The sequence below is a fragment of the Coregonus clupeaformis genome, unplaced genomic scaffold (assembly GCF_020615455.1).
Source record: "Coregonus clupeaformis isolate EN_2021a unplaced genomic scaffold, ASM2061545v1 scaf1378, whole genome shotgun sequence".
NCBI classification, from domain to species: domain Eukaryota; kingdom Metazoa; phylum Chordata; class Actinopteri; order Salmoniformes; family Salmonidae; genus Coregonus; species Coregonus clupeaformis.
In genome coordinates, this window is record NW_025534832.1 from 74,410 (window position 1) to 146,498 (window position 72,089).

General features: G+C 43.8%; 2 protein-coding genes across 3 annotated transcripts; one reads left to right on the forward strand and one right to left on the reverse strand.

Annotated features, from left to right (window-relative positions):
• Nucleotides 1-18,492: 18,492 nt before the first annotated feature.
• Nucleotides 18,493-25,070, reverse strand: LOC121533295 (transcription factor E2F3-like). The gene is made up of 7 exons (XM_041839107.2): nucleotides 24,586-25,070; nucleotides 22,571-22,685; nucleotides 21,201-21,420; nucleotides 20,855-21,013; nucleotides 20,540-20,654; nucleotides 19,343-19,484; nucleotides 18,493-19,180 (listed from the first exon to the last, which is right to left on the reverse strand). Exons 1-7 carry the CDS (start codon nucleotides 24,856-24,858, stop codon nucleotides 18,873-18,875), a joined length of 1,332 nt encoding a protein of 443 aa, XP_041695041.1. The 5' UTR covers nucleotides 24,859-25,070; the 3' UTR covers nucleotides 18,493-18,872.
• A 2,335-nt stretch (nucleotides 25,071-27,405) lies between these two features.
• On the forward strand, nucleotides 27,406-47,284 carry LOC121533296 (lysophospholipid acyltransferase 1-like). Of its 2 annotated transcripts, XM_045218114.1 has the most exons (13): nucleotides 27,406-27,729; nucleotides 28,058-28,203; nucleotides 28,369-28,446; nucleotides 29,273-29,368; nucleotides 32,218-32,273; nucleotides 32,415-32,469; nucleotides 39,349-39,541; nucleotides 39,840-40,032; nucleotides 43,585-43,688; nucleotides 43,782-43,846; nucleotides 44,010-44,142; nucleotides 45,819-45,970; nucleotides 46,283-47,284. In XM_045218114.1, exons 1-13 carry the CDS (start codon nucleotides 27,640-27,642, stop codon nucleotides 46,458-46,460), a joined length of 1,539 nt encoding a protein of 512 aa, XP_045074049.1. In that variant the 5' UTR covers nucleotides 27,406-27,639; the 3' UTR covers nucleotides 46,461-47,284. The 2 variants fall into 2 exon arrangements, with proteins under 2 accessions (XP_045074049.1, XP_045074050.1); XM_045218115.1 differs by lacking the exons at nucleotides 32,218-32,273; nucleotides 32,415-32,469.
• Nucleotides 47,285-72,089: the final 24,805 nt, after the last annotated feature.

Genomic DNA, 72,089 nt, shown 5'->3' on the forward strand with positions numbered 1-72,089 from the left:
CAAGCGCCGTGCTCTACCAGCTGAGCTAAAGAGGACCACATTGTCTGTCTTTACTTTCCAGTCATTAAAAAGCATGAGTTATTCATTGCCGTAAAAAAAAAAGCCACATCTGACCACACCAGACACCATCTTCACCCCAGATGCAGCTCTCCTCTGCTCTCCATACAGACAGTGTGTAAGTCCCAAATTACACCCTATTCCCTAAATAGTGCACTACTTTTGACCAGAGCCCTATTGGGAAATAGGGTGGCATTTGGGACTCACCCTGAACAGAAAAGCCATTACCATTAAGCCCCTAAGCCTTCCCTGAAGCTCAGAGCGGCCTGTCCAACAAAGCCTTGTGATGAGAGCCAGCCTTGTGATGAGAGCCAGCCTTGTGATGAGAGCCAGCCTTGTGATGAGAGCCAGCCGGGACACAAGCAGGGCCTACCTAACACACTGGGCTGACGCCACCAAAACCATTACAGGCCATTCTCCCAGTGTAAATCTCCCCTGATTTGGCCGTGACAGTCTCACCTTCCCCAATCCCCACTGTCCGTCAGGCAGTCCCCAGGCAAACGGGCACACACGGCCTGGCCCCCCAAGTGCCTGTCCATCACCCTGGGTCCAAATAAGGGGCTAACACACCACCTGCAATTTCCCCCAGCCTCCCTCTCATCTCTGAGCTGATGAAGTCGGAGGGAGGGAGGGAGGGGGGGAGTGGAGAGAGAGCTGGAGGGACGGAGGGGGGAAGTGGAGAGAGAGCTGGAGGGACGAAGGGAGGGATGGAGGGGTGAGGGGGAGAGAAAACGAGGTGGATGGAGGGAGAGAGTGAGAAAGTGGCAATGTCACACCCTGTTACCTGCCATTGGTCAGGGTGACAACATGGTCACGTAACGGCCACGGTCCTCAGCCAAGCCCCCGGGCTAGCTAGGGGTGTGTGTGTGTGTGTGTGTGTGTGTGTGTGTATAAAAGGTGTCATGGCACAGCCTACAGAGAGACAGAGGAACCATCTAAAGCCCTTCGTGTAAAACCACCTTCAGTTCACTTCACACCTCGAATTTCAGAGCCACAGACACAGTCTGGAGAACTGGACCAGACACAGTCTGGAGAACTGGACCAGACACAGTCTAGAGAACTGGACCAGACACAGTCTAGAGAACTGGACCAGACACAGTCTAGAGAACTGGACCAGACACAGTCTAGAGAACTGGACCAGACACAGTCTAGAGAACTGGACCAGACACAGTCTAGAGAACTGGACCAGACACAGTCTAGAGAACTGGACCAGACACAGTCTAGAGAACTGGACCAGACACAGTCTGGAGAACTGGACCAGACACAGTCTAGAGAACTGGACCAGACACAGTCTAGAGAACTGGACCAGACACAGTCTAGAGAACTGGACCAGACACAGTCTGGAGAACTGGACCAGACACAGTCTAGAGAACTGGACCAGACACAGTCTAGAGAACTGGACCAGACACAGTCTAGAGAACTGGACCAGACACAGTCTAGAGAACTGGACCAGACACAGTCTAGAGAACTGGACCAGACACTGGACCAGACACAGTCTAGAGAACTGGACCAGACACAGTCTGGAGAACTGGACCAGACACAGTCTAGAGAACTGGACCAGACACAGTCTAGAGAACTGGACCAGACACAGTCTAGAGAACTGGACCAGACACATAGCCAGTCAACACCATTAGTGGTTACCAAAGCAGCAGCCTAGATTTGTTTAACATTAACCATGACTAACAGCACAGTAAGTTGCCTTCCAAATGGTACCCTAGTGTGCATATCGAGCTCTACTGTTGACCAGAGGCCTATGATCCCAAAACGGTAACCACACAGTCATAATCGTGTTTCATACAGCACTATAACTCTGTTACAAGTTACATACTCGTGTGTGTGTGCATACGTACGTGACGGACTCCTCCTCCAATGAGTAATGCTGGCTGCTGAGTGGCTATTCTTTGTGTGATGTCCTGTAGAAAAGCCACGCCTCTGGCAGAGAACATCTCTCCTCACGCTAATAGTCTCATTAACTATGTCTAACCGTATGACTACGTCCCAAAAGGCACCCTATTCCCTATGTAGTGCCTATAGGGCTCTGATCAAATGTAGTGCACTGTAAAAAAGTCAATTCCATTGTAACGGAATTACGCAGAGATTCAGATTTTTCACTTTAAAATGGTATACATTTAAGTCATTTAACAGAAGCTCTTATAAAGAGCGACTTACAAGAGCAATTAGGGTTAAATGCCTTGCTCAAGGGCACAGAGATTTTTCCAACTAGCCGGGCTCGGGAATTCGAACCTTTGGACCTTTCGGTTACTGGCCCAACGCATACTGGTCCTCTGTAGCTCAATTGGTAGAGCGTGGCGCTTGTAACGCCAGGGTAGTGGGTTCGATCCCTGGGACCAACCATATACGTAAAAATTTATGCGCACATGACTAAGTCGCTTTGGATAAAAGCGTCTGCTAAATGGCATATTATTATACCAAAAAATTAATTTCAAAGATTAACAAACCATACAACTCTATGCACAAGAACAACAGTACTTAATTTCCGCTACAGATTTTTACAAAAACACATTTACAGGAAGAACTGTGCAGATAACAAAGATTGTAAACAGAATAAAATTACACAGTTTTCAATTATTTTACTGTGTAAATTGTGCAAAGCAGTCATTGCGCATAGAGTTCTATGGTTTATTAAACCATTTAATTAAATGGTTTTGGTTTGCATACATTTTAACGTATTTTAACATTTTAAAAATATGAGTCTCCGCTTAATTTCGTTATCGTGAAACTGCCCTATAGGGAATAGTGTACCATTTGGGATGCACACCCTTATTTGATATGCATTACAGGAGGAGAAATCAGGAATAATTAGCCCACATGTACAAATATATATTAAAAATACGTCGCACAGCATAGGACACCATATGGCCAGGATCTGCACACTAAGCAATTCAGACAATTAAAGAATGGAACAAATCAGTGGTGAGCGAACGATGGCTATGGTCCACAACACCTCAGGGTTTATTGTTAGCAAATTAGACAGAAATTTCACAGAAATTAGACAGAGAGAGAGAGAGAGACACCTTCTCTGTATTCATGTGTGACTAAATTGAAAATATGGATGAAGATGCGTTTCTATTTTATTCAAGCACGGCGTTTGTTACGAAGAAATGTTTTAATTTCTCTTTACTTAAGAGGTTTGAAGCCTAACATAACGCCATGCATGTTATAAAAAGAAATGATTCGCACAAAAAAAACTATTCCTTGTTTTAATGTCTTTCAGTCTCCCTTAGTCAACCTGTCACTGCAGCAAACAGAAGGGGAGAATAATATTTATTTATTTTATATTTTAATATAAGCCTTGAGAAACACAAGCAGGTTCAATCCAACCAAATCTCCTGCTGTACAATTACAGCAATTTCTCCAAATTGCAGAGACACAAACAAACCAACAGCAACGCAATTAGTCTTCAAACATCCCACTTCCTCTGTATGGATAAACACTGTCTCTCTCTAGTCACACTGTCTGGGCCACAAGAGAGAGAGAGAGAGAGAGAGAGAGAGAGAGAGAGAGAGAGAGAGAGAGAGAGCAGAGAGAGAGCAGAGAGAGAGCGAGAGAGAGAGAGAGAGAGAGAGAGAGAGAGAGAGAGAAAGAGAGAGCGAGAAAGAGAGAGCGAGAAAGAGAGAGCGAGAAAGAGCGGAAGAGAGAAAGAGAGAGCGAGAGCGAGAGCGAAGCAGAGCGAGAGCGAGAGCGAGAGCGAGAGCGAGAGAGCGAGAGCGAGAGCGAGAGCAGAGCGAGAGCGAGAGCGAGAGCGAGAGCGAGAGAGAGAGAGAGAGAGAGAGAGAGAGAGAGCGAGAGAGAGAGAGAAAGAGAGAGAAAGAGAGAGCGAGAGAGAGAGAGAGAGAGAGAGAGAGCAATCAAAAGAGAGAGAGGAGAAGTGTGTGTCAGGTAGCTCTGCCTTCCTTCCCATCGGACTATTTGCCCGCCCGCCCGCCCGCCCGCCCGCCTCCCTTCCTGTTTGCCTTACTGTGCTCCTAATGGAACATTACAGATCACCAGGACCCAGGACAATTAGAGCACATTTCACAGGCTCTGCATGCAGGGAGGGAGCAGGAGGGAATTTGCATGTTTGAAGCATGTGATTAATGTCCCTCTGCAGCTGTGGTAGAACACATGCGTGTCCCAAATGGCACCCTATTCCCTATGGGTCCTGGTCAAAAGTAGTGCACTATGTAGGGAATAGGGTGCCATTTGGGACGCAATTGAAGTGGAACGTTCTCCCCCTCTCTGCTCCCTGATGAGAGGGACGCCCGGAGGGCTACTATTCACAGGCCAGCAAACACGCAGTAGCCTCCCCCATTCACTACCTGTATCCATCTCCACTCACACATCTCTCACATACACATAACCAGATTCAGATGGCACACACACAAAGGTAGCGACGCCTTGGCCACACACATAAATTCTCTTTCGTGCACAGACAGACAGACACACACACCCTCTCTTTCACTCTTCCCTCCTCACCTATGAAGAATGCCTCCTGGTAACCTGGCTCGTCTCTGATGTCTGGACAACATGCAAATCACATGCAAAACTAGGAGGGAATCAACACAGACTGCCAACTTTCCCGGTCAGGGAGAGTAGCGGAGGATTCTGTTCAGAGTCAGTCAGTGGTTTAGGAGTAAAGCAAGCCAGCCTTAGTTTAAGTGCTCCATGCAAGAGGATAGATCGACTAGTATTCAGATGTCAGATGTCTGGTCCTAGAGTTTCCCTCCACTGCTGCACCATTGAAATAACAACCAGCACTCACACCAGACAAACCATTTCAAAAGCTAACAAGGCTATGGAAACAAACAAAAAAAGGTGTTTAGCACATTTCCAAAACATGTTAAATTAAAAAGGTATGACAACTGTGGAGAGAATTAACAGGAGTGTATGCATCCAGGCAACGAGACACTTTACAATGCAGACGGCCCCAATGGACCTCTCATAAACACACAGGTCAGACACCTTGTAATCTGAACCCATAGGCAGGGGGGAAAGGGGGGGTCTAGCATACATGCCATCTCCTGACTTTGACAGGAGACACCTATCAGAGTTCTAAAAGTGTCGAGGCCACAGACAAAAATATCTGAGTGAGAGAGACAGAGAGAGAGAGAAACAGAGAGAGACAGACAGAGAGAGAGAGACAGAGACAGACAGAGAGACAGACAGACAGAGAGAGAGAGAGAGACAGACAGACAGACAGACAGACAGAGAGAGAGAGACAGACAGACAGAGAGACAGAGAGAGACAGAGATAAGTCATTTGGTGGTTCATGGTGGAGAGAGAGAATGGCGACAAGAAGTCATCATTATGGGATGGAATAGAACGAGTTGGTAGCTCTCTGGGGGTCGGTAGCTCTCTGGGGGTCGGTAGCTCTCTGGGGGTCGGTAGCTCTCTGGGGGTCGGTAGCTCTCTGGGGGTCGGTAGCTCTCTGGGGGTCGGTAGCTCTCTGGGGGTCGGTAGCTCTCTGGGGGTCGGTTGCTCTCTGGGGGTCGGTAGCTCTCTGGGGGTCGGTAGCTCTCTGGGGGTCGGTAGCTCTCTGGGGGTCGGTAGCTCTCTGGGGGTCGGTAGCTCTCTGGGGGGTGCTGTGGATCATTGAAGAGAAAACACCACCTCTTGGTTGCAACGCTTGTTGTATTTCCCTGCTTGGTTGGTTGGCATTTCTGTATCTACACTCCCCTACACTTGGTTGCTGTCCACCTATAATGCTTGTATTTCCCTGGTTGGTTGGTCCAGTTGTATCTCTGTATCTATATCGGTATCCCTCCAGTGTATCAGATAGTGTTTGTTGTTGTACAGTATGTTGTCTGATCAGGACCAGTATGTTGTCTGATTAGGACCAGTATGATGTCTGATCAGGACCAGTATGTTGTCTGATTAGGACCAGTATGTTGTCTGATTAGGACCAGTATGTTGTCTGATCAGGACCAGTATGTTGTCTGATTAGGACCAGTATGTTGTCTGATCAGGACCAGTATGTTGTCTGATTAGGACCAGTATGTTGTCTGATTAGGACCAGTATGTTGTCTGATCAGGACCAGTATGTTGTCTGATTAGGACCAGTATGTTGTCTGATCCGGACCAGTATGTTGTCTGATCAGGACCAGTATGTTGTCTGATCAGGACCAGTATGTTGTCTGATTAGGACCAGTATGTTGTCTGATTAGGACCAGTATGTTGTCTGATTAGGACCAGTATGTTGTCTGATCAGGACCAGTATGTTGTCTGATTAGGACCAGTATGTTGTCTGATTAGGACCAGTATGTTGTCTGATTAGGACCAGTATGTTGTCTGATTAGGACCAGTATGTTGTCTGATTAGGACCAGTATGTTGTCTGATTAGGACCAGTATGTTGTCTGATCAGGACCAGTATGTTGTCTGATTAGGACCAGTATGTTGTCTGATCCGGACCAGTATGTTGTCTGATCAGGACCAGTATGTTGTCTGATCAGGACCAGTATGTTGTCTGATTAGGACCAGTATGTTGTCTGATTAGGACCAGTATGTTGTCTGATCAGGACCAGTATGTTGTCTGATCAGGACCAGTATGTTGTCTGATCAGGACCAGTATGTTGTCTGATTAGGACCAGTATGTTGTCTGATTAGGACCAGTATGTTGTCTGATTAGGACCAGTATGTTGTCTGATTAGGACCAGTATGTTGTCTGATCAGGACCAGTATGTTGTCTGATCAGGACCAGTATGTTGTCTGATCAGGACCAGTATGTTGTCTGATCAGGACCAGTATGTTGTCTGATCAGGACCAGTATGTTGTCTGATCAGGACCAGTATGTTGTCTGATCAGGACCAGTATGTTGTCTGATCAGGACCAGTATGTTGTCTGATCAGGACCAGTATGTTGTCTGATTAGGACCAGTATGTTGTCTGATTAGGACCAGTATGTTGTCTGATCAGGACCAGTATGTTGTCTGATTAGGACCAGTATGTTGTCTGATTAGGACCAGTATGTTGTCTGATTAGGACCAGTATGTTGTCTGATTAGGACCAGTATGTTGTCTGATTAGGACCAGTATGTTGTCTGATTAGGACCAGTATGTTGTCTGATCAGGACCAGTATGTTGTCTGATTAGGACCAGTATGTTGTCTGATTAGGACCAGTATGTTGTCTGATTAGGACCAGTATGTTGTCTGATCAGGACCAGTATGTTGTCTGATTAGGACAACTGGGCCAGACTGTCGCTCCATGACCCCTAGATGGCTGATTAACTTTTATTTTCCAGCCGTCGGCCGCCTTGATAACAACCAGATGCCTGGCTGGACAGGGGCAGTGAGAGGGGGTGACTAGGGAGGGGGGTTAGAGGGGCTGGAGAGGGACAAAGGGTATGTTGTGTTTCCTTGTGCAGGCCAGGCCTTGCAGTGTTCATTAGCTCCTTGTCAACTCAGAGGCCTAATCAAATCAAAATCAAATGTTATTGGTCACATGCTTCGTCAACAACAGGTGTGGACTAGCAGCGAAATGCTTCCTCGCAGGCCCTTCCCAACGATGCAGAGAGAAAGACAATAGAGAAATAATAGATGAGTAAAACATGTCATAACAGAAACACAATGAGTAACGTTACCATGGCTATATACAGGAAGTACCAGGTAATAACTTGGCTATACACAGGGAGTACCAGGTAATAACTTGGCTATACACAGGGAGTACCAGGTAATAACGTGGCTATATACAGGGAGTACCAGGTAATAACGTGGCTATATACAGGGAGTACCAGGTAATAACGTGGCTACACACAGGGAGTACCAGGTAATAACTTGGCTATACACAGGGAGTACCAGGTAATAACTTGGCTATACACAGGGAGTACCAGGTAATAACGTGGCTATACACAGGGAGTACCAGGTAATAACGTGGCTATACACAGGGAGTACCAGGTAATAACTTGGCTATACACAGGGAGTACCAGGTAATATCGTGGCTATACACAGGGAGTACCAGGTAATAACGTGGCTATACACAGGGAGTACCAGGTAATAACGTGGCTATACACAGGGAGTACCAGGTAATAACGTGGCTATATACAGGGAGTGCCAGGTAATAACGTGGCTATATACAGGGAGTGCCAGGTAATAACGTGGCTATATACAGGGAGTGCCAGGTAATAACGTGGCTATACACAGGGAGTACCAGGTAATAACTTGGCTATACACAGGAAGTACCAGGTAATAACTTGGCTATACACAGGGAGTACCAGGTAATAACTTGGCTATACACAGGGAGTACCAGGTAATAACGTGGCTATATACAGGGAGTACCAGGTAATAACGTGGCTATACACAGGGAGTACCAGGTAATAACGTGGCTATACACAGGGAGTACCAGGTAATAACGTGGCTATACACAGGGAGTACCAGGTAATAACGTGGCTATACACAGGAGTACCAGGTAATAACGTGGCTATACACAGGGAGTACCAGGTAATAACGTGGCTATACACAGGGAGTACCAGGTAATAACGTGGCTATACACAGGGAGTACCAGGTAATAACGTGGCTATACACAGGAGTACCAGGTAATAGCGTGGCTATACACAGGGAGTACCAGGTAATAACGTGGCTATACACAGGAGTACCAGGTAATAACGTGGCTATACACAGGGAGTACCAGGTAATAACGTGGCTATACACAGGGAGTACCAGGTAATAGCGTGGCTATACACAGGGAGTACCAGGTAATAACGTGGCTATACACAGGAGTACCAGGTAATAACGTGGCTATACACAGGGAGTACCAGGTAATAACGTGGCTATATACAGGGAGTGCCAGGTAATAACGTGGCTATATACAGGGAGTGCCAGGTAATAACGTGGCTATATACAGGGAGTGCCAGGTAATAACGTGGCTATATACAGGGAGTGCCAGGTAATAACGTGGCTATATACAGGGGAGTGCCAGGTAATAACATTGGCTATACACAGGGAGTGCCAGGTAATAACGTGGCTATACACAGGGAGTGCCAGGTAATAACGTGGCTATACACAGGGAGTGCCAGGTAATAACGTGGCTATACACAGGGAGTGCCAGGCAATAACGTGGCTATACACAGGGAGTACCAGGTAATAACGTGGCTATACACAGGGAGTACCAGGTAATAACGTGGCTATACACAGGGAGTACCAGGTAATAACTTGGCTATACACAGGGAGTACCAGGTAATAACTTGGCTATACACAGGGAGTACCAGGTAATAACTTGGCTATACACAGGAGTACCAGGTAATAACTTGGCTATACACAGGGAGTACCAGGTAATAACTTGGCTATACACAGGAGTACCAGGTAATAACTTGGCTATACACAGGGAGTACCAGGTAATAACTTGGCTATACACAGGGAGTACCAGGTAATAACTTGGCTATACACAGGGAGCACCAGGTAATAACTTGGCTATACACAGGGAGCACCAGGTAATAACTTGGCTATACACAGGGAGTACCAGGTAATAACTTGGCTATACACAGGGAGTACCAGGTAATAACTTGGCTATACACAGGGAGTACCAGGTAATAACTTGGCTATACACAGGAGTACCAGGTAATAACTTGGCTATACACAGGGAGTACCAGGTAATAACTTGGCTATACACAGGGAGTACCAGGTAATAACTTGGCTATACACAGGGAGTACCAGGTAATAACTTGGCTATACACAGGGAGTACCAGGTAATAACTTGGCTATATACAGGGAGTACCAGGTAATAACTTGGCTATATACAGGGAGTACCAGGTAATAACTTGGCTATACACAGGGAGTACCAGGTAATAACTTGGCTATATACAGGGAGTACCAGGTAATAACTTGGCTATATACAAGGAGTACCAGGTAATAACTTGGCTATATACAAGGAGTACCAGGTAATAACTTGTCTATATACAAGGAGTACCAGTATCGAGTGGATGTGCAGGGGTACGAGGTAATTGAGGTAGATATGTACATACAACTAGGAATAAAAGTGACAGATCGTAAACAGCTTAACAAACACACAGCCTGTTTAAGTGCTTTTCAAAGAGTTACAAACGCACTAGCTATGCATGACACTACAGCCTACTACCAACCAGACTAAAGCCAAAACAGGCAAATCAGCTCTTAATTCTGTCTGCAGTAAGATGTCCCATTCCCCTCCAGAACACAGCACAAATGGTTATGCACTTTATCATGGGGCAAGACTGCCACCTTGTGGTTAGTTGTGTATATTTTGGTCCATTTGAGACAAACAGTAGCCACAAACCCCCAAACCAATACAGGGCAGTAGGATAGAGATGGATACACCATGAGGCCAACAGACAGCAAGGACCAAGACGGGAGGATGTAGGATAGAGATGGATACACCATGAGGCCAACAGACAGTAAGGACCAAGACGGGAGGATGTAGGATAGAGATGGATACACCATGAGGCCAACAGACAGTAAGGACCAAGACGGGAGGATGTAGGATAGAGATGGATACACCATGAGGCCAACAGACAGTAAGGACCAAGACGGGAGGATGTAGGATAGAGATGGATACACCATGAGGCCAACAGACAGCAAGGACCAAGACGGGAGGATGTAGGATAGAGATGGATACACCATGAGGCCAACAGACAGCAAGGACCAAGACGGGAGGATGTAGGATAGAGATGGATACACCATGAGGCCAACAGACAATAAGGACCAAGACGGGAGGATGTGTCGTCCACAGTAGACAGCTCTACCACTAGACCAGACTGAGGCACATTCACACCAATTTCATAACTTGATATTGGCCTGTTGACCTACCTGTCATCAACAACCCTCAACCACCCCATGACCCCCTGCTGCAATCACCTAACCCTACCACCCCATGAGCCCTGCGCCCCATCACCTAACCCTACCACCCCATGACCCCTGCGCCCCATCACCTAACCCTACCACCCCATGACCCTGCGCCCCATCACCTAACCCTACCACCCCATGACCCCTGCGCCCCATCACCTAATCCTACCACCCCATGACCCCTGCGCCCCATCACCTAACCCTACCACCCCATGACCCCTGCGCCCCATCACCTAATCCTACCACCCCATGACCCCTGCGCCCCATCACCTAACCCTACCACCCCATGACCCCTGCGCCCCATCACCTAATCCTACCACCCCATGACCCCTGCGCCCCATCACCTAACCCTACCACCCCATGACCCCTGCGCCCCATCACCTAATCCTACCACCCCATGACCCCTGCGCCCCATCACCTAACCCTACCACCCCATGACCCCTCGCGCCCATCACCTAACCCTACCACCCCATAACCCCTGCGCACCATCACCTAACCCTACCACCCCATGACCCCTGCGCCCCATCACCTAACCCTACCATCCCATGACCCCTGCGCCCCATCACCTAACCCTACCACCCCATGACCCCTACTCCCATCACCTAACCCTACCACCCCATGACCCCTACTCCCATCACCTAACCCTACCACCCCATGACCCCTGCGCCCCATTACCTAACCCTACCACCCCATGACCCCTACTCCCATCACCTAACCCTACCACCCCATGACCCCTACTCCCATCACCTAACCCTACCATCCCATGACCCCTACTCCCATCACCTAACCCTACCATCCCATGACCCCTACTCCCATCACCTAACCCTACCACCCCATGATCCCTACTGCCATCACCTAACCCTACCACCCCATGACCCCTACTCCCATCACCTAACCCTACCACCCCATGACCCCTACTCCCATCACCTAACCCTACCACCCCATGACCCCTACTCCCATCACCTAACCCTACCACCCCATGACCCCTGCGCCCCATCACCTAACCCTACCACCCCATGACCCCTGCGCCCCATCACCTAACCCTACCACCCCATGACCCCTGCGCCCATCACCTAACCCTACCACCCCATGACCCCTGCGCCCCATCACCTAACCCTACCACCCCATGACCCCTGCGCCCCATCACCTTGCAACCAATGCACCCATCACACTGGCCATATTATACTTTTGTTTGGAGGCCAACTATTTGAAATGCCCCCTGGTTCCTACCTGTCATCTTGTATCCACTCGCTGCCAGCTGTCCGGCCATGTATTCCCCGTCTGAGTTGTTGTGGGAGCAGCCCCATGTCCTCATCCAGATCTTCTGCATGCCAGGGATTACGCTACAGAGGAGAGGATGTATCAACTACAACTATATCAAATGAATGCTGGCCCTTTTTGCACTTGTATTCTATGGGAAGGGACTGTTGGCTTTTTAAATGTTGTTATGTACAAGAATATGTTGTTAGGCACGTAACACAATCTGAGGGGAGACGAAGAGTCGTAGTCTCACAGCAGATAATGAAAATAAAGTAGTTGGGTCAATGGAGCTCGGCAGCTTGCATCCTATAATGAACCACTATACGGCAATGTTACTCTACAATTAAATTGCAGTGGCCAAGAAGTACTGATTTGGTCCCTGGCTAGTGGAAACAGTAGAGCCATCTTGAATACTGCATGGTCATCTCGCTGACGCACGTGGTGAATCTCAAAAGTCTTTGTTTCTTTATGTCCCCCTCTTCACACCTCCTTCTGATTGGAGGAGGTCAGAGGGGAGGAATGGAGGGAAAGACTATTGAGAAAGAGCCATAAAATAGAGATCGGACAGTAGCAGCACAGTGATGTGAAGGAGCCATCCTCCAAGTTTGTCTAAGCATGCTTAAATAACTGACTGGGACTGAACCCCGGGGTTTCCTGCATGTCACAATACTGAGACAGCCCACTGAGCTACAGCCCCTAGACATTAGCTCAGGAAGACAACAAGTCTTCAGTTCTCAGGCAAGGTTCACTCTTAGTGGGTAAGAGGCAGGTAGCTTAGTGGGTAAGAGCGTTGTGCCAGTAACCGAAAGGTCGCTGGTTCTAATCCCCGAGCCGACTAGGTGAAAAATCTGTCGATGTGCCCTTAAGCAAGGCACTTAACCCTAATTGCTCCTGTAAGTCGCTCTGGATAAGAGCGTCTGCTAAATGACTAAAATGTAAAATGTAAATGTTATCAAACAAGTGTGCATTGCACACTGCATTGATTTAACCATACCTGTCTGCTTGCAACACCTCTGTAGTCTGCTGGGTGTTTCTCTTCCTGGCTCTGGGGATGACGCTCTTCCTGGCATACTGCCTCTCCTGTGGAGTCGGGTCGTCAGCTGACACCATGTCCTCAATGTCATCGATCAGGGAGTCACAAGCAGAAGGCATGATGATGATCTGGTGGAAAAACACACACATAGAGTTAGAAAAAAAATGTATCAGTTCACAACGATACATTAACTGACAATACAAAATACAGAGTTAAAAGCCACATTGTGGACCACTCAGAGTTATTTAGTCAATAATAGGCTAACATGAAACAGTATGTCACATAGCTAGCTATGTCAATCCACAGATGAACTGGAGCGAACAACCCCACTCCGCCCGCCTGAGTCCAGCTAACTTTGTGTGGTCCTCTGTAGCTCAATAGTAACGCTAGTAAAGCGTCTAAATGGCATATTATTATTGTTAGAAAACTAGCTAGCTACCTAAGTTAGCCTAAGCAGGGACATTTCTAGTTATATTTCACTGGCTGTTTGACAACTTTAATATTAACTGTACAGATGTAAATAGTAGTCATTTCCCAAGTAGAGGTGTCAAAATAGTCTGTCAAATAACTACGACAGAAGCCTGGTCTAGCTAACACTTAGTTAGCCGATGTTAGCTTTTACAGAGATGCATTCTCAGGGAATATTCAATCATTTATCCGTAACTGAGCTCTGTAGCTACATTTCTGCCTAATAATAACACTATCTATACGGTACTGAGCCTGTTTTATACCCATATTGTCTCTGCTAGCTAACATTAGCGAACACTAACAGAGCACAACGACCTAGCATACACGACCCACGTGTTTCTATTTTGGAATGGCATGTGCACTCAACTTCGTATTACAATTCCTCACCTGTGTTATGTACTGTTATTACTTCAGTAGTTAACAGGTCGCTAATAAACGTTATGTCTCAAATCGAAGATAAACTCAAACCTGCTAGCTGAATGGTTGTTGTTATGATCAGCACTATGCCACAAAGATTGTCTATTATATTGACAAGATACTCGATTGACCGCTCTAACAATGGAAATACATGTCCTCAAAGATGGAAGGCAGGCGGGAGGAGGCGAGATCATGTGGGACCATTCTAGCCAATCAGGGGGCAGATACCCGTGTGAACAGGCCATAGCGATAGATGGATAACCCATCTTTCTATCTGTGTCATTACAGCGCCTGTAACAGCATGAGCAGGGCCATTGAGACTGTCTCCATTTCAAAGTAGTCAATTTCATTCATTGGCCGATTGCGCCCACCACATAGGAATCCCCACCCATATGACTACTTTAAAATGGTGGAATCCCTCAACAGCAATGTCCATATTAAAACAGGTAATATTCATGATGAGCCCTCCATCTCTCGATGACATCAGGCACAACTCCAACAGTCGTTTTTTTCTAAGTTGCCGAAATGCCACGTGCGTCCATTTATCAGTGCATTAGTAACCACCTACCCATTACAAAACGTATATTCGATCAAATAAGCCTCACGTTGCAAATTAGCAATTACATGTTTTTTAGACCTAAATCAACGTTCACCTGACCTCCATATAAAAAGTCCTAACTTCGCAGGCTTATTTTTCGTGGGACGATTTTGGGCGGAGTAAAGCCTCTCGCTTTGCCACTTTCTCTCTGTCTGGCATACTTTCTGGGCGCCTTTTGATGACAACGTGGAACGATGGAAGGGAGTGAGGGACAAACTTCTTGCCTAGTGACAAGCGAAATCCGTTGTTGATTACCTGGATTTACCCTTGTTCCCGTTTCTACTCTTTCTGAGCTCAATGAGACTTGGAAGGACTTTAGCACACAAAATGTCATGTTGCCCACCCAAATGATTATGCTAGTCATGCTAAAACTGAAAATGCAAGATATTAGCTCAGAAACAGACCAAAATGTCTGCCCACCCAGAAATATAGTCCTAGAACCAATAAGTAAATCAATTTCCATAGTGAAGTTACAATTGCCATACTTATATTGCTTTTATTCAAGTTTTGGTGAATTTCAAACATCCAGAATAGAAAACATATCCCCAATGGCACCAACCCAACAGGTGGCCCTGTTCAGATGCATTATATATATACACAATTTATATATCAAAGCTTTCAAATCAAAACATACACGTTTTAAAAAGCCATGTCACAATAAAAACACTGAAAATTAAACCTGTATTTTCCAAATATTCACATAACATACTCTTTCATGCACTCTTAAAAAAAAAAACTGAATAAGCAGTGTGTAATCAACGTCTCAAATGGCATCCTATTCCCTATATAGTGTACTAGCCCATTCGTTTCTGGTCAAAAGTAGTGCACTACATTAGGAAATAGGGTGCCATTTGGGACGTATCCCATTCGTAGAATCATAAGCATCCTCCACACACGGAAAGACGGACTTTCCTAATCACTTCAACTGTTGAACATTGGAGAGGAATTTGTGACCAGATTCTGGTAAACAAGAGAAAATTGTTAGCCTGGTTAAACCCGACTGAATGCTGCGTGGTGAATGCAACGCAGCATTCAGTCTGGTTCAACCAGGCTATAAAATCGTAGGGAATTCCTTTTTCTATAAATTCTTATATAGAATGAAAATCTAATTATTATAAGAAAAAATTCAAGTTGAGTTTATAAATATATTCACATGGATATAAATATGAAATTAAAGAAAACAAAAAAGGGGAAGATATTGACAATATGTTCTGTGCACTTGGGGGGATTCTTTGTACATTTTCCAGTACCTTGATAACCACAAAAGCATATTACTAGAGAGGCTAACACTGGCTAAATTGTAATCCCAAAAGATATGGAGAGATGGGATAATTTAACGATGGCAACTATGTTACGTTACTATTTCAGTTCAGTCAATTCAAGAAATAAACTGAAATTCCAATTATCCTCAATGAGACACACCAATGTAATTGACCCCCAACCTTGGTTACATGAACTCATAATAATTTGAAGAGTTCCATTTCATTACTATCACCAAGGAGGAACACGCTCACTACGCAAAACCATTTTACACACATGCACAAATTAACTAGCTAAACCCAAAACACACACACACACACACACACACACACACACTAATGGAAACCAAGCCATGACATCAGAATATTGATTTATATATGCATCATTCTATCAACATAACACATACAAGGGTCTGCCTGACCATCAAGTTACCATGAAACCATCCTAGATCTCTGAACTCAGATACAGGTAAGCCAAACTCAGTCAGTCACCATGACAACAGCTCTAGAATCAGACATGTGCTAATATGGCACCTAGCTGACTAACAAATGTCAATTTAAACCCCCCCCCAAAAAAATAAACATCTAATAGCAAGCATTGATATAGTAATAAAACGTATCTAGAGTCAAAGGTAGTCTACAGTACCTAGCGAGTTATCAAAATTGTATCTTCATTTTAAAAAATGGTTTCTATATTTCAGGGCAGCAACCCCCAGCTTATACCAACATCCATTCAGCAAGGCAACAAGCATATCATTCACTTATCTAGGGGTTACCTTAAGACTATCCATTCTCCTCTTCACTGGGACATGAAAAATAATGATATCTAAAAGCTATTTCCCACACTAGCCAAATTAACATACAACACATTTAGAGTTCTTTCTGCATTCAATCGACCAAGTCGCCCACTTGTTCTGCTTGGTGGTGGAAAGTTAATTCCTTTTACTCTCCACACAAAAAGAAATACCGATGTCAGTCAAAAACACATTTCCCTTTAAGTTGAGGGAGATTGGGGGCAAGTCCCACAACAGCAAGTTTTTAGAATAAGTAAAATGTTCCAGTCCATGAGCACGTGTGCTGCTGTTGTTATGATGATTTGAAAAATGGGGGTTGATGGCTGTGTTCAAATACTCAGATGAGCACAGTAGGCAGGAGTAAAGTGCATCTAGAATACATTTGCTTGCTGATTAAAGGGTACATCTGTAAGGGGTATACGGTATTACCAAATGGGCACACAAGGGGCGCTGTTTGAGGCACAAAACAATTTTGGCAACTGGGATCTTAATCCAGAAGGGGATTGAATGCCTCTGCTGTAAACAAACAGCTTGTTCTTAACATCTAGCAACTTAGCTAGCAACTTAGCTAGCAACTTAGTGCAGCTAGCAAGGAAGTAGAAAAACTTTGAATTAGTAGATTAGTAGAACTTAGCTAGAACCTGCTGAACTAGGCAAGCAAGCCAAATGCATAGCTGGGGCCCTGAGCTGGATATAATGTGACAACTTAAAGTTATACAGCACACGCCCCCCCCCCCCAAAAAAAAAAAATAATAAAAAACTATTGAAAATCATACCATCGATATTTCAAAATCTCCCAGTATACGGTATATTGCCCAAGCCTAATCAGCACAGAGCGAGACTCTTTCGAAGATAACGTTGGAGGTATTCCTTCAGAGCAATAACCTTGCTTTTTAACTTTGTTGTTCGTTGAAATATCCATTCAAATTGACAGGCCAACTCTGGTTCTAATAAAACCGTGACTTGTTGAGTTGAATTTGGTGATTATTGTAAACCATTAAATTTGCCCTAAGCAAAAAGCATATAACTTGTTCAGTCATTAGACAAGGTTCATATGAATCTCAGTTAAGTGGGAAACAATATCTTGACTTGACACAAGTCCCAATCAAAACAAAAGGGGTCAACTCGTACTGTATGATACAGTATCTCCCCAATGAGTGTGGCTCAAAAAGTATTTCCTAAAAAGTTTCAAACTCAAATGGTTTGCGCCAAAAATCACTGTTAAACCGTCACTGTCATATTCTATGTATGATGACAAAAGCATAGAACTCATCAGCACAGAACTCATCAGCACAGAACTCATCAGCACAGACGTAGATTGATTGCTCAGCATAGGGTCAGCTGACCACCTGACACGGTAGAGAACCATCCCACAGGAACACATGAGAAACTGCCAAACACACACACACAGACAGTTATGGAGGGTTTCAGTATGAATAATGTATGCACTCACTAACTGTAAGTGGCTCTGGATAAGAGCGTCTGCTAAATGACTAAAAATGTAAAAATGTTTCTACTAGTGCCAGTTTGGAGATAAGGCAGCTCTCAGTAACCAAGAAGGTCGGAGCAGTGAGAGAAGAGCTGTTCAGGGTCGTTTTCATTAGGCCACAGCGTAGAAAAATCTTTCGCAAACTGAAAATGAAACCCAGCCTAATGTAGAGATGGAACCTCCCCGTTTCAATGACTATCAATTTTTGTTCCTACTGAACACGACCCAGTTTTAAGGCAGTCTGTACAGTGCCTCGGCAAACAGGCAGGCACATGGAGAGGAGGAGACGGGGGGTGGGGTGGGGGTGGGGGGGGTGGGGGGGGGGGGTCTTTCACCCAGCTGGCCCAGTGTACTGCCATGACAAAGACATGGGGGGAGAGATTTCACCCACCTGGCCCAGTGTACTGCCATGACAAACAGGCAGGCACACACACAGGGAGAGATCTTTCACCCAGCTGGCCCCATGTACCTAACCCTCTTTAAACAGAGGGATAGGGGTGCCAGTCTCGCTCTACGGGCTGATCTCTCTCTGGTCCTCCATGACAGTTACATATGAAGACAAGACATTTCCCCTGTCTCTCCTGGTACATGTGAACACACAGGAGAGACAAGTGTCCCCTACGTCCTCCTCCATCCAGTAACAAGGGACACGAGACATGTCCCCCCCCTTGTCCTCCACCCATCCCTCTTACATAGAGGGACACAGTAGGTCTTCCAGGGGCAGCTTGTCAAAGTCGTAGGCATCGAACAGATCGCTGATTCCCTCATCGTCCCCTAAGCTAAGCATGTAGTCCTCGTTGAGGAGAGGGGGGGACAGGTTGACGAAGGGCCCGGCCCCGTGGCCCTCCAGGAGCCCAGACAGGGAGGAGGGGATCTGGTCCTCCGTCTGCAGCAGCAGGCTGGTGAAAGGGGAGGTGATGGGGGAGAGGTTTGTAACCGTCACCACAGAGGGAGCTGGAGCGACATGGTTGTTACTGCTGCTGCCTGTTGCACTCTCTGTGGGGAAAGGAGACAGGCTGTGAGAGATTTTACAACTAAAACCCAAAATGTTGACTGATTGATGCAAGGAAATGTGATGATATTTGATCAGGCCTAAAATAACCCGTCTAAACAGGAAGGCGGCAGTATGCACTGCTCAGACAGAGTGCAGCGTGGTACCTGCTGACACTTTGAGGAAAGGTGAGGAGTTTCCTTTGACATCTGGGCTGCCGTTCTTTACAGGACTACTGGTGGTGTTCTCCTCTGGACAGAGGAACACTTCGATAGGCCCCTTGGTGCTGGTGAGGTGGACCGACAGGCTCTGGAAAAGGAACAACATCATGATGCACTGATTAGGTATTGATTGAACCCGGAAGAACAGCATGTCTCAACCTCAGGTACATGGACCGAAACTGCCCGGCTAACAAACGTTCGCACAACTTTAGCGAAACCCTCCCTTAAGAGTCTCATTACGTCATTACCTAACGTTTTCATAGGAATGTTCCAGTGATGTGCAAGGGCTGTTTCCAAGGATCATTCATGGAAATCAGGTTCTATGTCTGTTTGGTGGGACGTTGAGGGAATATTCTCCTAACCCTCAGAGAACTGGACACATGAATGTTCTTGCAACGTTCCCATGAAACGCATCTAGAACATTCATATTGAATATTCTGAGAACATGTAACTACGTTCTGGGTAAGTTCTGTTTGACATTAAGGGAATGTTCTCCTAACACCAATGCTAAATGGGTTCTCGGGTTTTTGCTAACATATTCCCCTAACTAATGGAACACTGGAGACTCAAACATCTGGGGAACATCACAGGTAACATTACAAAAACGTTCTCTCTTCCTAGAATTGTTAGCTGGGTGGTCCCTAGGACGTCACTGACTGGTACCCGATAGCTGCCCGACACCTACAGTATTAGTCAATTATCAAGCGCTGGTTCCAATGAGAGGTCCTTAAAAAAAAAAGTGTTTGTTTCAATGGAAGCTGTTCTCCAAGCGGGGGAAACCATAACGTTCCTATCCCATGTATAAAACACTGCAGTGGACAGACAACATGATCATGATGCATTGATTAGGTTTTGATTCAATTGGTAGACTAGTGATTCTCAACCTCAAGTACATGGACTGGACTGCACTGGTGCCTGGGATATTGTTGACCGGCACGTCAGATAGTCGTCGGGACACTGATTTTGTGATTGTAGCGCAAGCGGTCGTCCAAAATGGTTAGTTCTAGTGTTAGTTGACATTGAAAAGAGAAGAACCATAACTTGTATGCATGTACCTTGTACAAAAACATGTGGTAGAAAGTGCAGTAGACTAACAAAAGAGGAAGGTCTCCAGTCATATTGATTAACAGACTGACGGATTACCTCCTGTGGGTCTGGCACCTCTAGCTTCGTCTCAGAGGGAGCTTTCACCACGATCACCGTCTGGTCTTTCAGGTTACGCAGCTGACGGATGTCTTGGTACGTCACATACGCAAACGTGGACCAGGTGGTTAAAGAAAACTAAAAACGCTGGGTTTGGAGGAAACACTCACACATTGACCAGCTTTGAGCACCAAAGTAACAGCAGTTATAACGGCGTCATAGTATCCTATGGAGAGAGCCTGGGTTCTTCCTGTTCTTCGATGCCACAGTGAGTTCAACAGTGAGTTCAACAGTGAGTGTGTATATTAAGGATATTTCTGGCTGTGCGAGGCCTCGGTCATCTGTTGGACGTCCAGGGTACAGCTCTGGATCAGCTCATCCAGCCTCCTCTCCTCCTGGCCCAGGTCAGACAGCTCACTGCTCAGGCTCTGGTTGCTGGTCAATGTAACCCCGTCCACTGACAGGTTACAGCCCCTGGAAGAGAGAGTGGGGAGGGGTGTAGTCGCGCGAGAGAGTTTAACACAGGACACGCGCTTGAAATCTATTTACATTACTTCATGCAGTGAGATCAAGTCAGTGATGATGTCTAGTATTTCCCCTTAAGAGGATAAAGTTGTTTGAATCAAAATGTTCTCGTCACCATTCTTGTGAGACAACTTACATCCACTGGATGTTATTTTTTGACTTCTTCTTGATGAGATGCACGCCCTCCAGTACGTTGGTGATGTCATAGAGGCGTCTCTTCTGCACCTTGAGGACCTCGGCAGCCTGGTTGAGGTCGATTACGCCATCAGACGACTGGCCCAGCAGCTCAACAAACTTCTTCGTTAGCAGGCCCAACGACGTGTCGTAGCGCGTCTTCTCTGCCGGTGACTTTGGTGCTACAGTAAGACCGATGGGAGAGCGCACGATCCAGTTTAGTATAATGTTCAAAGTTGAATGGGAGAGAGAGAGAGAGAGAGACAGAGACAGAGACAGAGAGACAGAGAGAGAGAGAGACAGAGACAGAGACAGAGAGAGAGAGAGAGAGAGAGAGAGAGAGAGAGAGAGAGAGAGAGAGAGAGATGAGTAATGAGTAGGATTGTGTGATTGCTTTAGATAAAAAGCCTTTTTATCTACCTTCCCGATGAAAACTTGTTTGAATATATATTTTATGGAAAATAAGATTTTGTATGTTTCTGAACGATGCATCATGCTGCCTTGTTGACAACACACCCGAGCGGCGCAGATTACTGTTCTATTTCAGAAAGGCTCTCTTCCCTCCCCGCTTTTGCCCGTTCATGTCATGTGCCATAGCCCGGTGCACTTAATCGCACTTCCTCATTGATCATGTTTTAGCAAGGGTGCCCCACCCTCTTCCTGGAGCGGTACACTGCTGCAGGATTTCACTCCATCCCAAATCAAGCACACCTGACTACCGACTAGCTGCTTAACAGAACCGATTAGGCCTCCCGAGTGGCGCAGTGGTCTAATGCACTGCATCGCAGTGCTTAGAGGCGTCACTAGATATCCGGGTTTGATCCCGGGTTGCGTCGCAGCCGGCCGCCACCGGGAGACCCATTGTGGGGGCGCACAATTGGCCCAGCGTCGTCCGGGTTAGGGGAGGGTTTGGCCGGCTGGGACGTCCTTGTCCCATCGCGCTCTAGCGACTCCTTGTGGCGGCCGGGCACATGCCCGCTGACTTCAGTCGCCAGATGTACGGCGTTTCCTCCGACACATTGGTGCGGCTGGCTTCCGGGTTAAGGCGAGCAGTGTGTCAAGAAGCAGTGCGGATTGGCAGGGTCGTGTTTCGGAGGACGCATTGGCTCTCGACCTTTGCCTCTCCCGAGTCTGTACAGGAGTTGCAGCGATGGGACAAGACTAACTACCAATTGGATATCACGAAATTCAGGTGTAATCAAGTGTTACTACAGAGATGGAGCAAAACCTTGCATACCCAGTAGCTCTCCAGGTGGGCTACTTTATAGGAATGTTGAGCTTTATAACAGTCACAGAATCCTCACATGCCCCTCTGCTCTGACCCAGTCTTACTTTTGGGGCACTTGAGCCCTGGCCCCGAGGCTCCGCCAGCCTTTCCCCTGGGGGTCCTGGCTCCTTCGATGGGGTACTGGTGGTCCGACTCATCCAAGGCCAACCTCCGCTTGGCCTGCAGGAGGTATACACTGCAGTCAGATCACTTCTCACAAAACAGATCGGATGTTCTTGAGTATCGTTCTGGCACAACTGTGTGATAGGATTTATAAATTCATACCTAGCCTGTAGAATAGTTTCTGCATATGCCTATAATAATTTCAATATTGACAATTGAAAAGCAAGCTTTTTTTACTTCACTTATAAAATATGCTTGTTTTGTACACTGAGAACGCTCTACTAGCGACACTGAATGAAACATCCCATCAATGAACTAAAGTGTTTATCAGTGTACTGTGGTACACCAGCTGTGCCTCGATCATTGAAGACACGATTTACAAATACATTTAAGTAATTTAGCAGATGCCCTTATAAAGGGCGATTTACAGTTAGTGCATTCATCTTTAAAAAGGTAGCTAGGTGAGACAACCACATATCACATTCTTAAAGATTAGTTATATAATTGTGAAAGACAATCAACCAACATGCCCTCGATGTCATCATAAGACCTGACGTTCACTCATGGAGTGTCAGTGAGATGTCGGCCATTTTGTCCAACAACATGGCATGAAGGGCTACTTTATTTACACATCACAGGCCTGAGAGAGAGAGTGATGAAAACAGGATTCATGAGTACCTTTCAGTGTGTGTTTGTGTGTAGAGAGGAGCATATCGAGTCAATGAGGACAGTGTGTCTAGCAGGTCAAAATTTAAATATGAGGGAAAACATGTGGCCAGTCATTCATGAGGGACAGTGGACAAAATACATATCACCCTAGGGCTGTTCTAGAAAAGGAACATTATTTTAATAATATCAGATGGCCCTGTTGGCTTTTTCCTCAAGCTAGAAATGGAACAAATAAATAAGTCCTTGCTGCTGGGGCAGTTCATAAATATAAAATATGGCTGCCATCTTTGCAAACCCCAACCAATGCCCCAGCCAACCCCCCCCACCAATCTGATTTATCTTCCTCTGTGAGCAAATGGGGGATCCTGGACGCAAGCTAGCTATGTCTGTAGACTAGTGTCAAAGACAGCACAGTAGAAAGTCTGCTAGTGTGTTGTGGCTTTTTGATGCATGGCCAGAAATGAATCCATATCAGCAGGCCTATATGGATGGCATTTCCGCAATTTGATGGTTAAAAACACAGGAAGCACGCAAGCATATGAGCTATTATAACAATGTAGCTAGTTAGCAGCTATAACGATATTCGATATGACAATCTTCTGACGCGGAAAACTAAAGATAAGCCGATTGTCCTTCTGTTGCTCAACTAAGACTAGTTGGCCTGTGTTTGTAGTTAGCTGGCTAGCTTGCAGGCTACCTACCGAGCGAGCCAGTCAGCCTGCTTTCCAATTCCCTTCCCCCCCGCAGTCCAAAACACTAAACAGGGCCTAGTTACTCATTTCTGACAAGTAATTATTGTACAGCTAGCCTAGCAAGCTGAAGCACGACTGTGACTAAACATGCACGGAACCTTGTAAGGCTAAAGGTGCTCTTGAACCCTACACTAAACCCCAACATTCTCTCAACTTGAGAAACTGATGAGAAATTGTTTAGGCATAGGCTGTTGACCTTTTACGATACGGATCTGACCCCTTAGCAATTGATAATATATGAAAGGCATATCTTATTAGCTAGCCAACAGGCTATCCAAACTACATGACTGATTTAAAATGTAGTTTCACCTGTAAAAGTAACGATGTTGCTAACTATGGCTTGAACAAATTGTATGACTGCTTTCAGACTAGTGTAAAGCCCAACTATTGAGCGAACCTCGAGTCTGTTGGGTGACTCGAGAGGATCAGTGAGAGCGACCGAACTAGCTAGCTAGGCTAGGCTACCAACATACGAAGCAGTTTCTCATTCATTTCAGTCACTGCAATATAACAGAAAATGACATTAGCAAGTTTACCGGTGGACGTCCTAACGTAGGTCGCTGTCCGGCTCCGTTTGTTGCTCCGTTTGGAGTGGAATATATACTGCCAGCTGGAGGTTCGGACAAACAGACATTTGAAGTCTGTGTAATGCAAGGCGGTGGAGTTATAATTTGAATATAAGTGGCAGTTGTAAAATTAGGGGTTAACCGGTCGGACAATGCTGTCAATATCGCATTTTTGTCTAGAGAAGAGCCTCCAACACCTGTTATTATTACTTTATCCGGGGCTGATGAGATCCCTCTTCTCATCTTTGTGGGCTCGGGTACCCTTTGTCCCTTTAGTTTAAAGCCCCTTTTCAGCTAATCCACCGCGACAAAATAAAAAATATTGATATGAAAGAGTAGATTATGATCTTATTTGCCGATATTTGTATGTTTAAAAGTATATTGAGAGCACATTTAGGCAGATGCAATGGATTAGAAACTAGCGCGAGTCTCAGCCCTGCCAGCTCAAAAATGGCTCCAGGAAGCTGACAATGAATGAAGGGATACCGTTTACCCGCGAAGGAACCCTCCCGCGAAACTCAGATTTCCCGGGACATTTTCAAACAATATTTGCATATGTGACGCGATTGGGGTACACTGCTTCATAACTCCACCTATTTTATATACGTTTCCGAGTTTATTGACCAATGACAGTATAGAAGATAAGACGGCACGCGTTCATTGGGCAGTTGATGCTGGGTACGTCAGACGCAAACAACGTGTCCGTAAAATGTTGGAGAAAATAATCAAACTGGTTTAATTTTTTGTTACAATGTAAACTAAACTGGCTTCTATAAGCCATGCAGAATTTTTTAGAATTATTGTTTAAAAAAAAATGTAAAATGGCCTTAGTTCTTGGTGAGTTTATGGCAGCTAAAGCTAGTATGGCATTCACAAATGCTGGTGCATTTATTAAAATTGTTTTAAAAACTGCTACTACTTTCATTGCCTTATAGACATGCATACAATCATGTTCTTGCCCACTCCATTTCTGTCCTTGTCAAGCCAAACATGGCAATGGATGACAATGAGTTGGCAATGCACATTTAAACTAATTATTGCTTTACAACACATCCAATGCTTTAACCCCATGGACTGTCCGACTCCCCCAGCCAAACTAATTATTGATAACACATAAAACTTCAGTGCTGTCTGTATTATCATGTCCCAGTGATGGTGTAAAAGAAAAAAATGACCTTTTGAAATGTAGTGCACTGCCTTCACTATACAGCAGATGGTGCCCTTCACTAAATCAGAATAGTAAAGCCATTTATAATCTGGCTCTACAAATTCAGCCATTGATAAAGCTGTCAAATACAATGTTCATATATGATATATTTGAAATAACTGTGCAAACTAAGAACATACCTCTGTCAATCTCTTGAGAGCCCAAGGCCATACAGTCATAGGGTTCTCATTTGAACAATTGACCACAGCAGGGCCAAAGTGTACAACTGTCCGAAGCTTTGTCTGACCATTAATATATTACCGCATGCAATACGGTTTTGGAAACCTCAGAAATTCTACTTTCATATCACCCCAAAAATGATTTTACAAATACAAAAATACTTACTGTTTTAACACATTCCCAAGGAGGTGTTCTACATTGCACTTCCTGAGCTAATGGAAACTCAGAGGGAACAAAGCAAATCTGCTGGTTTGAAGCTGTGTTACATCAAAAATCTCAGTGGAAATCTGTGGTAAAACAGCTAACAGTAAGTGTATATTTTATATTTGTAAAGCTATTTGTGAATGATAATTAAGTTGAGTTTTCAAGTTTTCCAAAACTTTATCGCAATTAAGGATACATTGTTTCTAGATAGAGCGTTTCACACTTGACCAAATCACCTCAGCCAATCAAAAGGGATGTGGAATGAGAAGGGCTAACCTGACCTATGACCCCGACCCATATTACTGCCCCCCAGTTGGAAGAACCTAACCCATGACCCCGACACATATTACTGCCCCCCAGTCGGAAGAACCTAACCCATGACCCGCCATATTACTGCCCCCTAGTTGGAAGAATCTAACCCATGACCCAACACATATTACTGCCCCCCAGTTGGAAGAACCTAACCCATGACCCAACACATATTACTGCCCCCCAGTTGGAAGAACCTAACCCATGACCCAACACATATTACTGCCCCCCAGTTGGAAGAACCTAACCCATGACCCGACACATATTACTGCCCCCCAGTTGGAAGAACCTGACCTATGACCCCGACACATATTACTGCCCCCCAGTTGGAAGAACCTGACCTATGACCCCGACACATATTACTGCCCCCCAGTTGAAAGAACCTGACCTATGACCCCGACACATATTACTGCCCCCCAGTTGAAAGAACCTGACCTATGACCCCGACACATATTACTGCCAACACTAAAACTGAAACTGAATAATATAAAAAACGAAATATAAATATTTGTATAGAACTGAAAGTAAATAAAAACGATCAAATCAGGTCTGAAACTAAATTAAACTAAACTGAATTCAAAATAAAAATCGAATAAACGAATAGAAATAAAAACGAATAGAAAAACAAAAATATATAATAACCTTGGACCTTTTGGGGTAAATTCTATTTCAATTCCAGTCATTTCAGAAAGTAAACCAAATTGAAATTTCAATGCGACCAACTACTTGTGAACATCAAAAGCAACTGTGTCACGTTTAGAAACTAGATCAGTAGGTCGGATAATGTAGAGTTATTAGAGAGGAGGGGACCATCCTACTGTTCCTGCCTCAGTCCGTGATACAATTGACAGCTCTGTACCACGCCTACCAAGGCTACATTTGCAGTCAGCACTAATTCTCGCATATTTGTAACTGTCACAACAGCATATTTTTGTTAACTACGACTGCACAGAGAGGACGCCGAGTTTATTGATTCGGCATCAATGCTTGGGATGTATTTCGATCAATGAACAGCAATGAGATTGTAGAAGCACTTTATTTATTTATTTGGTAAAACATTTCTTCACTTTTTTTTCCTTTTTTTTTCTTTACGGAGGAGCGACTTCAGAACTTTACCATGCAGAATGGACGAGTTGACAACCTCTTCGTTTAAAACTACCGGTTCCAAATGGTTGCTTCCAGTCAGCGATTTTTTTGGATTCCCTTTGGATCAGGTAATCTACACTTTTCCAAAATGAGAAAATCGATTGCTTAAAGTCAGTTATGTTAATCTAAAATAATGTTATTAAGTGGCTTGTCCTGCCATATACCTCGAATGACATGACAACATTTTGGCCATCTGACTTTACATTTACGCATGACATTTGCATAGATAAATTTAGAGACATTCTGCTTGTATCCAAACTCAACATAGAATATAATTTATATAATTGAAATATTCTGTTGTCCGAAGGCAACACACACACACACACAATAAGGATGCATGTAGAGTATATAAATCTGTCAATATCTCATGTCTGTGGCCTGGTGCCTTGTGTGCAGGTGAACTTCTTGGCTTGTCAGGTGTTTGCCCTTGGTGCAGCCTTCTGGTTCCGTCTCTACCTCAGCCCTCAGTATGCCAACCCCGTGGTCCGCCATGCAGTCGCCACACTCTTTGGCCTCTCCTTTGTCATATTCTGTTTAGGCTGGTAAGGAACACTCGGTGCACTGGACAGATTAAAGTATACGGGTTAAATCATGGTCGGATTACTTTGTTGAATGGAGGACACTAACCGATGGACCCAGTTTAGTCCTAATAACAACGTTTTAAACAATAGCCTATCATTTGTTTTGAATTGTTTTCATCGCTGCAGGTATGCAGTCCATATCTCCATCTTGGTGGTGGTGTGCTACTGGATTCTGGTCACAGCTGACATCCACAACATTCACAGGTAAACACACACCACGGTGTCTCCCATACAGACACGTGCAATAACGTCTTACCCACATGGGTCATTCTTTGCTGACATGTTGATGACAAGTTGAGCTAGATAGGAAGTGATAGCAGGACCAGACTCTCTCTCTCTCTCTCTCTCTCTCTCTGTCTCTCTCTCTCTCTGTCTCTCTCTCTCTCTCTCTCTCTCTCTCTCTCTCTCTCTCTCTCTCTATATATATATATATATATATATATATATATATATATATCTGTCTGTCTGTCTGTCTGTCTGTCTGTCTGTCTGTCTGTCTGTCTGTCTGTCTGTCTGTCTGTCTGTCTGTCTGTGTTTAGGTCCTGGAATGTGATGAATGTAGGTAGAGAACAGAACAGTAACACTGATGATGTTGTACATTAGGGATTCCTTGGTGGAGTCTACATAGAGATAGCATTGTTCTCTGTGCCATCGCCTCGTCTACTCCAGTTAGAGAAAGATGGGTCATTGGGTTGTGGGTTACTGCGTGTCAAAAGACCACGTTTCACCATACATTATGTGTGTTTACTGTACATCTCCAGTTGTACTTGAAGGTGATTGCTAAGATGAAAATGGTCCATTCCACCTAGTAGTTGATCTTTCTCCCATATGCAGATAAGGAACTACCAGTATGGTATTTAGACTGAAACATTAAAAAGGTTTAATTCATTGAAAGCGCCACTCATTCTTAGCATGGAGGGATGTAGGATGTTACTCTGTAGCTACATGTTCTCAATCTGAATTAAATATTTCCTCCAGATATACTATGATCACGGCCATGTTCTCCATCTGAATTAAATATTTCCTCCAGGTATACTATGATCACGGCCATCAGCTACCTCACAGTGTGTCAGGTGAGCAGAGTCTTCATCTATAACTATGGGATCCTCTCAACAGACTTTTCTGGGTGAGTAGCCATGTTGTTCTAGATCAAGACAGGATTACTGGCAGTGTTGAAGTACTCCAGGTCGGTCTCCAGACCACTTATTGAGTGTCTCGGTTTTGTCTCGGTGTCTGATACATTTTTACTCTGTCTTGACTTGGTCTCTGACAACGAGGACTCGTAACTTCTTTTCAGAGACCGGCGGAGTAAAAAAACTCATAATTATCAGCTCCCATTCAGTCAACGGATAAAACCGCTTGGCCAGAACCAGGTGTATATATACGTCTTCATGACACAGTAATATCTTATCGCCTATTGAAACCTGGCTTCTTACTCTACTCCTTACGTTACTGTCCTTTACTTTCGTAGAAAAATATCCTCAAACTTTGTTGAGCTTGTCAGAATTTCCTTGATTAGCTGGTAGGGAAGAGTTGGGTAAATAGTTTGAAAGTTGCACGCTCACTATTAGTAAGGGGAGACCGAGGGGGGATTCGTAATATTTACATCTATTGTAGACCTGTTTGGGTTATCGATAATTTGTAGAGTGGCTCTCTATTTGCCCTCAGCATGCTTTTTTTTTTTACCATACTGAATGTCTAAAACCGTATGTGCTTCTGAAATATGAACACACAAATACTGGATATTTTCAACTCTTATAATGGTGGTGATTTGACTAAATTACAATCATGGTCTTGAATTGAACTCGCATTGTTCTGGTCTCGGTCTTGACTTGGTCCCGGACCCCTCGTCCCCCTCCATCCGGTCTCGGTCTTGACTCGGTCTCGCCCCTCCATCCGGTCTCGGTCTTGACTCGGTCTCGCCCCCTCCATCCGGTCTCGGTCTTGACTCGGTCTCGCCCCTCCATCCGGTCTCGGTCTTGACTCGGTCTCGCCCCTCCATCCGGTCTCGGTCTTGACTCGGTCTCGCCCCTCCATCCGGTCTCGGTCTTGACTCGGTCTCGCCCCCTCCATCCGGTCTCGGTCTTGACTCGGTCTCGCCCCTCCATCCGGTCTCGGTCTTGACTCGGTCTCGCCCCTCCATCCGGTCTTGGTCTTGACTCGGTCTCGCCCCTCCATCCGGTCTCGGTCTTGACTCTGACTCGATTTGCTCCGGTCTTGATCTTGTATCGGTCTCGCTTTAGGTGGCCTCGAACACAACACTGATTACTGGAATGTGGAATTATGTAATGATGAGGCAGATTTGTGTGACCTGAATTCTGAAATAGTGTGTGTGTGTATTGAGGTTTTCATGAATGTGGTTATCGTGGTAACAGAATACAGATAAGGGTCTACGTTAGAGTTTTCTCAATCGATACTGAATCAGCTGACTCACTGCTTTTATCTGCACAGTGACAACAGCACTATCTGTCTCACTTTTCCTGTCTCAGCCTTTCCTCAACCTCTGTTTTTCTAGATTTGTATGTCTTACTCACTAGATTAATTTATTCGTTCCCACCTCTCTCTTGCACACTCTCTCTCTCTCTCTCTCTCTCTCTCTCTCTCTCTCTCTCTCTCTCTCTCTCTCTCTCTCCGTCATGTTGAATCTGCCACTCCCCTCTGGTTAGTTTCTGTCTGTTATCTGCAGGTTTCCTTGGTTCTTGCAGAGATTGTGAAGCCTAAACTGCCCTAAACAAATAATGCAGCTGATAAAACAGTTTGTCAGTTAGTTTAACAGTACCTGCCGCTGCCATGCTTGCTATGCTACTGCTATTCTTTGCCAATGCTAATGCTAATTAGCTGAGTGGCGCAGTGGTCTAAGGCACTACATCGCAGTGCTAGCTGTGCCACTAGAGATCCTGGTTCGAATCCAGGCTCTGTCATAGCCAGCCGCGACCGGGAGACCCATGGGGCGGCGCACATTTGGCCCAGCGTCGTCCAGGGTAGGGGAGGGAATGGCCGGCAGGGATGTAGCTCAGTTGGTAGAGCATGGCGTTTGCAACGCCAGGGTTGTGGGTTCAATTCCCACGGGGGGCCAGTATGAAAGAAATAATAATAATGTATGCACTCACTAACTGTAAGTCGCTCTGGATAAGAGCGTCTGCTAAATGTAAATGCTATGCTAATTATGCTATTATATGCTATACTAATTATGCTATCGCTAACCCTAATCAATGCTAACCTTCGCTAACAAACTGTGCTTTCTCTGCAGACTCTGCAGAGGGGTGAATGAGCTGAATCGCATTGTACTGCTGTTGAATGGATAGACAGCACCATCACTGGGATCCGATGCTCCATTCACGTCCGTGGCTTTGCTTTTTCTCAGTCAATCTAGCTACTATCGCCCCTGTTTCTCACTGTGCTTGCTCACAGTATAACCTCCAATCTCTCATACACTATGAAATGCGGTGCACAGTGTTAACACATTGTGATATTCTGTCGTGTCGAAAGGTACAACATCTGGTTGTTTTAGACGGGCTCCAGAATCAATCAGCATAGTAGTGTTGTAATGTAAGTGCATTGCTAATAGTGTGTCACATTCTGCGATGCCAGCGTTCTTGACCTGACAGTGCCATTCAGTGCCTGTTGACTACGGCTCATGTAACACGACCATACAATGGCATGCACGCACACACACACACACACACACACACACACACACACACACACACACACACACACACACACACACACACACACTCTGTAAGTGCATGGCATGCTGTCACACAGAGCGTGTGTGTGTGTTCCTGTGTGTGAGAGAGCAACAAAGGGTGTATTCTACGTGAAAGTCTGAATGAAAAGCGCCAAAGAATCAATGCTAATTTATTCTTCAAGTATAGTTAGGCTTTATGAAACGCTGTTCACGTTCCATTTTCTGTCCTTGTTAATGTCCTCAGTTTGACTTTAGAAACTAAATATTGTGTTTCCTCCCTTCAGGCCGTTGATGATAATTACCCAGAAAACCACTATGTTAGCTTTTCAAGTGCATGATGGTAAGGAAGGAATGTCCAGGGGATCCTGTGGAACCTTTTCTTATGTTTCTTACAACATCCTATGGTTTTTTTCTTTGCTTTAAGTTCTTTGATGGTTGGGTTGAAAAACGGTATCTCTCTTATCGTCTCCACTGTTTTCAGGTATGTCTAAAAAGTCTGAGGACCTCACGGCTGATCAGAGGCGTCTTGCTGTAGCGTATGTATTCATTACGGTATATACATTTAACTTTCATATCCATGAATGCCTTGCAGTGCGTTGGCTCAGTCTTGATTATAGGAAAATAGGCTATGTAGACTTCTGAAATCCACTGCATGATATGAAATCTACCATCCACAAATTGCATTGATATTAACTACTTGTCTGTGCAAGTCTTCTCACTCAAAGTAAACAAGATACCCTTAGAATGACATTGATGCTGTCAGGAGAAAACAAAATGATTATTCCCGGGGGGGTGGAGGGAAAGGACGTGTTTAGGATGTAAACACAGATTACCGTCAGCTCCTAACGAAACAGAGATTACCGTCAGCTCCTAACGAAACAGTGGCGCGTACTCCTGAGTGGCGCAGTGGTCTAAGGCACTGCATCGCAGTGCTAACTGTGCCACTAGGGATCCTGGTTCGAATCCAGGCTCTGTCGCAGCCGGCCGCGACCGGGAGACTCATGGGCGGCGCACAATTGGCCCAGCGTCGTCCAGGGTAGGGGAGGGTTTGGCCGGCAGGGATGTAGCTTAGTTGATAGAGCATGGCGTTTGCAACGCCAGGGTTGTGGGTTCGATTCCCACGGGGGGCCAGTATAAAAAAATAATAATAATGTATTCACTAACTGTAAGTCGCTCTGGATAAGAGCGTCTGCTAAATGACTAAAATGTAAATGTAAATGAAACAGAGATATACGGTTTTATTTATTTTTTATTTTTTGGGGGGGTAGATCAGCTTAATATTGCAGATAGATTGTAACTTCCATCAATGTAATTGTCTGCATCACTTCCAATCCCCCATGTTTATATATATATATATATATATATATATATATATATATATATATATATATATATACTCCCCTTTATTACTTTTCAACCCCTACATCCTTTCACAGAGATAGACATTTCCAATGTCCTTTTCTTGTTATTTTTTGAAAATGTTTTTAATTGCAATAGATACATGAAGGCAACAATAAACAGACATCAATGTCCCTCCTCTCTCCTCTCTCCTACCTTCAGCTCCAAAACATCATTAATCCCAGTTAGGGGAAGTGACGAGCTCTACAGCAGAGTCTCAGCACTTAATCGCTGGTTGAAAACTGTTTTCTGCCCCTCCCAAAAGATAACATTTGTGGATAATTGGCCCTCTTTCTGGGACTCACCCACAAACAGGACCAAGCCTGACCTGCTGAGGAGTGACGGACTCCATCCTAGCTGGAGGGGTGCTCTCCTCTTATCTACCAACATAGATAGGGCTCTAACTCCTCTAGCCCCACAGTGAAATAGGGTGCAGGCCAGGCAGCAGGCTGTTAGCCAACCTGCCAGCTTAGTGGAGTCTGCCAATAGCACAGTCAGTGTAGTCAGCTCAGCCATACCCATTGAGACTGTGTCTGTGCCTCGACCTAGGTTGGGCAAAACTAAACATGGCGGTGTTCACCCCTAGCAATCTTATTAGGATAAAGACCTCCTCCATTCCTGCCATTATTGAAAGAGATCGTGATACCTCACATCTCAAAATAGGGTTACTTAATGTTAGATCCCTCACTTCAAAGGCAGTCATAGTCAATGAACTAATCACTGATCATAATCTCGATGTGATTGGCCTGACTGAAACATGGCTTAAGCCTGATGAATTTGCTGTGTTAAATGAGGCCTCACCTCCTGGTTACACTAGTGACCATATTCCCCGTGCATCCCGCAAAGGCGGAGGTGTTGCTAACATTTACGATAGCAAATTTCAATTTACAAAAAAAAAATGGCGTTTTCATCTTTTGAGCTTCTAGTCATGAAATCTATGCAGCCTACTCAATCACTTTTTATAGCTACTGTTTACAGGCCTCCTGGGCCATATACAGCGTTCCTCTCTGAGTTTCCTGAATTCCTATCAGACCTTGTAGTCATAGCAGATCATATTCTAATTTTTGGTGATTTTAATATTCACATGGAGAAGTCCACAGACCCACTCCAAAAGTCTTTCGGAGCCATTATCGACTCAGTGGGTTTTGTCCAACATGTCTCTGGACCTACTCACTGCCACAGTCATACTCTGGACCTAGTTTTGTCCCATGGAATAAATGTTGTAGATCTTAATGTTTTTCCACAAAATCCTGGACTATCGGACCACCATTTTATTACATTTGCAATCGCAACAAATAATCTGCTCAGACCCCAACCAAGGAGCATCAAAAGTCGTGCTATAAATTCTCAAACAACACAAAAATTCATTGATGCCCTTCCAGACTCCTTCTGCCTACCCAAGGACGTCAGAGGACAAAAATCAGTTAACCACTTAACTGAGGAACTCAATTTAACCTTGCGCAATACCCTAGATGCAGTTGCACCCCTAAAAACGAAAAACATTTGTCATAAGAAACTAGCTCCCTGGTATACAGAAAATACCCGAGCTTTGAAGCAAGCTTCCAGGAAATTGGAACGGAAATGGCGCCACACCAAACTGGAAGTCTTCCGACTAGCTTGGAAAGACAGTACCGTGCAGTACCGAAGAGCCCTCACTGCTGCTCGATCATCCTACTTTTCCAACTTAATTGAGGAAAATAAGAACAATCCAAAATTTCTTTTTGATACTGTTGCAAAGCTAACTAAAAAGCAGCATTCCCCAAGAGAGGATGGCTTTCACTTCAGCAGTGATAAATTCATGAACTTCTTTGAGGAAAAGATCATGACCATTAGAAAGCAAATTACGGACTCCTCTTTGAATCTGCGTATTCCTCCAGGGCTTAGCTGTCCTGGATCTGCACAGCTCTGCGAGGGCCTGGGATCGGGAGAGACACTTAAGTGTTTTAGTACTATATCTCTTGACACAATGATGAAAATAATCATGGCCTCTAAACCTTCAAGCTGCATACTGGATCCTATTCCTACTAAACTGCTGAAGGAGCTGCTTCCTGTGCTTGGCCCTCCTATGTTGAACATAATAAACAGCTCTCTATCCACCGGATGTGTACCAAACTCACTAAAAGTGGCAGTGATAAAGCCTCTCTTGAAAAAGCCAAACCTTGACCCGGAAAATATAAAAAACTATCGGCCTATATCGAATCTTCCATTCCTCTCAAAAATTTTAGAAAAAGCTGTTGCGCAGCAACTCACTGCCTTTCTGAAGACAAACAATGTATACGAAATGCTTCAGTCTGGTTTTAGACCCCATCATAGCACTGAGACTGCACTTGTGAAGGTGGTAAATGACCTTTTAATGGCGTCAGACCGAGGCTCTGCATCTGTCCTCGTGCTACTAGACCTTAGTGCTGCCTTTGACACCATCGATCACCACATTCTTTTGGAGAGACTGGAAACCCAAATTGGTCTACACGGACAAGTTCTGGCCTGGTTTAGATCCTACCTGTCGGAAAGATATCAGTTTGTCTCTGTGAATGGTCTGTCCTCCGACAAATCAACTGTACATTTCGGGTGTTCCTCAAGGTTCCGTTTAGGACCACTATTGTTTTCACTATATATTTTACCTCTTGGGGATGTTATTCGAAAACATAATGTTAACTTTCACTGCTATGCGGATGACACACAGCTGTACATTTCAATGAAACATGGTGAAGCCCCAAAATTGCCCTCGCTAGAAGCCTGTGTTTCAGACATAAGGAAGTGGATGGCTGAAAACTTTTTACTTTTAAACTCGGACAAAACAGAGATGCTTGTTCTAGGTCCCAAGAAACAAAGAGATCTTCTGTTAAATCTGACAATTCATCTAGATGGTTGTAAAGTCGTCTCAAATAAAACTGTGAAGGACCTCGGTGTTACTCTTGACCCTGATCTCTCTTTTGACGAACATATCAAGACTGTTTCAAGGACAGCTTTTTTCCATCTACGTAACATTGCAAAAATCAGAAATTTTCTGTCCAAAAATGATGCAGAAAAATTAATCCATGCATTTGTTACTTCTAGGTTAGACTACTGCAATGCTCTATTTTCCGGCTACCCGGATAAAGCACTAAATAAACTTCAGTTAGTGCTAAATACGGCTGCTAGAATCCTGACTAGAACCAAGAAATTTGATCATATTACTCCAGTGCTAGCTTCCCTACACTGGCTTCCTGTTAAGGCAAGGGCTGATTTCAAGGTTTTACTGTTAACCTATAAAGCGTTACATGGGCTTGCTCCTACCTATCTTTCCGAGTTGGTCCTGCCGTACATACCAATACGTACGCTACGGTCACAAGACGCAGGCCTCCTAATTGTCCCTAGAATTTCTAAGCAAACAGCGGGAGGCAGGGCTTTCTCCTATAGATCTCCATTTTTATGGAACAGTCTGCCTACCCATGTGAGAGACGCAGACTCGGTCTCAACCTTTAAGTCTTTACTGAAGACTTATCTCTTCAGTAGGTCATATGATTGAGTGTAGTCTGGCCCAGGAGTGTGAAGGTGAACGGAAAGGCTGGAGCAACGAACAGCCCTTGCTGTCTCTGCCGGGCCGGTTCCCCTCTCCACTGGGGTTCTCTGCCTCTAACCCTGTTGCAGGGGCTGAGTCACTGGCTTGCTGGTGCTCTTTCATGCCGTCCCTGGGAGGGGTGCGTCACTTGAGTGGGTTGAGTTACTGACGTGATCTTCCTGTCTGGGTTGGCGCCCCCCCTTGGTTTGTGCTGTGGTGGAGACCTCTGTGGGCTATACTCGGCCTTGTCTCAGGATTGTAAGTTGGTGGTTGGGGATATCCCTCTAGTGGTGCGGGGGGCTGTGCTTTGGCGGAGTGGGTGGGGTTATAGCCTTCCTGTTTGGCCCTGTCCGGGGTTTCTTCGGATGGGGCCACAGTGTCTCCGGACCGCTCCTGTCTCAGCCTCCAGTATTTATGCTGCAGTAGTTTATGTGTCGGGGGGCTGGGGTTAGTTGGTTATACCTGGAGTACTTCTCCTGTCTTATCCAGTGTCCTGTGTGAATTTAAGTATGCTCTCTCTAATTCTCTCGTTCTCTCTTTCTCTCTGAGAACCTGAGCCCTAGGACCATACGTCAGGACTACCGGGCATGATGACACCTTGCTGTCCCCAGTCCGCCTGGCCTTGCTGCTATTCCAGTTTCAACTGTTCTGCCTGCGGCTCACGAAACCCCTACCTGTCCCAGACCTGCTGTTTTCAACTCTTTAATGATCGGCTATGAAAAGCCAACTGAGAGACCTGAGCCCTAGGACCATACGTCGGGACTACCGGCCGTGGTGACTCCTTGCTGTCCCCAGTCCGCCTGGCCTTGCTGCTATTCCAGTTTCAACTGTTCTGCCTGCGGTTATGGAACCCCTACCTGTCCCAGACCTGCTGTTTTCAACTCTTAATGATCGGCTATGAAAAGCCAACTGAGATTTATTCCTGATTATTATTTGACCATGCTTGTCACTTATGAACATTTTTGAACATCTTGGCATGGTTCTGTTATAATCTCCACCCGGCACAGCCAGAAGAGGACTGGCCACCCCTCATAGCCTGGTTCCTCTCTAGGTTTCTTCCTAGGCTTTCGCCTTTCTAGGGAGTTTTTCCTAGCCACCGTGCTTCTACACCTGCATTACTAGCTGTTTGGGGTTTTAGGCTGGGTTTCTGTACAGCACTTCGAGATATTAGCTGATGTAAGAAGGGCTATATAAAATAAAATTGATTGATTGAATAGAATACAGTACTCCTAAGGCTGTGTCTCTCTCTCTCTCTCTCTCTCTCTCTCTCTCTCTCTCTCTCTCTCTCTCTCTCTCTCTCTCTCTCTCTCTCTCTCTCTCTCTCTCTCTCTCTCTCTCTCTCTCTCTCTCTCTCTCTCTCTCCCTCTCTCTCTCTCTCTCTCTCTCTCCCTCCCCCCCCCCCCCTCTCTCTCTCTCTCTCTCTCTCTCTCTCTCTCTCTCTCTCTCTCTCTTTTCAATTCAATTCAAAGGGCTTTATTGGCATGGGAAACGTGTGTTAACATTGCCAAAGCAAGTGAAATAGATAATAAACAAAAGTGAAATAAACAATAAATATTAACAGTAAACATTACACTCACAAAAGTTCCAAACGAATAAAGACATTTCAAATGTCATATTATGTCTATATACAGTGTTGTAACAATGTGCAAATAGTTAAAGTACAAAAGGGAAAATAAATAAACATAATAATATAAATAATATGCCATTTAGCAGACGCTTTTATCCAAAGCGACTTACAGTCATGCGTGCATACATTTTTTGTGTATGGGTGGTCCCGGGGATCGAACCCACTACCTTGGCGTTCCAAGCGCCGTGCTCTACCAGCTGAGCTACAGAGGACCACTGGGTTGTATTTACTATGGTATTTGTTCTTCACTGGTTGCCCTTTTCTTGTGGCAACAGGTCACACATCTTGCTGCTGTGATTGCACACTGTGGTTTTTCACCCAGATATGGGAGTTTATCCAAATTTGATTTGTTTTCGAATTCTTTGTGGATCGCTGTAATCTGAGGGAAATATGTGTCTCTAATATGGTCATACATTTGGCAGGAGGTTAGGAAGTGCAGCTCAATTTCCACCTCATTTTGTGGGCAGTGTGCACATAACCTGTCTTCTCTTGAGAGCCAGGTCTGCCTACGGCGGCCTTTCTCAATAGCAAGGCTATGCTCACTGATTCTGTACATAGTCAAAGCTTTCTTTAATTATGGGTCAGTCACAGTGGTCAGGTATTCTGCCACTGTGTACTCTCTGTTTAGGGCCAAATAGCATTCTAGTATGCTCTGTTTTCTCTCTCTCTCTCTCTCTCTGTCTCTCTCTCTGTCTCTCTCTCTGTCTCTCTCTCTTTCTCTCTCTCTCTCTCTCTCGCTCTCTCGCTCTCTCTCTCTCTCTCTCTGTCTCTCTCTCTGTCTCTCTCTCTCTCTCTCTCTCTCTCTCTCTCTCTGATTAAAGTCTCCTCCTTCTTCTCTTCTACCTCCAGCTCCAAGCCGTCTCTGATAGAATACCTGAGCTACAACCTGAACTTCCTCAGTATCCTGGTGGGACCCTGCAGTCACTATAAGGACTACATAGACTTTATAGAGGGGAGACACGTTCAGAGGAGGCTGAGGAGGCTGTCAGGGTCCAACACTGGACTGAATGGATTTGAAAAAGTCCCTGAGCCCTCACCTGTGGTAAGACTGGGTACAAGTGGAGTCATTTTAGTCCCAGAGCCCTCACCTGTGGTAAGACTGGGTACAAGTGGAGTCATTTAGAGTAAAGAAGTACTTTCTTTCAGAAACTATTGACATTAAGTTAATCTTATACGTGTATAATAACAATGTATTTACACTACTAACAACATAGCAGCATATTATCAGGTGTTTATTGCAAAATAAAATGTGTTCTAAATTACTTACCTGGCTTAAATGAAGGCAATAATAAAAGTAGTTTCCCAGTTGAATGATCAGACTTTCTCCCTCTGGTTTTCAGGCTGCTGTCACTCGTAAACTGGTGATCTGTGGTGTGTGCATGGTTTTGTTCCTGACCCTCACCAAAGCGTTCCCCGTCACATATAATGTTGACAGCCATTTCGTCAACGAGGCACCTTTCCTAACCAGACTGACGTATGCCTTCTTCTCTATACAAGCTGCAAGACCCAAGTTCTACTTCGCATGGACGTTAGGTGAGGGTTTACCCAGTGTAGTGTTGGCTATTAGAAAGTTCATGGACGTTAGGTGAGGGTTTACCTACCCAGTGTAGTGTTGGCTATTGGAAAGTTCATGGACGTTAGGTGAGGGTTTACCCAGTGTAGTGTTGGCTATTGGAAAGTTCATGGACGTTAGGTGAGGATTTACCCAGTGTAGTGTTGGCTATTGAAAAGTTTATGGACGTTAGGTGAGGGTTTACCTACCCAGTGTAGTGTTGGCTATTAGAAAGTTCATGGACGTTAGGTGAGGGTTTACCCAGTGTAGTGTTGGCTATTGGAAAGTTCATGGACGTTAGGTGAGGGTTTACTCAGTGTAGTGTTGGCTATTGAAAAGTTTATGGACGTTAGGTGAGGGTTTACCTACCCAGTGTAGTGTTGGCTATTAGAAAGTTCATGGACGTTAGGTGAGGGTTTACCTACCCAGTGTAGTGTTGGCTATTGAAAAGTTCATGGACGTTAGGTGAGGGTTTACCTACCCAGTGTAGTGTTGGCTATTAGAAAGTTCATGGACGTTAGGTGAGGGTTTACCTACCCAGTGTAGTGTTGGCTATTAGAAAGTTCATGGACGTTAGGTGAGGGTTTACCTACCCAGTGTAGTGTTGGCTATTGAAAAGTTCATGGACGTTAGGTGAGGGTTTACCCAGTGTAGAGTTGGCTATTGAAAAGTTCATGGACGTTAGGTGAGGGTTTACCTACCCAGTGTAGTGTTGGCTATTAGAAAGTTCATGGACGTTAGGTGAGGGTTTACCTACCCAGTGTAGTGTTGGCTATTAGAAAGTTCATGGACGTTAGGTGAGGGTTTACCCAGTGTAGTGTTGGCTATTAGAAAGTTCATGGACGTTAGGTGAGGGTTTACCCAGTGTAGTGTTGGCTATTAGAAAGTTCATGGACGTTAGGTGAGGGTTTACCTACCCAGTGTAGTGTTGGCTATTGAAAAGTTCATGGACGTTAGGTGAGGGTTTACCTACCCAGTGTAGTGTTGGCTATTGAAAAGTTCATGGACGTTAGGTGAGGGTTTACCCAGTGTAGTGTTGGCTATTAGAAAGTTCATGGACGTTAGGTGAGGGTTTACCTACCCAGTGTAGTGTTGGCTATTGGAAAGTTCATGGACGTTAGGTGAGGGTTTACCTACCCAGTGTAGTGTTGGCTATTGGAAAGTTCATGGACGTTAGGTGAGGGTTTACCCAGTGTAGTGTTGGCTATTGAAAAGTTCATGGACGTTAGGTGAGGGTTTATCCAGTGTAGTGTTGGCTATTGGAAAGTTCATGGACGTTAGGTGAGGGTTTACCTACCCAGTGTAGTGTTGGCTATTGAAAAGTTCATGGACGTTAGGTGAGGGTTTACCCAGTGTAGTGTTGGCTATTGAAAAGTTTATGGACGTTAGGTGAGGGTTTACCTACCCAGTGTAGTGTTGGCTATTGGAAAGTTCATGGACGTTAGGTGAGGGTTTACCCAGTGTAGTGTTGGCTATTGAAAAGTTTATGGACGTTAGGTGAGGGTTTACCTACCCAGTGTAGTGTTGGCTATTAGAAAGTTCATGGACGTTAGGTGAGGGTTTACCTACCCAGTGTAGTGTTGGCTATTGAAAAGTTCATGGACGTTAGGTGAGGGTTTACCTACCCAGTGTAGTGTTGGCTATTAGAAAGTTCATGGACGTTAGGTGAGGGTTTACCCAGTGTAGTGTTGGCTATTATAAAGTTCATGGACGTTAGGTGAGGGTTTACCCAGTGTAGTGTTGGCTATTAGAAAGTTCATGGACGTTAGGTGAGGGTTTACCTACCCAGTGTAGTGTTGGCTATTGAAAAGTTCATGGACGTTAGGTGAGGGTTTACCTACCCAGTGTAGTGTTGGCTATTGAAAAGTTAATGGACGTTAGGTGAGGGTTTACCCAGTGTAGTGTTGGCTATTAGAAAGTTCATGGACGTTAGGTGAGGGTTTACCTACCCAGTGTAGTGTTGGCTATTAGAAAGTTCATGGACGTTAGGTGAGGGTTTACCTACCCAGTGTAGTGTTGGCTATTAGAAAGTTCATGGACGTTAGGTGAGGGTTTACCCAGTGTAGTGTTGGCTATTAGAAAGTTCATGGACGTTAGGTGAGGGTTTACCTACCCAGTGTAGTGTTGGCTATTGGAAAGTTAATGGACGTTAGGTGAGGGTTTATCCAGTGTAGTGTTGGCTATTGAAAAGTTCATGGACGTTAGGTGAGGGTTTACCCAGTGTAGTGTTGGCTATTGAAAAGTTCATGGACGTTAGGTGAGGGTTTACCTACCCAGTGTAGTGTTGGCTATTGAAAAGTTCATGGACGTTAGGTGAGGGTTTACCTACCCAGTGTAGTGTTGGCTATTGAAAAGTTCATGGACGTTAGGTGAGGGTTTACCCAGTGTAGTGTTGGCTATTGAAAAGTTCATGGACGTTAGGTGAGGGTTTACCTACCCAGTGTAGTGTTGGCTATTGGAAAGTTCATGGACGTTAGGTGAGGGTTTACCTACCCAGTGTAGTGTTGGCTATTGGAAAGTTCATGGACGTTAGGTGAGGGTTTACCTACCCAGTGTAGTGTTGGCTATTGGAAAGTTCATGGACGTTAGGTGAGGGTTTACCTACCCAGTGTAGTGTTGGCTATTGGAAAGTTCATGGACGTTAGGTGAGGGTTTACCCAGTGTAGTGTTGGCTATTAGAAAGTTCATGGACGTTAGGTGAGGGTTTACCTACCCAGTGTAGTGTTGGCTATTGGAAAGTTCATGGACGTTAGGTGAGGGTTTACCTACCCAGTGTAGTGTTGGCTATTGGAAAGTTAATGGACGTTAGGTGAGGGTTTACCAAGTGTAGTGTTGGCTATTGAAAAGTTTATGGACGTTAGGTGAGGGTTTACCTACCCAGTGTAGTGTTGGCTATTGAAAAGTTCATAGACGTTAGGTGAGGGTTTACCTACCCAGTGTAGTGTTGGCTATTAGAAAGTTCATGGACGTTAGGTGAGGGTTTACCTACCCAGTGTAGTGTTGGCTATTAGAAAGTTCATGGACGTTAGGTGAGGGTTTACCTACCCAGTGTAGTGTTGGCTATTAGAAAGTTCATGGACGTTAGGTGAGGGTTTACCTACCCAGTGTAGTGTTGGCTATTGAAAAGTTAATGGACGTTAGGTGAGGGTTTACCTACCCAGTGTAGTGTTGGCTATTAGAAAGTTCATGGACGTTAGGTGAGGGTTTACCTACCCAGTGTAGTGTTGGCTATTGAAAAGTTCATGGACGTTAGGTGAGGGTTTACCCAGTGTAGTGTTGGCTATTGAAAAGTTCATGGACGTTAGGTGAGGGTTTACCCAGTGTAGTGTTGGCTATTAGAAAGTTCATGGACGTTAGGTGAGGGTTTACCTACCCAGTGTAGTGTTGGCTATTGGAAAGTTCATTCATTCATCCATTCATATTGGGGAAATTCAGTCATTCATCCATTAATATTGGGGAAATTCATTAATTCATCCATTAATATTGGGGAAATTCGTACATTCATCCATTCATCGGTTTGTTTGTCCCAACAGCTGATGCCATCAACAATGCAGCAGGTTATGGCATTAAAGGTGTGGATGAAACTGGACAGGTGTCCTGGGACCTCATCTCCAACCTCAGTATCTGGGGGATTGAGGTACGTTTGGAAACAAAAACACTTTGAACTTTTTGCTTTACAGAATGATTGAAAATGACTCAAGTTTAAATATGGAACTCTCTCTTTTTGCAGACAGCAACTAGTTTCAAGAAGTTCATAGACAACTGGAATATTCAGACTGGTGTTTGGCTCAAAACGTAAGTATTAATTCTTCCAAGATATTCTACCAAGATAATAGCCACATGTGCACAACATTAGTACAAAACCAATTTGCTGTACATTCATTCATGTTTATTTTATTCTGTTAACTGCATAACAATATATCTGATCCAGGTCTGATTATAACTCCTCTCTCTTCAGTGTGTGTTACGACCGTGCTCCCTGTTACCCCACAGCTCTGACCTTCATCCTGTCAGCTCTATGGCATGGAGTTTACCCTGGATACTACTTCACCTTTATTACTGCTATACCCATCACACTGGCAGCTAGAGCTGTGAGTACCATTATTACTGCTATACCCATCACACTGGAAGCTAGAGCTGTGAGTACCATTATTACTGCTATACCCATCACACTGGCAGCTAGAGCTGTGAGTACCATTATTACTGCTATACCCATCACACTGGCAGCTAGAGCTGTGAGTCTCTCTGCTCTTATGGCTCTCTCTCTCTCTCTCTCTCTCTCTCTCTCTCTCTCTCTCTCTCTCTCTCTCTCTCTCTCTCTCTCTCTCTCTCTCTCTCTCGCACGCGCTCTCGCTCTCGCTCTCGCTCTCAATTCAATTCAATTTCAATTTAAGGGCTTTATTGGCATGGGAAACGTGTGTTAACATTGCCAAAGCAAGTGAAGTAGATAGTAAACAAAAGTGAAATAAACAATAAATATTAACAGTAAACATTACACTCAGAAGTTCCAAAAGAATAAAGACATTTCAAATGTCATATTATGTATATATACAGTGTTGTAACAATGTGAAATAGTTAAAGTACAAAAGGGAAAATAAATAAACATAAATATGGGTTGTATTTACAATGGTGTTTGTTCTTCACTGGTTGCCCTTTTCTTGTGGCAACAGGTCACAAATCTTGCTGCTGTGATGACACTGTGGTTTTTCACCCAGTAGATAAGGGAGTTTATCAAAATTGGGTTTGCTTTCGAATTCTTTGTGGATCGCTGTAATCTGAGGGAAATATGTGTCTCTAATATGGTCATACATTTGGTAGGAGGTTAGGAAGTGCAGCTCAGTTTCCACCTCATTTTGTGGGCAGTGTGCACATAGCCTGTCTTCTCTTGAGAGCCAGGTCTACCTAAGGTGGCCTTTCTCAATAGCAAGGCTATGCTCACTGAGTCTGTTCATAGTCAAAGCTTTCCTTAAGTTTGGGTCAGTCACAGTGGTCAGGTATTCTGCCACTGTGTACTCTCTGTTCAGATAGCATTCTAGTTTGCTCTGTTTTTTTGTTAATTCTTTCCAATGTGTCAAGTAATTCTCTTTTTGTTTTCTCATGATGTGGTTGGGTCTAATTGTGTTGTTGTTGTTGTCCTGGGGCTCTGTGGGGTCTGTTTGTGTTTGTGAACAGAGCCCCAGGACCAGCTTACTTAGGGGACTCTTCCCCAAGTTCATCTCTCTGTAGGTGATGGCTTTGTTATGGAAGGTTTGGGAATCGCTTCCTTTTAGGTGGTTGTAGAATTTAACGGCTCTTTTCTGGATTTGGATAATTAGCGGGTATCGGCCTAATTCTGCTCTGCATGCATTATTTTGTGTTTTTCGTTGTACACAGGAGTCTCAATTTGTTGTTTGTCTCTCTTTCTCTCTCTCTCTCTCTCTCTCTCTCTCTCTCTCTTTCTCTCTCTCTTTCTCTCTCTCTCTCTCTCTTCTCTTCTCTCTTTCTCTCTCTTTCTCTTCTTCTCTTCTCTTTCTCTCTCTCTCTTCTCTCTTCTCTCTCTCTCTCTCTCTCTCTCTCTTTCTCTCTCTCTCTCTCTCTCTCTCTCTCTCTCTCTTTTCTCTCTCTCTCTCTTTCTCTCTCTCTTTCTGCTTCTCTCTGTCTTTCTCTCACTTACACACATGTACACATTCACACACGCGCACACACAGAACTCACCTCAGGCGTCTCATCTCAGCCTCACCCAGGGCCGTACGTCACCATGTTCTCTCTCCTGTCTCCCACACCGCAGGTTCGTAAGAACGTCCGTCAGTATTTCCTGTCCTCTCGTCCTGTGAAGCTTGGCTATGACGTAGTGACCTGGGCAGCTACTCAGCTGTCTATCTGCTACACCGTCATGCCCTTCCTACTGCTGGCAGTAGAACCTACCATGCAGTACTACAAGTAAACATCCATTTTGGTTATTTTCCTACAGGTCAATGATGGTCGTATGTAGCCTGGCCCCAGATCTGGATGTGCTATCATGTCAACTTCTTGGCATGACAAGGAGTGTAGTGTTAGCACAAACAGACTGATACCCAGGCTAGCTCATATGTGGACAATTCATTAGCTTAGTGTTGTATTATCTTGATAAGCCTGGATGTTCCCCAGTTGTCTTTATGGAGGACAAGCGTGTCAGATCTACTTTTTCTCTTATTCTGTCTTTCGTGATTTGGTTTCTGTAGCATTTCATCACATCATTTTTTCACCCTGTAGGTCAATGTACTTTCACATTCACATCATCAGTATTCTGACTGCGATTGTACTGAGCCAGAGCCACAAACCAACAGGCAGAAGCAGCAGCAGCAACGGCACCCAGCCTGGACCGTACCATCCTCATCCCCAGGCCCAGCCTGAGCTCCAGCCCTCCAACGACAACGTGAAAAGAAACTGAAGTGTCCCTCTGTGTGCGGAGGCAGCCAGAGAGCTGAATGGGCCCACTGGGGCAGACTAAGAAGTCTCTGTGTGTCCACAACAAAGAGAGAGCTCAGAGGGGCTCAGAGGGGCTCAGAGGGGCTGAGGGACTGCGCCTGCTGGCTGGTCTTCCCTGCAACCCTGTGCTCCAAAAACATCCAATACTTCTGCTGCCAGGCTCCTACAAGGTTTACCAAGCAGAGGCCTCTGTCTGCCCTGCCTGCCAATTCTCTGTTCTTTCTTTCGAAGTGTGCGCTTGTTCACTTCCCTTCATGGATCTGAAAGGAAAGGACTGGCATAGGAACTCCCTCTAGTCCAAGCCCATAAATTCACCAATCCCAACACTTTTAATGAAATGTGTGGGAAGCTGTGCACAAGTGAGAAAGTACACTTCAGGATAAAGGACAGAGAGTTGGGCACATTCAGAGAGAGAGAGAGAGCGAGAGTTAAAGAGAGCTAGAGGAAAGAGAGCAAGCTAAAAACTCCCAGGTCCTAGAATTAGATGTGGCCGGCCCATTTCTTTACATCTGGTCACTAGATGTAGATATGATCTCAGACATGGTCATACCCTGATGAGTTAGTAAGATGTTAATGGTGTCTGTTTATTGTTGTATGAGTGCAGGAAACTATTATCCCTCAACATGGCATGTAGCCTCGAGGTTAGAGCGTTGGGCCAGTAACCCAAAGATTGTTGGTTTGAATACCGGAGCCAACAAGATGAAAAGTCTGTCTCTGTGCCCTTGAGCAAGGCACTAAACCCTAATTGCTCCAGGGGGCGCTGTCCAATGGCGACCCTGGCCGTGACCCCCACCCCCTGCAGCTGTCTTAAGGGGGAGTTGGGATATGCAAGAAACACATTTGTGTGTAACAGGACAAATATAAGCACCCCACAATCCTTTCTAAAGCTACGTCCCAAATGGCACCCTATTCCTTTATAGTGTGGACCCTGGTCCATAGGGCCCTGGTCAAAAGTAGTGCACTGTTTAGAGAATAGGGTGCCATTTGGGACGCAGTTATGAAGCTCTTACTTAGGAGCTGTTTTAATAGTTTTAACGCTGGGGGATGTACATCAGGCCTCCTAACATTCATTTAAATGTGTCTCTTATGTATTTGAGAGGATGGACAAGTTTACTTTTTTGGCAGGAAGGTTGAGATTCAGCGATTTGTCCATTTTTTATTTTGTATTAACTTTAAAATAAGTCCAACGGTCTCAGATGAGGTGCAGGCAGCACCAATGACTTCTGAGGAAAGTGTCTGTCTGCATCCCAAACGGCACCCTAAAGCCTATATAGTGCACTAGGTTTCAACAGCCTTATGGGGATGCACCCTTTTACTTGGTTTCAGGGATGATGCGCAATTCTTCTATTCCTCAGAAGAAGATCCGAGATCTGTGCCATTTTCAAGTGCTGAAGTAGCTGAAGTACTAATGACGCTTGCATAAAGGAAAGAGGGAGCCTGGACATGAAGACACACACACACACACGCACGCACACACACACACACACACACACGCACACACACGCACACACACGCACGCACACACACGCACACGCACACACACACACACGCACGCACACACACACACGCGCGCGCACACACACACGCGCACACGCACATGCGCACAAACACGCACACGCACACAAACACACACACACACGCACACACACACACACACGCACACACACACACACACACACACGCACACACAAACACACACACACACACTACAATACTAGTCAGGATACCATAAACTGTTGAATAGTGTTTTTGTATATTTTTTTTGTTGCACCCAGACGGTTTGAATTTGTCTGTTTTATAATTCTACCAATCAAGTTATTAACCAGTATTAAGAGCAAAAATAAAGAAATGAAATGATCAATGTGTGCCTTTAGATCTTTGATTGTGGCTGGAATAATACTGTCAAATTGCAACGTCCGGTAGCATAATGTTCAATATGGAGACACAGCAACAGAATGACAATAAACATCAGTTGTATTTAACTACTATGGACCCATATGATGAGGGGAGATAGTAGCTGATGCAGGTCTGAAAGACGAATGGAGACAGCAACAAGATACCCCATCTTCAGATAAACGTCCTCGCCTCGCACACAGAAAAGCTGATTCTGTCTCTAGAGGCTAATGAAACGGAAGTGGTTAATTTGGTATAAGAGCTGAATACGTTTTGTGTGGTCAGAATATATACATGTACAACTTCTGGCTAAGATGTCCTAAGGGGGTATTATTAGGTTAATTTGACCTAAACTGTGTCATGAAATACAACTACAATGAGTTAACCACCACCCAGCTACAACGTCTATGCAGACATTAACCGTTGTCATACTAGTTCTGAGAGAGAACCATTTAGTGTTACAATGGACTCTGAATGCCCCATGATAATGAAAATGAAAACTCATGATAGTGGCATTGAAGACAGCAGGGGGAGCTATCAAACAGACTACTTTACATTAGTATCTGGAGTTGGATCAAATGGTGTGATACTTCATGCATCGCGTTGCATCTGTGGCCAACCCTCCTCCTGGGGAGGAATTTGCTCCAGCATGCATCTCTCAGAATTCAAACAGCATAAAACTTCAGGCTTCAAATCTGTGTTTGATGCGATGTCACGTGTTTCCCAACTCCAGTCCTCCAGTAACAACAGCCACAGTCTCCAGCCCCACAGCAACTCCAGTCCTCCAGTACCTCACCAGCCCAACTCCAGTCCTCCAGTACCTCCACAGCCCAACTCCAGTCCTCCAGTACCCTCACCAGCCCAACTCCAGTCCTCCAGTACCAGCCAGCTCAGTCTCCTGTCACCAGCCCAACTCCAGTCCTGAGTACCCCCACCAGCCCAACTCCAGTCCTTGAGTACCCCCACCAGCCCAACTCCAGTCCTTGAGTACCCCCAACAGCACACATCTTTGTTGTAGCTTCAGACAAACTCCCCTGATTCAACTTGTCCGGTGCTACCAACAGAAAGGTGGGCTGTTGGGGGTACTGGAGGACTGGAGTTGGGCTGTTGGGGGTACAGGAGGACTGGAGTTGGGCTGTTGGGGGTACTGGAGGACTGGAGTTGGGCTGGTGGGGGACAGGAGGACTGGAGTTGGGCTGGTGGGGGTACTGGAGGACTGGAGTGGGCTGGTGGGGGTACTGGAGGACTGGAGTTGGGCTGGTGGGGGTACAGGAGGACTGGAGTTGGGCTGGTGGGGGTACAGGAGGACTGGAGTTGGGCTGGTGGGGGTACAGGAGGACTGGAGTTGGGCTAGTGGGGGTACAGGAGGACTGGAGTTGGGCTGTTGGGGGTACAGGAGGACTGGAGTTGGGCTGGTGGGGGGTACAGGAGGACTGGAGTTGGGCTAGTGGGGGTACAGGAGGACTGGAGTTGGGCTGGTGGGGGTACAGGAGGACTGGAGTTGGGCTGGTGGGGGTACAGGAGGACTGGAGTTGGGCTGGTGGGGGTACAGGAGGACTGGAGTTGGGCTGGTGGGGGTACAGGAGGACTGGAGTTGGGCTGGTGGGGGTACTGGAGGACTGGAGTTGGGCTGTTGGGGGTACAGCAGGACTGGAGTTGGGCTGTTGGGGGTACAGCAGGACTGGAGTTGGGCTGTTGGGGGTACAGGAGGACTGGAGTTGGGCTGGTGGGGGTACAGGAGGACTGGAGTTGGGCTAGTGGGGGTACAGGAGGACTGGAGTTGGGCTGTTGGGGGTACTGGAGGACTGGAGTTGGGCTGGTGGGGGTACTGGAGGACTGGAGTTGGGCTGTTGGGGGTACAGCAGGACTGGAGTTGGGCTGTTGGGGGTACAGCAGGACTGGAGTTGGGCTGTTGGGGGTACAGGAGGACTGGAGTTGGGCTGGTGGGGGTACAGGAGGACTGGAGTTGGGCTGTTGGGGGTACAGCAGGACTGGAGTTGGGCTGTTGGGGGTACACAAGGATGTAAGTCAGATTGAACCATCACCAACCCTTCTTCTTCTTTGCTACGTATTTTCAGGAGTTCAGAAAAAAAGTGGAATTAACCTTTTGGCCTCAATTTAATTCAGAGTTGTGGCGATCCAATAACAGATAGTTCCCTTGTCAACAGCTTACAGAAAATCTATTATTATTCAACTCAACAATTATTATTTGGCCTCAGCAGCTTATTAACTCAATTTCCACCCTCTCAGACGCTGCTATGTATTGATGTATTTAAGGGGAATAATAGTGATGACAATGCAGCTGTGACAGCAACTTGTTGAGACCCAAACCTTTTGTACTGCAATAGAAAACCCTGTAACTTGGGGAAAAAAATAAGTGGGAATTTCTCTCTCTCTCTCTCTCTCTCTCTCTCTCCCCTCTCTCCCTTTTTTTTTTTTTTTTTTTTTTTTTTTTTTTTTTTCCCCCCCCCCCCCCCCCCCCCCCCCCCCCCCCCCCCCTCTCTCTCTCTCTCTCTCTCTCTCTCTCTCTCTCTCTCTCTCTCTCTCTCTCTCTCTCTCTCTCTCTCTCTCTCTCTCTCTCTCACATCATCTTCATCACACACATTGTGGTTTATAGTCACCACATAAAAATCCCTGTACAGGGTTCTTTGGTTTTCTGTCAAGACACACTGAATGAAAGCTTACTGTATTTTCACAGATTACCTACATTTTCTTCAGTCTATTTCTGTTCATTGACTACAGCTCAGCGTTCAACACCATTGTCCCCTCCAAGTTCATCGCCAAGCTTAGGACCCTGGGACTGAACACCTCCCTCTGCAACTGGATCCTGGGGGGGCGAACACGCCTCCATCCACATCGACGGGGCTGCAATGGACCTGGTCGAGAGCTTCAAATTCCTTGGTGTTCAAATCAATAAGGACTTAAAGTTGTGCACACACACACACACACACACACACACAATTGTGAAGAAGGCGTGACAGAGCCTCTTCCTCCTCAGGAGGCTGAAAAGTTTTGCATGAGCCACCAAATCCTCAAAAAGTTATACAGCTGCACCATTGAGAGCATCTTGACTGGCTGCATCACCGCTTGGTATGGCAACAGCACCGCCCTGGATCGCATGGCGCTACAGAGGGTGTTGCGGACAGCCCGGTACATCACTGGGGCCGAGCTCCCTGCCATCCAGGACCTCTATATCAGGCGGTGTGAAAGGAAGGCCTGGAAAATCGTTAAAGACTCCAGCCACCCAAGCCATAGACTGTTTTCTCTGCTTCTGCACGCCATGCGGTACCAGTGCATCAAGTCTGACACCAACAGGCTCCTGAACAGCTTCTATCCCCAAGCCATAAGACTGCTAAACAGCTAAATAAATAGCCAGCAGAATGGCTACACAGACTATCTGAGTTTACCCGTACCTTGTGTATATATATATATATATTTACTGTCTCTATACACACTCACACACACACACACTTCATTTGCTCACACATAACATAGACACACATTTATACTGACTACACACACACACAGGCACACGCGGTCACACTCACATTCAGTCATCATATATGCTGCTGGTACTCCTGAAGCCCAGTCACCTTACCCCCTATGGAGGGCCTTCAGAAAGTATTCATACCCCCTTTGACTTTTTCCACATTTCGTTTGTGTTACGGCCTGAATTTAAAATGGATTCAATTTAAGATGTTTTTTGTCGCTGGCCTATACATACTGTAATACCTCGTAATGTCGAAGTGGAATTATGTTTTTACAATTTGAATTAAAATGAAAATCTGAAAAGTCTTGAGTCAATAAGTATTCAACCCCTTTGTTATGGCAAGCCTAAATAAGTTCAGGAGTAAAAATTTGCTTAACAAGTCACATAATAAGTTGTATGGACTCACTCTGTGTGCAATAATAGTGTTTAACATGATTTTTGAATAACTTCCTCATCTCTGTCCCCCCACACATACAATTATATGTAAGGTCCCTCAGTCGGGCAGTGAATTTCAAACACAGATTCAACCACAAAGACAACGGAGGTTTTCCAATGCCTCCAAAGAAGGGCACCTATTAATAGATGGCGGTGGAGGCTCCTCAGAGGAGGAAGGGGAGGCCCATCCTCCTCAGTGGATTTCAGAAAAATTATAAACGAGAAACATAAAAAAAAGGTATCCTTTTTAGATAAAACTATACTAAATATATTCACGTCACCAAATAATTGAAAACTATCTAGGTCAAATAGCGGTCATGATATGAAGGTTTAGCTTGGAAAGGTTTTTTCGCCTGGTCACAGACAGCTGATGTGTTGTGTATTGAAGTCCACAAGCGAAGGGAAAAGGTGAGAGGAGGCGAGTGTGTAGATGCGAGAAGGAATTATACAACGATCAAAGTGATCATGCTGTTTGTATGTGGCTGCTATGAAAGGGAACTGTGTTTGCGTGTGATCCGGGGTGTATTCATTCCGCCGATTCTGTTGAAAAACCTTTCTTAAACGGAAGCAAATGGAACAAAACGGGGATAAACCTACCTAAATTTGTCCAATAGAAACTCTCATTTGCAACTGTTGGACTAAATGATTACACCCTAGATCAGCTAGATGCAGGCAAGCGTGTTCAAGGCGGTATTGAATGTGTCAATGTCTTTCACCAAGCGCTAACAGTCAGTATCTGGATAACATGTGTGAAATGCTTGATAATGTATGTGATGTCAATAGAGAGGGATACTTTCTGGGTGATTTAAATATTGACTGGCTTTCATCAGGCTGCCCTCTCAAGAGAAAGCTTCAAACTGTAACTAGTGCCTGCAACCTGGTTCAGGTTATCAACCTACCAGGGTGGTTACAAACAGTACAGGAATGAAATCATCAACAAGTATTGATCATATCTTTACTAATGCAGCAGAGATTTGTTTGAAAGCAGTATCCAAATCCATTGGATGAAGTGATCACAATATAGTAGCCATATCTAGGAAAACCAAAGTTCCAAAGGCTGGGCGTAATATTGTGTATAAGAGGTCATACAATAAGTTTTGTAGTGATTCCTATGTTGTTGATGTAAATAATATTTGTTGGTCCGTGGTGTGTAATGAGGAGCAAACAGACACTGCACTTGACACATTTATGAAATTGCTTATTCCAGTTACTAATAAGCATGCACCCATTAAGAAAAATGACTGTAAAAACTGTTAAATCCCTGTGGATTGATGAGGAATTGAACAATTGTATGGTTGAGAGGGATGAGGCAAAAGGAATGGCAAATAAGTCTGGCTGCACAACCGATTGGCAAACGTATTGCAAATTGAGAAATCTTGTGACTAAACTGAATAAAAGGAAGAAGAAACTACACTATGAAACAAAAAATAAATGACATAAAGAATGATAGTAAAAATCTTTACGGATACAGGTATCCTGTGTTTTTGTGTGTTTCTACTCTTTCTGCCCTAATCACAGGTGTCCTGTATGTTCCTGATTGGTGGTCGTTGAGGTGTCTGCTGATTGGACCAATCAGTGAACATTCCTGTGAATTGCACCACCTGTTACTCGTTTGTTCAATCACACATCCCATTTTATAAAAACCAGACTTGTGGTTGTTGCAAGAGAGAGATTTTTGCCATATGTGAGTATGGACACGGTGGTGTCCTGTGTGTTGTGTACTCACTAAGTTGTTGGTTACCCTATAGGTAACTTTATTAGAATATATTTCTTTACCTGAGTGTGGATACTGTTGTATCCTGTGTACTTATTTAATTGCTGATTACCCTGTTTAGTAGCTTTGTGTGTTTCTGGGAAAAGGGGAGTTTAAGCTAGTTGCCCTTGGGCGTACATTACCCGTAGGAAGAATTCTGTCTAAAAACACTAGTTAGACCTGAGCGGACCACCCACTGTACTTGTGTATGACTAGCAGTAGCCTAGCGGTTCTTCAGGCAGGCTAGATCAGTTTAGGGGGTTTTACACTATTGTTTCATTTCTTGGGTCCTGCTCAGCCCTTTTTCCCAAACCCTTACCGTGTGTTCTGAAATAAACCATGTGTGTTTGACGGTAGTTCATGGTAGTTGTGTCCTATTTGTTCTCACTGTTCCATACTACACTTATAATTTGCATGAATTTATGTTACGGGTCTCATGTCCGTCACCCTAGACGTTTAAAAGCCACGGGGTTCGTAACAGTATGGTTGAGAGGGATGAGGCAAAAGGAATGGCAAATAAGTCTGGCTGCACAACCGATTGGCAAACGTATTGCAAATTGAGAAATCTTGTGACTAAACTGAATAAAAGGAAGAAGAAACTACACTATGAAACAAAAAATAAATGACATAAAGAATGATAGTAAAAATCTTTGGAGCACCTTCAATTACATTTTGGGGAAAAAGGCAAACTCAGCTCCATCATTCATTGAATCAGGTCATCACAAAACCAACTGATATTGCCAACTACTTTAATGATATTTTCATTGGCAAGATTAGCAAATTTAGGCATGATATGCCAGCAACAAACGCTGACACTACACATCCAAGTACATCTGACCAAATTATGAAGACAAGAATTCCGTAAAGTAAGTGTGGAAGAGGTGAAAAAAGTATTGTTGTCTATCAAAAATGACAAGCCACCAGGGTCTGACAACTTGGATGGAAAATGACTGAGGATAATAGTGGATGATATTGCCACTCCTATTTGCCATATTTTTTATTTAAGTCTACTAGAAAGTGTGTGCCCCCAGGCTTGGAGGGAAGTAAGTCATTCCGCTACCTAAGAATAGTAAAGCCCCCTTTACTGGCTCAAATAGCCGACCAATCAGCCTGTTACCAACCCTTAGTAAAATATTGGAAAAAATGGTGTTTGACCAGATACAATGCTATTTTACAGTAAACAAATTGACAACAAAGTTTCAGCACGCTTATAGGGAAGGACATTCAACAAGCACAGCACTTACACAAATGACTGATGATTGGCTGAGAGGAATTGATGATACAAAGATTGTGGTGGCTGTTTTGTTAGACTTCAGTGCGGCTTTTGACATGATCAATCATAGTCTGCTGCTGGAAAAATGTATGCGTTATGGCTTTACACCCCCCTGCTATATTGTGGATAATGAGTTACCTGTCTAACAGAACCCTGGATTGTAAACTGTCATTGTCAAAACATATTGATACAACAGTAGCTGAGATGGGGAGAAGTCTGTCCATAATAAAGTGCTGCTCTACCTTCTTAACAGCAGTATCAACAAGGCAGGTCCTACAGGCCCTAGTTTTGTCGCACCTGGACTACTGTTCAGTCGTGTGGTCAGGTGCCACAAAAAAAGGACTATGCAATTGGCTCAGAACAGGGTAGCACGGCTGGCCCTTGGATGTACACAGAGAGCTAATATTAATAAAATGCATGTCAGTCTCTCCTGGCTCAAAGTGGAGGAGAGATTGACTTCATCACTACTTGTATTTATGAGAGGTATTGACATGTTGAATGCACAGAGCTGTCTGTTTGAACTACTGGCGCACAGCTCGGACACCCATGCATACCCCACAAGACATGCCACCAGAGGTCTCTTCACAGTCCCCAAGTCCAGAACAGACTATGGGAGGCGCACAGTACTACATAGAGACATGACTACATGGAACTCTATTCCACATCAACTAATTGATGCAAGCAGTAAAATTAGATTTAAAAAACAGATACAAAAACACCACAGCGGGGACTGTGAAGCAACACAAACATAGGCACAGACACATGCACACACACACACAGTAACATACTCACTATACACACAGATTTTGTACTGTAGATATGTGGTAGTGGTGGAGTAGGGGCCTGAGGGCACACAGTGTGTTGTGAATGTATTGTAATGTTTTTTAAATGGTATGAACTGACTTAATTTTGCTGGACCCCAGGAAGAGTAGCTCCATAATAAATACAAATACAAATACTCAAATTTCTCTCAACCTGCGCACCTACATTGTAAACTTTTATAAATAGGCTAGGTTGTAGCAACCTCATGATGGGTACATGGAAAATTTGAGTATCATGTAGTAGCCTAAACCTATCGATGTTACATTGAGCTGGGTGAATGGAATATGAATGACAGTCATCCAATATGCTGTAATAGTAATAAGGCCACGCTCATAAACAAAAATGATCGTCCTCCCTCATCTTAAATGGCACCGACCCCCACTGGTAGATGGGTAAAAAAAAAAAGCAGACATTGAATATCCCTTTGATCCTGGTGAAGTTATTAATTACACTTTGGATGGTGTATCAACACACCCAGTCACTACAAAGGTACAGGTGTCCTTCCCAACTCAGTTGCACGAGAGGAAGGAAACTGCTCAGTGATTTCACCATGAGGCCAATGGTGATTTTAAAACCAGTTACAGAGTTTAATGGCTGTGACAGGAGAAAACTGAGGATGGATCAACAACATTGTAGTTACTCCACAATACTAACCTAATTGACAGAGTGAAAAGAAGGAAACCTGTACAGAATAAAAATATTCCAAAACATGCATCCTATTTGCAACAAGGCACTAAAGTAGGACAGTAAAAAAATGTGGCAAAGCCATTAACTTTTTGTCTTCAATATATAAAAAAAGGAAAATACAAAAAATACAACAAAAAAAGTATTATGTTTGGGGCAAATCCAGTCCAACTCATTACTGAGTACCACTCTCTTTTCAAGCATAGTGGTGGCTGCATCATGTTATGGTAAACTACAACACAAGGAAGCCAAATCTACACTGGAGTTGCTTACCAAGAAGACAGCAAATGTTCTTGAGTGGCCGAGTTACAGTTTTGAGTTAAATCTGCCATAAAATCTATGGCAATACCTGAAAATGATTGTCTAGCAATGATCAACAACCAATTTGACAGATCTTGAAGAATCTTTTAAATAATTATGGACAAATGTTACACAATCCAGATGTGGAAAGTGCTTAAAGACTTACCCAGAATGACTCACAGCTGTAATCGCTGCCAAAGGTGCTTCTACAAATTATTGACAAGGGTGTGAGTACTTATGTAAATGAGATAATTATGTAATTCATTTTCAATATATTAGCAAAAATGTCTAAAAACATGTTTTCACTTTGTCATTATGGGGTATTGTGTGTAGATGGGTGAGAGAGAGCAAAACTCGATTGAATCCATTTTGAATTCAGGCTGTAACACAACAAAACGTGGAATAAGTCAAGGGGTGTGAACACTTTCTAAAGGCAGCTCTGTACATATCTACCTCCAGTATCCATGCTCATTGTTAATCTGGTATTGGAACTGACCCTGTTCAGCAGCTGACTTACTGCTTATGTTCTAAGTTCTTATTTATATTTCTGGTGTTCTGCCTTATGTTATTTTTTACCTGGGGTGGCAGGTAGCTTAGTGGTTAAGAGCGTTGTGCCAGTAACCGAAAGGTCACTGGTTCTAATCCCCGAGCCGACTAGGTGAAAAATCTGCCGATGTGCCCTTGAGCGAGGCACTTAACCCTAATTGCTCTGGATAAGAGCGTCTGCTAAATGACTAAAATGTAGTTTGATATTGATTACTACCTTGTTGGGTTTAGAGCTAGCAAGAAAGGCATTTCACTGTACGTGTGACCTTGGAACTTTCTTTGGCATTACTGCCGTCTGTCTACAAATCTGACCCCCCCGTGCTATGTCATGATTTACGTGGACCACCTGTTGAGATGTGCCTTTCTGTTACGTAAATCAGGTGTTAAATGAGATGAAAAGGAGACTGGAGTGCCACTTTACGGGACTTTGCATATTATTCCATTGCTAATCAAGCATTCAAATGGGGGACCCCACATGACATATTGCTGTATTTCTGAAGTTGCTTAGAAACTTGCTAAACTTTCAACAATAAACAGTGTCCTTCCTCACCAGATCTTTAATGCCGCGGCACTACATGTACTTCCTCCTTCCTTCCCTGGGTTTAGACAGTGAGAGGAGCGCCCCTAAATAGCCCCCCTGGGACAATGTGGAGAGACATTACATCCACGTCCCAAATGGCACCCTATTCCCTATACGGTGCCATACTTTTGACAAGGGCCAGTAGTGAATAGGTTGCCATTTGGGATGCAGCCTACCTTACCGTTCAGGAAGTGCCTAGCCAGAGATTCTCCTCATTAAATCAAACCTGCTGAGAGAAAATCGGTTTCATTTCACTGGTACATTCGTCGTTTTTAATCCTTCGGCCCCCGCTCTCCTCTCACTGTCTGTGAAGATGCCTCAGTCCCTCATGGGGTCCTAAAATTAGACCTCAAATCTGGTCATTACTTTGGGATATTGCGTTCATCCCAAATTACACCCTATTCACTACGTAGCGCACTACATTTGACAAGCTGCCCTGTGAGCCCTGGTTAAAAGTAGTGCACTTCATAGGGAATAGGGTGCCATTTGGAAAACAGACATAGTGTCTGGGTTGATACACAGTCTTTATCGTGGAGCATCTGATTAATATGAAGCAAAATATGTTGAAACTTTACCCTGTAAATGCAATTCTTTAACGTTATTTCCTCCCCAAATTAAACTTAATCATAACCAATGTCACAATGACATGCAAGACAAGTTTTCTGTTTGCGTAACTAGAACAGACTGAAATAGCTAGAAACTCTTGCAATATTTGGGGTAATATTTACAGGAAAGTTGTCTGGTGGTATTTGGATTATTGGGAGGGATTGGTCTTCATAAAAGTCACTGCACTAAAAACTCAATTAAAAACCTCCATAATAAAAACAAAATGGTATTATTAATTAGTTAATTAAAAACACTGAGGTTTCGGCCATGGAGGACCTTCATCAGACAGAGCATAGGGCGATAGATCTTCCTCGTTTCTGATTGCTTCAGTGGCTCCCAATGGTAAATCAAACTCCAAGTTCTTTCACCATATTGAGCAGACAGAAGCCTCGTTTATACCTGCCTCTAACATGCGTCCTTCGTCTTGATCTTGTCCTGATCTTGTCTTTACACTTATAAAATCTGATCACAATCAGATCACAAATGAGTCTTTTAATCGTCTACACCTGTCTAAAAAAATTTAAAAAATTAAAAAAACATGGGGGATTGGAAGTGATGCAGACAATTACATTGATAGAAGATACAATCTATCTGCAATATTAAGCTGATCCATTCCCCCAAAACAAAACAAAAAAATTCCCAAATATTTTTTTTGGGCACAATCAGAATGTGGACAGGATGAGGACAAAGGACGCATGTTAGAACCAGGTATAAACGGGGCCAGAGAAAGACTAAGTTGATTGACTGTGGGCCTGGTTAGGATGAGAAAAACATAGATCTGGGAACTGTCTATTTCCTGTTCTGAAATAGTGTGAATGATGTCCAATGTTGAAAAGATGAGGACTGTGCATATTACAGCCAGTGGTGAATATTTGAACGTTCATTCAGTCATTTTGTGTTACTGTGTGGGATTTTTCTTCTCAGAGAAATCTCTTCATTGATTGTCTTCATCGTGTGCTCGTCGTTCAGAAGTGGGCTCAGGTCATAATAATAATAATAATATTCCATTTAGCAGACGCTTTTATCCAAAGCGACTTACAGTCATGCGTGCATACATTTTTTTTTTTTGTGTATGGGTGGTCCCGGGGATCGAACCCACTACCTTGGCGTTACAAGCGCCGTGCTCTACCAGCTGAGCTACAGAGGACCACAATTGCTGTACAGGATTCAAGAATCCACCAATAACACGCCCTACACATGCAGACAGTAGGTCACCTGATGCCTTGTCATGTGAAGGTGACTGGCTTCAACACGTGGGAGACCATTTCGCTTCCTGGTTGGTCACGGTACAGTGCTGCTCTCTGTGTGGAGCTAGACTGTAGAACCAGAGTATTATGTAGCTAGTATAACCTATAATGTTTCTGTGTGGAGCTAGACTGTAGCACCAGTCTTATGTAGTGTACCCTAAAATGTCTCTGTGTGGCACCTATAACTGTCTACCTTCTCCTCTGTCATTCAATCATTTAGTGTTACGTGTGGAATGACTCTTCTCAGAAAACATCATTGTTAGGGTGGGGTTTCTTTGTGAAGCCCTAGGCAGATACAGTATACCATGTGCTAAATGTCTCTGATCTGTTGTCTTGTTATTGATGTCCTGTCAGGTAAAGTTGATGTGCTCGATATTCAGATGCGGCTTCAGGACAGATTCAGTTACATCAAAAATCAATCTCATCGTCACCACACGGGGGGGACCTGATACCACCTTCATATGACAACCTCTGTCATCATCATCATTACCCAGAAGCCACCAGTAACTGCCCAGTAGGTCATCTGATGCCTTGGTTGCGTCCCCTATGGCATCCTATTCCCTATGGGCATTAAAAGGAGTGCACTATATAGGAAGCATCAATTGTCATATGAAGATGACTGGATTCAGAGCGGGGAGACCATTTAATTTCCTAATTGGTCACAGTACAGTGCTGTTCTCTGAATGGAGCCAGACTGTAGTATCAGAGTTATACTGTAGTTATACTGTAGTACCAGAGTTATACTGTAGTTATACTGTAGTACCAGAGTTATACTGTAGTTATACTGTAACACCAGAGTTATACTGTAGTTATACTGTAGTTATACTGTAACACCAGAGTTATACTGTAGTTATACTGTAGTACCAGAGTTATACTGTAGTTATACTGTAACACCAGAGTTATACTGTAGTTATACTGTAGTACCAGAGTTATACTGTAGTTATACTGTAACACCAGAGTTATACTGTAGTTATACTGTAACACCAGAGTTATACTGTAGTTATACTGTAGTACCAGAGTTATACTGTAGTTATACTGTAGTACCAGAGTTATACTGTAGTTATACTGTAGTTATACTGTAGTACCAGAGTTATACTGTAGTTATACTGTAACACATGAGTTATACTGTAGTTATACTGTAGTTATACTGTAGTACCAGAGTTATACTGTAGTTATACTGTAACACCAGAGTTATACTGTAGTTATACTGTAACACCAGAGTTATACTGTAGTTATACTGTAGTTATACTGTAGTACCAGAGTTATACTGTAGTTATACTGTAACACCAGAGTTATACTGTAGTTATACTGTAGTTATACTGTAACACCAGAGTTATACTGTAGTTATACTGTAGTACCAGAGTTATACTGTAGTTATACTGTAGTTATACTGTAGTACCAGAGTTATACTGTAGTTATACTGTAGTACCAGAGTTATACTGTAGTTATACTGTAACACCAGAGTTATACTGTAGTTATACTGTAGTTATACTGTAACACCAGAGTTATACTGTAGTTATACTGTAGTTATACTGTAACACCAGAGTTATACTGTAGTTATACTGTAACACCAGAGTTATACTGTAGTTATACTGTAGTTATACTGTAGTACCAGAGTTATACTGTAGTTATACTGTAACACCAGAGTTATACTGTAGTTATACTGTAACACCAGAGTTATACTGTAGTTATACTGTAGTACCAGAGTTATACTGTAGTTATACTGTAGTACCAGAGTTATACTGTAGTTATACTGTAACACCAGAGTTATACTGTAGTTATACTGTAACACCAGAGTTATACTGTAGTTATACTGTAGTTATACTGTAGTACCAGAGATATACTGTAGTTATACTGTAGTACCAGAGTTATACTGTAGTTATACTGTAGTACCAGAGTTATACTGTAGTTATACTGTAACACCAGAGTTATACTGTAGTTATACTGTAGTTATACTGTAACACCAGAGTTATACTGTAGTTATACTGTAGTACCAGAGTTATACTGTAGTTATACTGTAGTTATACTGTAGTACCAGAGTTATACTGTAGTTATACTGTAGTACCAGAGTTATACTGTAGTTATACTGTAGTACCAGAGTTATACTGTAGTTATACTGTAGTACCAGAGTTATACTGTAGTTATACTGTAACACCAGAGTTATACTGTAGTTATACTGTAGTTATACTGTAGTACCAGAGATATACTGTAGTTATACTGTAGTACCAGAGTTATACTGTAGTTATACTGTAGTACCAGAGTTATACTGTAGTTATACTGTAGTACCAGAGTTATACTGTAGTTATACTGTAGTTATACTGTAGTACCAGAGTTATACTGTGGTTATACTGTAGTACCAGAGTTATACTGTAGTTATACTGTAGTACCAGAGTTATACTGTAGTTATACTGTAGTTATACTGTAGTACCAGAGTTATACTGTAGTTATACTGTAGTACCAGAGTTATACTGTAGTTATACTGTAGTACCAGAGTTATACTGTAGTTATACTGTAACACCAGAGTTATACTGTAGTTATACTGTAGTTATACTGTAACACCAGAGTTATACTGTAGTTATACTGTAACACCAGAGTTATACTGTAGTTATACTGTAGTACCAGAGTTATACTGTAGTTATACTGTAGTTATACTGTAGTACCAGAGTTATACTGTAGTTATACTGTAACACCAGAGTTATACTGTAGTACCAGAGTTATACTGTAGTTATACTGTAACACCAGAGTTATACTGTAGTTATACTGTAGTTATACTGTAGTACCAGAGATATACTGTAGTTATACTGTAGTACCAGAGTTATACTGTAGTTATACTGTAGTACCAGAGTTATACTGTAGTTATACTGTAGTACCAGAGTTATACTGTAGTTATACTGTAGTTATACTGTAGTACCAGAGTTATACTGTAGTTATACTGTAGTACCAGAGTTATACTGTAGTTATACTGTAGTACCAGAGTTATACTGTAGTTATACTGTAACACCAGAGTTATACTGTAGTTATACTGTAGTTATACTGTAACACCAGAGTTATACTGTAGTTATACTGTAACACCAGAGTTATACTGTAGTTATACTGTAGTACCAGAGTTATACTGTAGTTATACTGTAGTTATACTGTAGTACCAGAGTTATACTGTAGTTATACTGTAACACCAGAGTTATACTGTAGTACCAGCGTTATACTGTAGTTATACTGTAGTTATACTGTAACACCAGAGTTATACTGTAGTTATACTGTAACACCAGAGTTATACTGTAGTACCAGAGTTATACTGTAGTTATACTGTAACACCAGAGTTATACTGTAGTTATACTGTAGTTATACTGTAGTTAAACTGTAGTACCAGAGTTATACTGTAGTTATACTGTAACACCAGAGTTATACTGTAGTTATACTGTAGTTATAATGTAACACCAGAGTTACACTGTAGTTATACTGTAACACCAGAGTTATACTGTAGTTATACTGTAGTACCAGAGTTATACTGTAGTTATACTGTAGTTATACTGTAGTACCAGAGTTATACTGTAGTTATACTGTAACACCAGAGTTATACTGTAGTTATACTGTAACACCAGAGTTATACTGTAGTTATACTGTAACACCAGAGTTATACTGTAGTTATACTGTAGTACCAGAGTTATACTGTAGTTATACTGTAGTTATACTGTAGTACCAGAGTTATACTGTAGTTATACTGTAGTACCAGAGTTATACTGTAGTTATACTGTAGTACCAGAGTTATACTGTAGTTATACTGTAACACCAGAGTTATACTGTAGTTATACTGTAACACCAGAGTTATACTGTAGTTATACTGTAGTTATACTGTAACACCAGAGTTATACTGTAGTTATACTGTAGTTATACTGTAACACCAGAGTTATACTGTAGTTATACTGTAGTACCAGAGTTATACTGTAGTTATACTGTAGTACCAGAGTTATACTGTAGTGTTACTGTAGTACCAGAGTTATACTGTAGTTATACTGTAACACCAGAGTTATACTGTAGTTATACTGTAACACCAGAGTTATACTGTAGTTATACTGTAACACCAGAGTTATACTGTAGTTATACTGTAGTACCAGAGTCATACTGTAGTTATACTGTAGTACCAGAGTTATACTGTAGTTATACTGTAACACCAGAGTTATACTGTAGTTATACTGTAACACCAGAGTTATACTGTAGTTATACTGTAACACCAGAGTTATACTGTAGTTATACTGTAACATCAGAGTTATACTGTAGTTATACTGTAGTTATACTGTAACAAATCAAATCAAATCAAATCAAATTTTATTGGTCACATGCGCCGAATACAACAGGTGCAGACATTACAGTGAAATGCTTACTTACAGCCCTTAACCAACAGTGCATTTATTTTAAACAAAAAAGTAAGAATAAAACAACAACAAAAAAAGTGTTGAGAAAAAAAGAGCAGAAGTAAAATAAAGTGACAGTAGGGAGGCTATATATACAGTAAAATAAAGTGACAGTAGGGAGGCTATATATACAGGGGGACGTTGCAGAGTCAATGTACGGGGCACCGGCTAGTTGAGGTAGTTGAGGTAATATGTACATGTGGGTAGAGTTAAAGTGACTATGCATAAACACCAGAGTTATACTGTAGTTATACTGTAGTTATACTGTAACACCAGAGTTATACTGTAGTTATACTGTAGTTATACTGTAACACCAGAGTTATACTGTAGTTATACTGTAGTACCAGAGTTATACTGTAGTTATACTGTAACCCCAGAGTTATACTGTAGTTATACTGTAGTACCAGAGTTATACTGTAGTTATACTGTAACACCAGAGTTATACTGTAGTTATACTGTAGTACCAGAGTTATACTGTAGTTATACTGTAACACCAGAGTTATACTGTAGTTATACTGTAACACCAGAGTTATACTGTAGTTATACTGTAGTTATACTGTAACACCAGAGTTATACTGTAGTTATACTGTAGTACCAGAGTTATACTGTAGTTATACTGTAACACCAGAGTTATACTGTAGTTATACTGTAACACCAGAGTTATACTGTAGTTATACTGTAGTTATACTGTAGTACCAGAGTTATACTGTAGTTATACTGTAACACCAGAAGTTATACTGTAGTTATACTGTAGTTATACTGTAACACCAGAGTTATACTGTAGTTATACTGTAGTACCAGAGTTATACTGTAGTTATACTGTAGTTATACTGTAGTACCAGAGTTATACTGTAGTTATACTGTAGTACCAGAGTTATACTGTAGTTATACTGTAACACCAGAGTTATACTGTAGTTATACTGTAGTTATACTGTAACACCAGAGTTATACTGTAGTTATACTGTAGTTATACTGTAACACCAGAGTTATACTGTAGTTATACTGTAACACCAGAGTTATACTGTAGTTATACTGTAGTTATACTGTAGTACCAGAGTTATACTGTAGTTATACTGTAACACCAGAGTTATACTGTAGTTATACTGTAACACCAGAGTTATACTGTAGTTATACTGTAGTACCAGAGTTATACTGTAGTTATACTGTAGTACCAGAGTTATACTGTAGTTATACTGTAACACCAGAGTTATACTGTAGTTATACTGTAACACCAGAGTTATACTGTAGTTATACTGTAGTTATACTGTAGTACCAGAGATATACTGTAGTTATACTGTAGTACCAGAGTTATACTGTAGTTATACTGTAGTACCAGAGTTATACTGTAGTTATACTGTAACACCAGAGTTATACTGTAGTTATACTGTAGTTATACTGTAACACCAGAGTTATACTGTAGTTATACTGTAGTACCAGAGTTATACTGTAGTTATACTGTAGTACCAGAGTTATACTGTAGTTATACTGTAGTACCAGAGTTATACTGTAGTTATACTGTAGTTATACTGTAGTACCAGAGTTATACTGTAGTTATACTGTAGTACCAGAGTTATACTGTAGTTATACTGTAGTACCAGAGTTATACTGTAGTTATACTGTAACACCAGAGTTATACTGTAGTTATACTGTAGTTATACTGTAACACCAGAGTTATACTGTAGTTATACTGTAACACCAGAGTTATACTGTAGTTATACTGTAGTTATACTGTAGTTATACTGTAACACCAGAGTTATACTGTAGTTATACTGTAACACCAGAGTTATACTGTAGTACCAGAGTTATACTGTAGTTATACTGTAACACCAGAGTTATACTGTAGTTATACTGTAGTTATACTGTAGTTAAACTGTAGTACCAGAGTTATACTGTAGTTATACTGTAACACCAGAGTTATATTGTAGTTATACTGTAGTTATAATGTAACACCAGAGTTACACTGTAGTTATACTGTAACACCAGAGTTATACTGTAGTTATACTGTAGTACCAGAGTTATACTGTAGTTATACTGTAGTTATACTGTAGTACCAGAGTTATACTGTAGTTATACTGTAACACCAGAGTTATACTGTAGTTATACTGTAACACCAGAGTTATACTGTAGTTATACTGTAACACCAGAGTTATACTGTAGTTATACTGTAGTACCAGAGTTATACTGTAGTTATACTGTAGTTATACTGTAGTACCAGAGTTATACTGTAGTTATACTGTAGTACCAGAGTTATACTGTAGTTATACTGTAGTACCAGAGTTATACTGTAGTTATACTGTAACACCAGAGTTATACTGTAGTTATACTGTAACACCAGAGTTATACTGTAGTTATACTGTAGTTATACTGTAACACCAGAGTTATACTGTAGTTATACTGTAGTACCAGAGTTATACTGTAGTGTTACTGTAGTACCAGAGTTATACTGTAGTTATACTGTAACACCAGAGTTATACTGTAGTTATACTGTAACACCAGAGTTATACTGTAGTTATACTGTAACACCAGAGTTATACTGTAGTTATACTGTAGTACCAGAGTCATACTGTAGTTATACTGTAGTACCAGAGTTATACTGTAGTTATACTGTAACACCAGAGTTATACTGTAGTTATACTGTAGTACCAGAGTTATACTGTAGTTATACTGTAACACCAGAGTTATACTGTAGTTATACTGTAGTACCAGAGTCATACTGTAGTTATACTGTAGTACCAGAGTTATACTGTAGTTATACTGTAACACCAGAGTTATACTGTAGTTATACTGTAACACCAGAGTTATACTGTAGTTATACTGTAACACCAGAGTTATACTGTAGTTATACTGTAACACCAGAGTTATACTGTAGTTATACTGTAACATCAGAGTTATACTGTAGTTATACTGTAGTTATACTGTAACAAATCAAATCAAATCAAATCAAATTTTATTGGTCACATGCGCCGAATACAACAGGTGCAGACATTACAGTGAAATGCTTACTTACAGCCCTTAACCAACAGTGCATTTATTTTAAACAAAAAAGTAAGAATAAAACAACAACAAAAAAAGTGTTGAGAAAAAAAGAGCAGAAGTAAAATAAAGTGACAGTAGGGAGGCTATATATACAGTAAAATAAAGTGACAGTAGGGAGGCTATATATACAGGGGGGTACCGTTGCAGAGTCAATGTGCGGGGGCACCGGCTAGTTGAGGTAGTTGAGGTAATATGTACATGTGGGTAGAGTTAAAGTGACTATGCATAAACACCAGAGTTATACTGTAGTTATACTGTAGTTATACTGTAACACCAGAGTTATACTGTAGTTATACTGTAGTTATACTGTAACACCAGAGTTATACTGTAGTTATACTGTAGTTATACTGTAACACCAGAGTTATACTGTAGTTATACTGTAACACCAGAGTTATACTGTAGTTATACTGTAGTTATACTGTAACACCAGAGTTATACTGTAGTTATACTGTAGTACCAGAGTTATACTGTAGTTATACTGTAACCCCAGAGTTATACTGTAGTTATACTGTAGTACCAGAGTTATACTGTAGTTATACTGTAACACCAGAGTTATACTGTAGTTATACTGTAGTTATACTGTAGTACCAGAGTTATACTGTAGTTATACTGTAGTACCAGAGTTATACTGTAGTTATACTGTAACCCCAGAGTTATACTGTAGTTATACTGTAGTACCAGAGTTATACTGTAGTTATACTGTAACACCAGAGTTATACTGTAGTTATACTGTAGTTATACTGTAACACCAGAGTTATACTGTAGTTATACTGTAACACCAGAGTTATACTGTAGTTATACTGTAACACCAGAGTTATACTGTAGTTATACTGTAACACCAGAGTTATACTGTAGTTATACTGCAACACCAGAGTTATACTGTAGTTATACTGTAACACCAGAGTTATACTTGTTATGATTTACCAGTATTAGAACCCAAATGCAGACAAGTACACCAAGCCAGAGAAGGTTTAACAGGTTTATTTAAAATGTTCAATAGTCCAGGTTTCCAATAATAGGGGAAGAGCAAGTCCAGGTTATAGGGAGGGTAACAGATCCAGGTCAGGGCAGGTGTGGTACCGTAATGTCCTAGTGTCCGTGGTGAGTCCAAAAGAGAGGTCCGGTAGTGGAGAGCAGGATGGTGGTGGCAGGAGTGAAGCGGAGGCAGGAGTCAGGTTCCAAATATCTGTGGCACAGGAGAAAAAGTAAATGGAACAGGCCAAAACACAAAGAGCAAAAATAAACAGGTTGAGTCGGCAGCGAGACTAACATGGTTGTCTTGACTATGATCTGACGATGAGTGGTAAGTTTGACCGGGTCTTAAAGGCTGAGGTGATTATGGTGAATGAGCTGCAGCTGGAACCCTGACTCCCGCACACCAGACTTCACTCCTGCAATCAAGGACAGACAGAGGGGGAGGAGAGAGCAGAGAGAGAGCTACCTAGCAGCAGTAGGCCTAACAGTACCCCCCTCTACGGACGCCACCTGGCGGCCGACGGGGTTTATCGGGATGTAACCTGTGAAACTCTCGGACCAGAGCAGGATCCACAATGAAGCTCCTGGGCACCCAGGAACGTTCCTCAGGACCATAACCTCCCAATCCACCAGGTACTGGAAACCACGACCCGGCGGCGAACATCCAGAAGTCGCGGACAGTGTAGACCGGACCCCCCACCCACGATCCTGGGCGGAGGAGGGGACGAGAGGCGGGCACAGAGGGCTAACCGACACAGGCTTAATCTGGGAAACATGAAAGGTGGAATGAACCCGTAGGGAGGCAGGAAGCTGTAGCTTAACCGCGCAGGGGTTAACAATAGACAGTATCTTGAACGGTCCTATAAAACGAGGCGCCATCTTCTTAGACTCCACCTTCAATGGAAGGTCCCGTGACTTCAGCCATACCTCTTGACCAGGAGAGTAACCGGGAGCCTGGGACCGGTGACGGTTGGCTTGCCTCTGCATGTACGCCGAAGCTCGGGACAGAGCTACCCTGGCCTTCCTCCAGACCTTGAAGCAGCGGCGCATGGGACTGCACCGAGGGTACCGCCAGTTCCCTCTCTTGAGAAGGGAACAGGGGAGGTTGATAACCCAGAGCACACAGAAAAGGAGACAAACCAGAGGAAGCGTTAGTCAAGGTGTTATGAGCATATTCCACCCAGGGGAGCATGGAGCTCCATGACCCAGGGTTAGACCCTGTGACACAGCGAAGAGCGGTCTCCATCTCCTGGTTCGCTCTCTCGGCTTGCCCGTTGGTCTGGGGGTGATATCCAGAGGACAGGCTGGATGTAATGCCCAAAGCTTTACAGAAAGCTTTCCACACCTGGGAGACAAACTGGGGACCCCTGTCAGAGAACAATATCCGGGGTAGACCATGAGAGCGGAACACATGTTCAACCAAATATCAGCCGCTCTCTGGCAGTGGGCAGTTTAGGTAGGGCCAAAAAATGAGCGAACTTAGAAAAACGATCAATCACCGTAAGAATTACAGTCTTTCCAGACGAGGGGGAAGTCCAGTGACAAAATCCATAGCGATATGCGACCAGGGCCGGCTGGGTATAGGTAGAGGTCGTAGATGACCAGCGCTGGCCTGGGTGGAGTTCTTACTTGTGCACATACCGTACAAGCAGCAATGAAGGCTCGAGTGTCCGCCTCCATCGTGGCCCACCAGAACTTCCGTCGCACAAAGTCAAGGGTCCGCGAAACTCCAGGGTGACAGGTAAGGGGAGACGAGTGAGCCCACTGAAGTACCTGGGAGCGAGCAGACTCAGGGACAAACATCCGGTTAGGAGGACCCCTCCCAGGGGTCAGCTTGATGATGTTGAGCCTGTCTAACAATCCCCCTCGATGTCACATGTGACGACCGCAATACTGCAGGTAGGAGGCAAAATGGGTTCAGGGTTACTACCAGTATCAACAGCCGAATAAACACGAGACAGGGCGTCAGGCTTGACGTTGCGTGACCCAGGGATTCGGTAAGACAGAGAAAAATTGAATCTCCCCAAAAAATAGTGCCCACCTGGCTTGACCGGGGGGGTTGAGCTGCTTACGCTGACTGGAGGTAAGCCAGATTCTTATGATCCGTCCAAACGATGAAGGGTTGTTCCGTCCTCCAACCAATGTCGCCACTCCTCGAGAGCCAGCTTAACTGGCGAGCAGTTCACGATTGCCAACATCATAATTCCTCTCTGCCTGAGAAAGTTTCCTTGAGAGAAAAGCACAGGGATGCAGTTTGTTATCTTCAGGAGAACGCTGTGACAACACCGCACCTACCCCAGTGTCGGATGCATCCACCTCCACGACAAACTGGCGGTCGGGGTCCGGCTGCATCAGAATGGGAGCCGAGGCGAAGCGATGTTTCAGTTCTTCGAACGCTGATTCGGCCCCTTCATTCCAAGCGAACGGTCGTGAGATGGAGGTGAGAGCGGTGAGTGGCGCCGCAATGCGGCTGTAGTCCTTGATGAACCTCCTATAGAAGTTCGCAAACCCCAGAAATCGTTGAAGTTGTTTGCGGGTAGAGGGGGCTGGCCAGTCCGTGACAGCAGAGATCTTAGCTGGGTCCATCCGCAACTCCCCCTGAGCGATGATGTAACCCAAAAAAGAGGTCTCAGACACATGAAATTCACATTTCTCCATCTTCACAAACAGTTTGTTCTCCAACAACCTTTGCAACACCTGGCGCACATGCAGTTCATGTTCCTGGGAGGACTCTGAGAAAATCAAGATATCATCCAGATAGACAAAAACAAACCGATTCAACATGTCCCGAAGGACATCATTGACTAGTGCCTGAAAAAACAGCAGGGGCATTAGACAACCCAAAAGGCATAACCAGATACTCAAAATGTCCCAAGGGTGTGTTGAAGGCAGTCTTCCATTCATCACCCTTACGAATGCGCACCAGGTGATACGCATTTCGTAAGATCCAGTTTCGTAAAGATGGTAGCACCATGAAGGAGGGGAAAAGCAGAATTAATCAAAGGCAGAGAATACTTGTTCTTAATGGTGATGTTGTTAAGTCCACGGTAATCAATACAGGGTCTGAGGGTCTTATCCTTCTTAGCAACAAAAGAATCCCGCTCCTACAGGTGACGAGGAAGGACGCATAATACCTGCCGCCAAGGGAGTCCCGAATGTAGTTCTCCATAGCCTCCGTCTCCGGCCGGGAGAGATTGTACAGGCGACTGCTGGGGAGCGGGGCTCCTGGCTGGAGGTCAATGGCACAGTCGTAAGGGGCCGGTGGGAGGAGGAAGAGAAGTAGCTCTGTGTTTGCAGAAAACGGATGCCAGGTCATGATACACGTCAGGAACATTAGAAAGATCCATGGACTCCAGTGGAGGTCGAGGCACAGTACTGGCAGGAGTCAGAGCAGAACACAAACAATTCACATGACAAAATGTGCTCCATGAAACAATTCTACCTGTCACCCAATCAATGTGTGGATTGTGTCTTATGAGCCAGGGGATACCAAGGACCAGAGGGGGTCTGTGGGCAGTCGATAATATGGAATTGAATGTTCT

Bases quoted from the DNA above. Each gene is read 5' to 3' on its own strand.
- LOC121533295 (XM_041839107.2), bottom strand. From the start codon at position 24,858: ATGAGAAGAGGGATCTCATCAGCCCCGGATAAAGTAATAATAACAGGT. The intron at 22,686-24,585 runs GTAAACTTGCTA...TACCTCCTGCAG, and splicing joins CTACGTTAGGACGTCCACCG to GCCAAGCGGAGGTTGGCCTT. The intron at 21,421-22,570 runs GTAAGACTGGGT...GTCTTACTGTAG, and splicing joins AGGGCTCAAGTGCCCCAAAA to CACCAAAGTCACCGGCAGAG.
- LOC121533296 (XM_045218114.1), top strand. From the start codon at position 27,640: ATGGACGAGTTGACAACCTCTTCGTTTAAAACTACCGGTTCCAAATGG. The intron at 29,369-32,217 runs GTGAGTAGCCAT...TCCTCCCTTCAG, and splicing joins CTCTCAACAGACTTTTCTGG to GCCGTTGATGATAATTACCC. The intron at 43,847-44,009 runs GTAAGTATTAAT...CTCTCTCTTCAG, and splicing joins ACTGGTGTTTGGCTCAAAAC to TGTGTGTTACGACCGTGCTC.